General features: G+C 47.3%; 4 protein-coding genes across 5 annotated transcripts; 1 reads left to right on the forward strand and 3 right to left on the reverse strand.

Annotated features, from left to right (window-relative positions):
• Positions 1-946: 946 nt before the first annotated feature.
• Positions 947-20,753, reverse strand: LOC126534188 (protein FAM98A-like). The gene is made up of 10 exons (XM_050181445.3): positions 20,607-20,753; positions 18,139-18,284; positions 17,314-17,370; positions 17,044-17,121; positions 16,383-16,462; positions 12,497-12,607; positions 11,736-11,933; positions 11,086-11,185; positions 6,930-7,103; positions 947-1,906 (listed from the first exon to the last, which is right to left on the reverse strand). Exons 1-10 carry the CDS (start codon positions 20,642-20,644, stop codon positions 1,551-1,553), a joined length of 1,338 nt encoding a protein of 445 aa, XP_050037402.2. The 5' UTR covers positions 20,645-20,753; the 3' UTR covers positions 947-1,550.
• Positions 20,754-20,927: 174 nt separating this feature from the next.
• Rpn12 (regulatory particle non-ATPase 12) lies at positions 20,928-31,760 on the forward strand. Its single transcript, XM_050181444.3, has 7 exons — positions 20,928-21,065; positions 21,407-21,479; positions 21,916-22,018; positions 22,313-22,406; positions 24,532-24,630; positions 26,607-26,792; positions 31,549-31,760. The coding sequence occupies exons 1-7, from the start codon at positions 20,958-20,960 to the stop codon at positions 31,678-31,680; spliced, it is 795 nt and encodes a 264-aa protein (XP_050037401.1). The 5' UTR covers positions 20,928-20,957; the 3' UTR covers positions 31,681-31,760.
• A 6,080-nt stretch (positions 31,761-37,840) lies between these two features.
• Rpt4 (Regulatory particle triple-A ATPase 4) lies at positions 37,841-58,870 on the reverse strand. 2 transcript variants are annotated; one of them, XM_050181441.3, is made up of 12 exons: positions 58,699-58,870; positions 54,081-54,160; positions 52,375-52,414; positions 52,114-52,234; positions 51,353-51,467; positions 50,672-50,821; positions 49,615-49,738; positions 47,611-47,672; positions 46,072-46,192; positions 42,899-42,979; positions 40,389-40,460; positions 37,841-38,040 (listed from the first exon to the last, which is right to left on the reverse strand). In XM_050181441.3, exons 1-12 carry the CDS (start codon positions 58,808-58,810, stop codon positions 37,922-37,924), a joined length of 1,197 nt encoding a protein of 398 aa, XP_050037398.1. In that variant the 5' UTR covers positions 58,811-58,870; the 3' UTR covers positions 37,841-37,921. The 2 variants fall into 2 exon arrangements, with proteins under 2 accessions (XP_050037398.1, XP_050037397.1); XM_050181440.3 differs by lacking the exon at positions 58,699-58,870 and adding an exon at positions 54,992-55,332.
• A 1,905-nt stretch (positions 58,871-60,775) lies between these two features.
• On the reverse strand, positions 60,776-66,635 carry LOC126534178 (uncharacterized). Its single transcript, XM_050181426.3, has 2 exons — positions 62,459-66,635; positions 60,776-61,801 (listed from the first exon to the last, which is right to left on the reverse strand). The coding sequence occupies exons 1-2, from the start codon at positions 66,465-66,467 to the stop codon at positions 61,461-61,463; spliced, it is 4,350 nt and encodes a 1,449-aa protein (XP_050037383.1). The 5' UTR covers positions 66,468-66,635; the 3' UTR covers positions 60,776-61,460.
• Positions 66,636-70,499: the final 3,864 nt, after the last annotated feature.

Consider the following 70,499-nt stretch of genomic DNA (forward strand, 5'->3'; position numbering starts at 1 on the left):
TACGAGCCTTTGTATTTGCCCGGTACTGGAGTATGGCATGTATGTATGGAACCCACACAAAAAATCTGATATCGACAAAATTGAATCTGTCCAAAGGAAAGTCGTACACTTCATTTATGTCCTAGCCGGCATGTTTTATGAAAAAGTGTGATTACAACCACCGCAAAACGGCATCTCAAGTCACGCTGTCTGCAGCGATTGTTCCGTCTTCTTTTTATATCTAACCAGGTAGAAGGAGTTCATGCCGGCCATGTCCGTGCATGCACGACAGAGTTTTTGCAAATTGTCAATTGATGCAACTTAATCAGATGGAACAGCAGATGCCCTCTTACGCTAAGGCAACTGCATGCTAATGTCACCATGGTGGTGGTGATCGCAGGACATCTGTAGCACCTGTATAGCCTTTGCCGAAAGTTGCGAAGCCACTCTGCGCATGACTGGAGCTGTCATTTAGCCAAGTCATGGGGTCCCTGTGAAAGTTCCTGCTGTTTAAAAGCTCGGATAGATTATAGCAGTAGTTATTGTTACACCGCTGAGGTTGGAGCAGGGCCTTGCCACAGAGCTCAGCAACAGCTCATCAAGATGTGTGCAGTGGATTTGGAATTTTTTACAAAAGCTGTGCATTATGGTAGCCCGGTGGCTACAGCGTTGTACTGCTCAGCTCGAGGGTTCGGTGCCAGCCACGGCAGCCACCTTTCGACGGGGGTGGAATGCAAAAACGATTGTGTATACTTGGATTCAGATGCACACCAAAGAACCCCAGCTGGTCAAAATGAATCCCTTAATCCTCCACTATGGCGTGCCTCAATCATATTGTGGCTTTGGCGTGCAGAAACCCCAGAAGTTAAATTAAATTTAATTGTCCGTTATTGTGCTGAATAGTACGTATACACGCGAGGCAGTTAGGTAACCCACGACGTTGCGACTCTGATACAACACACAACAGTTTTGTAATGCAAAGTTCCACTGGTCACTTTAATTCACTCGCACACTTCACACAAATAGCTTTGGCTGCACACCAGGAACATACAACAAAAAACATGCGCGCTATTCAATAATTTACGAGTGGCAGGCACATTCTTAAATGGCCTCCCTCTATTTCATTTTCTGCTAGCCGACTGATACATTCACCATGCTCAATTCGTTTCTGCTAGCAACCCCCCCACCCCCATCTCTACACAGACATTCATTCATTTTTTGTCATAAAGGCCTGACTATGCTCAGTTTCACGACCTATTGCAACACGTGCTAGCAGACCTGCGTGCGCAATTTCAGCTCCAAGTATCCAACATCGCTGGAGGTCTCTAAATGCATACACATCTACAATTTTACACCTCCTCAGTAGACAATTCACGGGATTGTCTACTGCGGATGTGTTTTACAGCGAAGGCTATTACAGCGAAATATTTTTATAATCTTGCATCCGTGCCCCCACGAAAAAAGGGCTCTCACATTCCAAAAACTATGCCCATAATGTATCGGTTAGACCCCAACTCCCCAGCCATGCTCCCCACAACATGTTGTTCATGTTAACCCGAAGTGTCGCATGATCATCTGTCGTACTGTCTTCCTCCTCCCCGGCCTCCCCTTCCCCCTCTGTAGCCTCCTCTCCCTCCCCCGCCACTGTGTCCATCTCTCTGGCCATAGTTATCCTGCTTGTAGCCGCCGCCTCCGTAGCCTCCTTGCTGGCCGCCTCCATAGCTGTCTTGCTGCCTGTAGCCACCGCCACCACCGCCACGGTAGCCTCCGTCCCGACCGTGTCCTCCCCTGGAATCTCTCTCGTCCCTCTGGCCATAGCCACCGCCGCCGTAGCCCCCGTCGCCTCGTCCGTCTCCGCCTCTCCTCTGGTCGTCCCAGCCGGCACCTTGGACGCGGCCGGTTGAGTAGCTTGTCCCACCTCCGCGGCCTGCAGGAATTTGGTACATACAGCCATGAGTACATTGAGAGGGAATACCAAAATTGTTTTTAAGCATTGATTATTCATCATCTGTGGATTCGAATCTGACATGCAAATGAGCATCGTTGAACAGTCGCACTGAGCGCTTTCTTGCAGGGCATGCATGTGTTTAGCCTCTACAGTCTTGTCAAAGCATTAGGGCTGTTCTTTATCATATTGCTCGAGCAGATACGCTTCAATGCACTGAAAAGTCGGGCAAAAAGGCATTGCTGGAAGTTGCTTCGTTTTTTTCAAGTTGATTCAGGCGTGCTTCCAACTACATAGTATTACTGCTGTAACACTTGGATCTCTAGTCTCATTGGCACTGATACTTGATACAGTTATGTCAACGGGAGGATATTGGTGTTCTCTAGAAGGCCACAGTGAAATGTGAATATAGAACACCAGTAGACTTCAGCAGCTTCGCAGAATCACAACACAATACACAGTGAAGCAGTTAGTGCTTGTTCACACTTGAATGTCTACTGTTTACACATACTATTTTGTTTATGTGTCTCGTTTATGTTTTCAAGTGCTTCTAGTCGCGACAGGTTCACTGCAATATATTTGTCGCTTCTTATGGACTGCAGTAAAACATTGTATCAGGCCAGCTTGTGCATGTCAGCTTTAGATCTGCGCTCGTGCCTGCTTTTTCTGTGCCTATCTTCTGTCCATTTTTATTGTGTAGTTTTTACTTAAGTTGTTATAGACGTTTACTTTAAATCATTTATGAGTATATGACCAATTGCTGAACATCTGTATTACCTGTCGCATCTAAACACAAAATGGGGCAGTTGCTTCCGTGGGGGAACATCAGCACACAAAGAAAGCTGTTTGTGGTTCAAGCAAACCCTTACATTTCTTGCTGGTTCAATAGTGTGTTTGTAAATCAGTACAAACTTACACCTTGGCTTTTCCCGTTCGCTGGACCTTACCAGTTGCAGAACTAGGACAATTGTTTTAACCACTTTTGACTGAACCTGTGGGTGGCATTTCTGCTTCAACCAAATCTCAATGGCATTGGCTCATGCAAGCTGTTCAGTCAGTTGGCACCAACTTAAGTTTAAGCATTGACCACAAAATGGGGCCTTATTTTTTTCCCAATTGATATGCTTTTTGAGAGACCGGAGAAATAAAGCATTGTTCAGGACCATCAATGTCTATTGAGTAGTAAATCTGAGGAAAGCTTTCAGCCAGCCATGTCACAATTCTAATGCTTGACTTCCAGGAAACCAGAACTGAAACCACTCGCTAGAAGAAAGCTTGCCAAAAGAACAATTAGGAATGTGTTGGGAAACTTACATTATGCAAGGTTTCTGAATGGCCAATCTGCTATTAACATCACATGTGCTCCAAATAGCATCTGTCGCCTATATAGAGTAAAACATTGTTAATATGTAGTTAGTGGGGAACGCGGATCAGGGACACACTAAGCGACACACTAATTAACTGACTGGCAGTTGGGCGGCCAGAAAATAACTACGTTTTAATCCTCACTCAAACACACGTGCAGACAAGTTTTATTTGCGAGCAGGCAGCAAAAAATCTGATTTTCACTTGCCACTGTGGCGGCCTGCCAGCCACGACAGCGTCCTCAAACTATGCGACACCACGGGCCAGTTTCTCCGTCAGGCCCCACTTCTCTGCGGACGCCCTCATGACGGCCATCATCCATTTCCATATCGTCCATGATGACGACGTGGAAGCGCCAAAAGCTACGGGAGCAGGAAACATGCCATGGCCACCATCTATGGTTTGCGTGCACAACATTTCACCAATGCCATGCTTGCAGGCACCGAAAAATTAAGTAGATACTGCGCACCAACCATTCGGCATGCGGTAGACGACTACGAAAGCGGTCAGCCAATATATTAGGTTCAATGGCGACAGGGTGGGGAATTCATCACGGCTATATTTAGACCGGAATTGCTTATTAAGCGGGTATATATTAACGAAGTTTTACTCTACAAACTATTAGCTACTGATGGCGTTCACTGCCATTATCGCAGCAGAACAAGAACTAATTCAAGGTCAAAGCAAAGGAAGGCATGAATGCAAGGCCATTCCAAGGTTGCCTTTATTAGGCAGCAAGTACAATATTTTTAAATTTTGTATTTAATTATGTGTTTTCTTCTTTTTTGCAAGAGTTTGTGTGTAGTGCATGTGTCTAAGAGTGCTCTGCAAGGCATCTATGTCCTTTTGCTTTTGATGTGACCTCAGGTAGTCAGGCTTCAGAAAAGCGGCCACGCTTGACTTCACCAGTGGAGTTTGGTCCCTTGCTTTCATCTCCATTGTCAGCCATGTGGACAGTTGCCAGTGGCCTCTTTTTGTGTGCTGTATTATGCAGGTGAGAGAAAAAGCCAACGGAGCAGCAGGAGTTTTACGGTGCTGTATCAGACACTTTATCACAGCATGTGACTACATTCAAACTCGTGTTTCCATTCGAAGATGCTGCCCTGCTACATGCAGAGGCTGACAATCTGAGGGCCGTAGATAGCGTGTCTTTCAGAAATTTGCTTTTCTTTGTGGAGCTGTTTCCACCCACGCTGCTGCAATGGATGAAAGAGACTCACACCAAAGCTCTTGATGCTTTATAAATAGAGTTTGTAAAGCTACAGGTTTACAGCATTTCTGCAGACATACCAAACAAAGAATGAGCAGACACTCAGTGGACAGCTGTCTTGCAGCGGAGAGGTCCAGATGGGCTGCTAAAGTTCTGCCGCATTTATGAAGTGATACTGGGTATTTCGTAGATACAGTAAAACCTTGTTAAACCGTACCTGCTTAAACAGTGGTTTCGTTTTAAAAGTAGTAAAGTCAAATCCCCGACTCAGCGGCTATTGAACATACAGTAGAATCTCGGTGATACGAACCCGGCTGATACAAATTTCGGTGTGATACGAATTCGTAAAATTCCCCCGCCAAAATGCATTGTGTACAATGGGCCAAAATTCGGATGTTCCAAACACTTTTCTGCGTCGCGCCGGTTGATGCGAACTTCGGTACTGCGACCGTCGAGCTGCCGCCGGCGCAGCGTGCGCCAGTGCCGGTTTGGGATTCTGCGGCAGCAGGCTGACGAGGCAAGCGAAGCTTTCTCTCTCTCTAGTTTTCTGGGGCGGCCTCTTTGCCTTTTTCTTTTTACTTTGTTGTTGCCCGAGGTTAGCGCTGCTGCTTATTGGTCCGTTTGCCCTGCGAAACAGCCAATCCAATCGGTTGGTCGCGATTTGTCCTCTCCACATTTCTCATGGCCCTGCGCGCCCGTTCCGCCGGTCTTTCCGCTACAGCCAGCAAGCAGATCATCACACCAGCACCAGCTCCCGCTTCTTTGTTCCCTTGTGCGTGACGACTACAGAAGTGCAGTGTGTTGTTTGTGTGTGTCGTTTTACGAGCATCGATTGCGTCAGCCCGAAAGGTACTGCAATCAGTACAATGTCGCGAAAGCGGAAGGCGCTGTCCTTGAAGGACAAACTGGATATTTTAAGGAAGGTGGACGAAGAGCCCAAAAAAAAGGCGCATTGACATTGCCAAGGAATTAGGCCTGCCAATTTCTATGCTGTCTACGATCGTTGGTCAGCGTGACCAAATTATGCAAAATGTGCAGCACTTTGGCTTAAACTTTGGAGGTTCTCCTAACATGATTTAAAGAGGTCACCGCAGCCGGCGTCAACGTTGACGGAAAAGTTCTGCGTGAGAAGGCTGCGGACATCGCACTCACACTTGGAATTGAAAATTTTCAGGCCTCTGGTGGATGGATTCACCGATTTAAGGCACGGCATGACCTCTCCTACAAAACCGTTTGCGTCGAAGGGAAACAAGGTTGACGCCTCCGTCGTTGAAGATTGGATGGCAATCGTGGCGATCGTGGTTCCGGGACGGATTTCGCTCGTTTTTTGGTGATACGAAATTTCGGGTGATACGAATATTTTCGCCTCCCCTCGAGATTCCTATCACCGAGATTCTACTGTATTGTGTTTTGTATCCACATAAACCGTACCAGCTTATTGCGTATCGGTTAATACATAGCATTCCCACTTTTCGTTGCACAATCACGGCGGTGTGTCGTATGCATCGGGCAGCCCGGCAGAACAACAAGCCTCAGAGATCAGAAAAACGGCCTCCAAGCACCCTGTACGTTTGCGCATGAAGCTACATCAACATCATTTCATCGTCGGGCAAGCTAAGACTCGCGTCATGCCGAAGCTCGGTTAAAAAACACCAGATGCTCAGCATAGAAGAAAAACTGGACATTGTTCGTGCTATCGAACATGGCACGAAGAAGTCTGCGCTGGCACGCAACAGGAATCTACCGTTGACTACGGTGTGTGGCATTGGGAATGCGAAGTTGCTTGGCAGCGCTGCTGCGACTGCAAAATGTTGGCTACGAGGTTCGACTTTTCACCATCATTGCCTCTGTTGTTGCCAGCGTCACCTAACGACAGTGATGAGGACGACCCGGAAAGCGACAGCGCGAGCAATTCAGGCCCGACAGTGGCAGAAGCTGCATGTTACGTCAGGCTCGTGAACGCAATCGTCACAACGAGAACAGCACCCCGAAATGAAAAAGGCGCCCTGCGACTTCTGCAGAGCTACCACGCGCGAGCGTGAAGTGAATAAATACTGCATATTTTATTCCCCTTTCATCGCACTCTCTCTGAGTTCCGTTTTCGACAGGTAAGTGGGCGAGCTCATGCTATTTCAGTTAAACATTACTACTGTTTAGTACGTACTTTTTCTGAGCTCCGGCTAACTACGGTTTAATGAGGTTTCACTGTATAATCAAGTTGTCTTTGTGGAGATGTACCGTTAGTACATGAAGAAATAACTGTCATCAGTGGGGGGAAGGTATCTTCCAGGTTTGGTTTCTCTGAACTTGGCAGGTATGCATTCTTGCAAGCACCGCAATGCTCTCAATTGGCATCGTCTGTTTCGAAGAACGCGTCTGCCCTGCCAGTGCCAGCCCTTGTCACAGTTGTAAAGAAATAGAACAACTTACCGCCCTGCGGTGCGTCGGAGCGCTTCTGCCAGCTGGGCATCTCGGGAGGCGGTGGCTGCTGCTCCTCGGGACGACCGCCCCGGTCGGGCACCATGCCGATCAGCACCCGGTTCACGGCGCTCTTGGTGTTCTTGCGCACGCCTACACCGCTTGTCTTCTCCAGCATCGTCAGGTCTGTGGAAGAAAAAATTACAGTGACAACAAGTTTGCCGAAAGAACAAAGAGAATGATGCTGAGAGCCACAGGCAGACGCCCTGGCCCTGCAAATGCATGCCAGCAATAACCTCAGTAACAGCTTTCATACTGAAAAACAAAAGGTTGTGGGACTGTATGTGCCAGACCTATGATCTGATTATGAGGCAAGTCGTAGAGAGGAACTCTAGATTAACTCGGATCGCCGGGAGGGGGTGTACTTAACTTTAACTTGTACTTAGAATTCAGTACACGTGTTCTGACACTTCACCCCCACTGAAATGTAGCCACCATGACAAGGATTGAACCTGCAACCCTGAGGTTAACGGTGCAGTGCCATAGCTGTTGGACTACCATGGCCGGTTATACTGAAAAACTGAGGAGCACTAAGAGAACAAGGACAGATGCATAGTGCAACAACACATGATGCTTATTTTATTTCAAGGAACACACACTTTTCTTGCACATGATCCACTGTACATAGCAAAAAGAAAGAAAGACGTGGCATCCATAGATTTTCCTAAAAAAATTATTAGAGGGAACTTTGGTGTTGCAACTGTTCAGCAACTGTGAGAATGGCAGGTGGACTTGCCTAAATTTCTGCCGCATGCAAACAGCAAAAACATAGCCCTTCAAGATCCACATCTGTTATCCAGAGGGTGCCACTACTGGGACACCACCTATCATTTTCTCGAAGATGATCAAAACTCACAAGGCCAGTTGAAGCCACAAGGATGAAGTTTAGGGAAATCCATGTAATACACCCGTTATTCCCATGCTGGCTGAACGACCATGCTTGCAACTCCCATAGGCACTAGTGCCACTATATATTTTTTTTTATTTATTAGTATACCCTCAAGACCTAGAGGGCGTTACAGAGGGGGTGGGTACAATGCAAATACAAAACAAAACAATAAAAGGAATTTACAGGAAAAAACAACAGTTTGCAGCTACACCAGTAAGTGTTGAGTAACTGCAGACTTGAACAACGCTTCGTCCTCAGTGGCAGCGATGGAGGGGGGAAGGTGATTTCCACTCTTTACTTGTCTTGGGAAGAAAAGAATGTAAAGAGAGATTAGTGCGGCACAAAGGGACGGCTACTTTATTTGGGTGGTCAACACGTGATGAAAAGTAAGGAGGTTCTGAGATGAGGTCCTGTCGAAGTACTTGATTATGAAAGAAAATTTTATGAAAAAGCAAGAGGCGTGAAATCGTTCTTCTCATCACCAGGTCTGGAAGGTTAAGAGTGGATTTCATCAAGGTGACACTGGCAGTACGAGCAAAATTATTGAGTATAAATCGAGCTGAACGGCTCTGGACTGATTCTAAGGTGTCAATTAGCATTGATTGAGCTGGATCCCAGATGGCTGAAGCGTACTCGAGCTTTGGACGGATTAATGTTTGATATAGCTGTAGTTTAAGGTGTGCTGGCGCTTGGCGAAAGTTTCGGCGAAGCTAACCAAGCGTACGACAAGCATTGTTAGTAATGTAGTTAATGTGAGAGTGCCATGATAAATCGATCGATATGTAAACACCAAGATATTTGTAAGTACTAACCTGCTCTAATTTAGCTCCGTTCAAGGTGTACGTAAAAGGTTCAGAAGTGTTAGAATGCGAGATTGCCATACTTTTACATTTATTTACGTTAAGGGTCATTAGCCAAGTATTACACCAGTCAGAGACGCGATTAAGATCAGCTTGAAGAAGGTAGTTGTCGTTTTCGTTAGTTATTCTACGGTACATGACACAGTCGTCTGCAAAGAGTTTTATGGATGATGTGATGTTACGCGGAAGGTCATTGATGTATATTAAAAAGAGCAAAGGACCTAAAACTGAGCCTTGCGGAACGCCAGATTTAACTGCACAGGAATGTGAGGAACAATCATTAGCGGTTACGTACTGCGTGCGGTTAGTCAGAAAGCATTCTATCCATATGAGAATATTGGGGTCGATGTTCAGCGTGCTGAGCTTCAGTAGTAATAATTGATGCGAAACTTTATCAAAAGCTTTTGCGAAGTCTAGAAACATACAATCAACCGGAATTCTATTATCTAGTGCTAAGATGACACCATGTGTAAAAGACAGAAGCTGAGTTTCGCACGAGTGGTGCTTACGAAAGCCGTGTTGGAACCTGCTGAAGAATGAGTTGGTTTCAAGAAATGTTATAAGGTTAGAATAGATTACATGCTCAAGCATTTTACAGGGGATACTTGTTAAAGAAATTGGTCGGTAGTTTAAGGCAGAGTGTTGGTTACCGGATTTAAAGACGGGAATCACCTTCCCCACCTTCCAATCAGTCGGCAAAGTAGAGCACTGGAGAGACTGCATGAAAATGTGTGACAATATTATGGAAGAGTACACTTCAGTGTTTTTCAGAAATTTCGCGTTTCATCAGTTCCGCAGGCAGACGACAGCCTAAGTTTCCGGATTAAGTTAATGACTCCTTCAAATTCAATCACGAGAAAATCCATTAGAAGAAACCTGCTGCCGCATAGCTGCGGCACTGAGATTGCTCGTTTTCTATAGTACTATATAGTTTTCTATAGAGGTTTCTATAGAAAACTATATGATGACATCATGCCTAAGATGACGCTCTTTCAAGAAAGCCAATTTCTTAACATATAGTGATGTCGCAGCAGTGCTCGCACGTCTCTTTGCCAAAATCTGCGCCATCTGCCTCTTGAATTATCGCCTGCCTTCTTCACATCACGTCTGACTGGGTACATGCCCTAGCTTGATCAGTTCCTGTTATCCCCAACGACAGTTTGCATTACCTACAGAGTGGCCAGATATGCGAACATTATTCTTCGTTCCATTCTACAGTTTTGACTGCCTACAATGCCACGCTGTATATTTCCTGTCTGCGACTGTAGAGATGCCATAATAGTTTGGTACTGCCACGCATGCCTTGACCCTTCAAGTGCTGTGGATGAGTATATAGTCGTCTGGCTACCAATGCACACTTCTGGCCGCGCCCAATTTAATTCGTAGACGCGAGACACCAGTAAACTGGTTGCACCATCTACTAAGAAGTTGTCTAAACTAAAATTTTAAGGCAGGTTTTGCTTTTACACGACAGTGCCGCTTGCGTCTTGTGTTTTTCTCTACATGTTGAACTGGTGCAAAGAAAGCCTTCATGTTTACTGAATGATGCATACATTCAAAAACTTATGAACTCTGACTCACAGGACTTCATCAACGTTAATTACGCGGTGCCCTGAAGAGGCAATGGTAGCGACAAAGAGGTCATGTTGCCAGAGCAACATAAATTATTCTTGCTAAAATAATTACTTAGCAAAGTTATCTATTTTCGTTTAATTTGAGATTAAAGGCTTGTAAAAGGTTCAGCAATATAGCGCCATTAAATAACATTTAAATTCAAAGCCTGCTTATGTGTTATACTTAGAAAGAAATTGAATTTGTTGCGCTTTGGAAAAAAAAAAAAAACTAGGCCAGAACTTAGCACTGCTAACTCTCTAAGTATGCAACGATTGTAACATCTCCATAGCTGCCATGCGCACGTCACGGGCGACCTTGTACACTTTCATTTACCAAAGTGACGTTTGTACACCTCGTCTCTCTTTTGTGATTTTGTGCACACTGTGATGCGATCACATATGCTCAACAAACCAAGTTTGCTGTTAGACTCTAGTGATAATACTATAAAGAAATGCATGATTGCTGGTGGGATTGAAGGTATGTCTTCCAGTACAGCACCCCAATGCTCCAACCATTAGGCCACAACTGCATGCATGCTTCCCTCGCGCTAGTTTCTCACATTATTCCCTCGTGACAGCTAGCTTGACACACAGTGTTAGAATGCACTACCTTAGGGATTGGCCCACATTTTTCGTCAGATGGATGCATACAAGGTGCGTGATGTCTGTGTACAATGCTATCGCATTAAATAAACCAGACACTGGGAAGGTTAAACCATCACTGATCCTGGCTGGAGGGGTCTCACCTTCTCTGGCAGCGAGGACGTGACCCACGCTCACATTGGGCTCAGTCTCCATGACTTTTCGCCTTGGCTGGTATGCCTTCATGATCTTGTCTTCCATGCCCTGCACGATCATTTAATAGCGCTGTGGCCAGTGGTCCTGGCAAAATGTTTAGGGTGCCGATATGCTACAGGCTTGCCAGTTTGGCCCCTGTTAAATGGGAGAATTGGATTATCATGCCCGTACTTTAATTTTGTGCCCTCTATCATAACGTGCTGCAGACTTTCACGGCCAGAAATGAAAATCTTAATGCCCTTAAAGGACACTAAAAGAAAATATTAAGCCGAGTTGGATCTATAGCTTGTCTCTCCAGAAGCCTATCACTATTTTTGGGGCGCCAATATATAAATCTTTTGTGCAGAAAATTGCTGCCGCAAGTCTGGCTGCCGCTCCTCAATTTGCATCGCCCGCACCATAACTAAGCACATGATGTAATCTTCACAGCACCTCCCTTGCCGCTATAGGTGAATCAGCCATTCCTCTCTCAACAATGACATTTACTGTGTGCTGGTACCAGGATTGGCTCACCAAGTCACCACCGTGACTATGCTGTCTCTGAGATTGGCCCAGTTTGCTCGGCCAGACTTTGCTTCATACGGCAAACTGCCCATACCTTGAGGCGCTCAGCCCAGAGGAAGGACTGGATGGTGACGTCGAGACGCTTGATGAGTGTCTCACGTCGCACGCGGTACTCGTCCTGCATCTGCTCCTGCAACTTGGCCAGCGCAAACCACTGCTTCTCCGTGAGGCCGCCAGCGAATAGCGGCTTGCTCATCACTGCGGGGCCTGCCTTCGGGACCAACTCGCGCACCTGCATGCACGTGATCAAAGCAGATATGTGGGGTCGATTAACTTTCAGAAACAAAGGAGAGAGCACGCAATAGTGCAAACATGCAAGAAGGGCATTTACTGCTTCTGGATTTAACAACTGTGCCGGTTAGCTGAAATGCAAGGAATAGTTTCTCAGTGAGACACACTGAGGACTCAAGATGTACAACTTCATTCTTTTTCTTTTTCGTGAAGCTTGCTTTGTGCCATACTAAATGCTTATGTAGACAAAAGCATGAAGGCTCTCCTTATGCAGAAATCGCAGTAGTGGCTTCACAAACTTGTCACGCATAAGCAGATCCCTAAACGGTCTGTCTGAGACGTTCGTAACTTGGCATTTCTTTGCATCCTCTCAAGCAGCCCTCGTTAAAGGCCAGAACCACAAGAGGTGGTGAATGTTCACTGTAGAAGCAGGAACAGAACACTTCGAGCAGTTCACTGGGTTCACCGAGTGCAAGTTAGGCGCATCCTCAATTTCATTTCACAGCAAATGGAGAACTTTCAACTTGTTAAACCATCGCACTAAGCTGATGCTTCATTGCTTACCTTGGACTCTGACTTGGAGAAGAGCTGTGCAGGTGTGATGTTTGGTGGTGGCTTGCCAAAGCCGAGCGTAATCAGCATGCCCTTCATGGCTTTGGCCACAGGTGACTCATCCTGCAGGAAATGAACAAGATATAGTGGCCAAGTACACATTATTACTCGAAACCCTTGGGCACTGTTTCACAAATTGCTTAAATACTGTAGTACAAATGAAAGCACGTCCTCTGCTGATCACGACTGTGGTATTTTGAAGCGATAAAATTATGTGCAAGAATGACTAGAGTGAATTGGAACACTAACAATGGATTCCTAACGTGGCCCTTCCCAGAGTTGTCAAACTGCACAAACTGCACATGCCCAGAGTTGCAAACTGCCACAGCACGGGGTGCTGACATCTTTCATTTGAGTGTTTGTGACGTGCTTGTGAAATAAATTTGATGAATTACAGCTTGTTTACAGTCGCAGCTTAGTGCAGATACATGGAAAAGATCAACGATTCGGAGGTTACGGGGCAGCCTTTTCTTTCAACCACTGATTTGGTGACATAATGCTAGGTTCGGGACAACCACGGAAATCTCCATAGGCAGTGATTGGGGATGTTACCCACCAGTGCCAATAGCCTAGCCTGCATACTGGAATGTCACCTTGAAGCAGTAATACTGTCACGTGCAGTTAACCCCTCAACTGCCATGACTAAGTTCAAGAAATGTGTGAGAAATGTGGACTTTCCTTTCTAAACTTGCATTTATGTGGCCTTTTCCTTTTTTCTAAAAGATATGCTACCAGTAATGTCTATAGAGCACTTTTAAGGTTACTGTAAAAAAAAGAAGAGAATAGCAAAAGATACTGTGTATTACTTATGTGTCAAAATAACCAGGTAGTGTAACCTTTGTCATGACGAGTTAACTCGGCATCGGCAGTTAAGGCATTAAACCCCAATTAAACGGAGTAGTTCATGCTCCCCAGTATATACTACTCACAGAACATGATGCCATGAGAACCTTGACAGAACTGTATTCCGTTTCATACTTGGCAGGCAAAGGTGCAGAAATACACAAGTAGTATTGTTGCAGAAGTCTCACTCCGTGCATCATGCCGCACAGTTGTTTCTGATTTGTGATGCTTTCTAGGGAATAACTAAATCATGGAGTATTAAAACTACAATTGGCGCACGTAAGTTTAAGTCAAATGAGATATTATTTGCGTATGTTTGTGCTTCCAGTAGGCAACATGCTTTGGTTGCAAGTGCAAACGATGCATTTGCAAGTAAGGAGGACACGTCACTGGAAATAGTGTTCAGAATGCCTAAAATGCAATGTGTCAACCCAGTGCAATGAGAAGTTCTTACCTTTAAAAAGAAGGCAAAAATCATCAATGAGCAAGAAATCTGACACAGTCACAGAGCGTGACATTGCAGTGCTGCACGACATTTCAATGTCATACAGTTTGCACAGTTTGGTTTGAAGCGATGGGAAACACCACCACTGACAAAGCCCCACTCCCCTCAAGTAGGCATATACTACATGCTTTTTCACTGTTGAAGAAGATGTTACGCTATTAGCGTGAGTACTTTACGGGAGCATTGACCCGACAATATTGTGTCTTGCTTTTTCTTAGGTAGCTGTCGACTCCATGATTACAGTATAAAAGTTCAATTCCTCGAGGGCACCACAAATAATTACAGCCTGCTTTATGCGAACTGTCCAAAGTGCATACTAAGGGCGTGATCAGAGATTGTTATTCGGTGCGTTAATTCGGTTACCAGCACATGCGGCCATGTTTTGGGCAATGTCAAAATGACGACGCACTCCTGTCAATCATTTTTCGACCAAGCAAGTCATCTGCTAGAAGCAGAACGTGAAGAGAGGTGTGAAGTTCGAGCAGTCATGCACTTGCAGCGAGACCAGCTTCACATGGTGGCCTGTCTGGTGGATTGGATTAAAACGGCGGCTCCGTCTATAGAATGGCACATTCAGATCCAATCCAAAGCATAATTAGAGAAAACGGCGCTTGCAATGGGAGCTGCGGTTGCTGCATTGGCGTTGCTCAAGGAGGTGTGAAATGCGTTCCAAGAGATGGCAGAAAGTGAATTCCAGCGTTGCTTGTGTTTCTCGATGGTTCGGCCTCAGAGGGTACGACAGCGTCACGAGAGAGGGGTGCTCCTCCATAAAAGACAGGAGAGGCTCCCTCTGACGCGCCGAGACCCGGGGGCCAAGCGGCATGTTTCGATGCAACGTCTTTAAGCTTGAAAAGCGCGTCTAGTGGGCCACTCTTCTAACGACCTTGCAGAGAAACTAATACTAATAAATTGTAGTAGTCATATGCATTAGTATTTGAGAACGTGTTTAAGTTTGAGAATAAAAAATAATTGTTTTTTGTCATATAAACACATAATTTATTAGAAGACGAGAAACATTTGATTCTGTAGTATATGGTCCCCAAGCAGATGACAAACGCCAACTTCCAGGGAGTTCACCACTTGCCAATTGGCTGCTCTCTCCCTCCCGTTCTCACAAATTTTTTTGCACCGCCTACTTTGTGACGTTGCAGTGACCTAACAGAATGCGTATCGAACAAAGATCTCCAATCGTGCCCCAAGTACACTGTGGCTTCAGACATAAAAAAAGGACACTAATCACGTCACTGAATACAGAGCTGACGGTCATGTGGTATCACAAAACACTCAACAGTGCACCAGTCAGTCCATTGCAATGGATATAAGGCTAAATTTGAAGGGCCAAACTGGCCCTTCAAATTGTGCACTTCTCTTGAAACCACAGGTGAACCCCCCCTCCTGTCCCGTTGAGCACTGAATAGACTCAGCTTTCAGCAGCACAGTCATAGTGTGTGTGCGTTTACCCACGTGTCTGCGATGAGGCCGGCACATCAGGTTTCGGTGGCGTGAATTGAGGTAGTGAATTGTAGTGAATTGAGGTAGTGAAGGTAGTGAATTGAGGTAGTCTCCTTTTTTTCACATTCTTAGCCACTCACCACTTGGTGTGTGTTTTGAACTGGTCACATTAAAAGGCCAACATAACGAATTACTATTGTTTTCTCTCTTGAAGAATCGACGCACTATAGCATACTTACTGGGTCGACAGCCGTCCAATAAAAACCATATAAAAATTTTCTGTCGTTACTCTGCTACCTTAAATGCGTCTCCAATTTAACAGTGTTCCAAATTCAACTAAACAGTCCTTGATTCTCATCGACTTAGTTTAACCTACGTTCAACTCTAGCTGCTGGCATGGTGGCATCCTGCTGCTGCCCACAGAGGCGAGAGTTCTATTCCCAGCCGTGGTAGCTGCATTTCAATGGAGGCAAAATGCAAAAGTACACATGTACGATCACAAGGAAAACTCCACCTGTCAAGGTTAGCCTGAAGCCCTCCAGTAAAGTGTCTCTCGTAGCTTATGTGTTGCTTTGGGACATTAAAACCTAATCAATCAATTGAACTCAATACGAAACACCACCTCCGTTCTTTCTGTTGCTTGTCACAGAGTCTGTATATTGAAGCCACATAGGTAATGCAACAGTCATATGCAGTAGCCGTGCTACCCGACGGTAACATGGTTACTGTGTCATGTGGCTTCAATGCAGGCGCAGTGACAAGCCCTGCATTCTGAATGTACCGTCATCCTTGAGACCGTGACAAGCTTATGTAATTGGCCCTACCTTGAGTAGTGGCACATTCCAACCACTTTCAAGACAATGATTTGACCAGTGGAAGGGTTGTCATGTACACACCTACACGGTCTTTGTAAGGTAAAAAAAAAAAAAAATAGCTGCTGCAGCTTCTCAAAGGCACCCTTGATGAAGAAGTTGGAAGGACTGCACGACATTTGGTTGTCACGTGCATGTAAAAAGGCATTCTGATGCAAAAACTTACCATCTGCACCTGAAGGGCACTGCTGTTTGGCTTCATCACTTTGATCATGCGTGCTGCCTGCAGCTCATCGCACAGAAAGCCTGGAAGGAAATCGCAGCGTTGTTTGACTGAGTCCGCATAGGCTGCCAGAATTTGCAGACATGAAAATGCACCACTAGCTGCACCACAGGACAACGTTCCTAACCAATCCTTGGCAATGCTTCCACATGACTCACTTTATTTTCTAGTACTATAAACAACATCTTTGTTTTCTTTTTTGCAGAGTCAATATTTGGAATGTTTTGGCAGGATTTGTGGTAGCTAAGCTACACGAAATGGAACATGTCAAGGTGATCTGCAACTCTCATTAACTGCTTACGGGATCAATTACCACCTTTGCCCTCTCTATACTTTTGCTAATTGTAGGCCCTACTGTAAATAATGATAACTACGTATTCACAAGAACGAATATGGTTACAGTATCATCATTTACAGGTGGTGCGGTATTCAAATCACAAGATGCTTAATCTAGTATGTACTATGACTTCTAAGCTTGCTACTTCTGCATTGGTGGATTTTATACATGCTCGATATCAACCTGGCAAAGAAAGTATAGTATTGTAAACATTTGGTACGATAGGTGAACTGGACTAGATCACATTGTGGAAGGTGATAAACTCACCAAGGAGCAGCAGCCTGTTTTCTTTTGACACTATCCTCTGGCTCACAGGCCCATCTGTCAATACACTTATTGGACATTCTGCAAGGAAAAGGGATAAGACAAAAAAAAAAAAATGGGGGGATGACATATGCTGCTTTTACAAAAACACAAAACACACTTACAAAATGACAAATAAGAAATAAACGTAAAACAATAAAAAATATTAATGCAACAAGAACAAGGAAATGCAACAAGAATAAGTACTGAAAAAGGGCCAACTTCAATACTTACGCAGCTCCTTCAGGAAAGCGCTAAGCTCAAGCAAGAATGTGTTCCAGTCGTCAACATCTGTAATGAGAGCACCAAAAGTTGTGGTTCTTGCATTTCAAGGTATTGACTAATTACGAGAATTACAAGCTCATTACAACAAAGTTGCATCTAACAAAAAATACCTTAGTCACTTCTGACAGTCGTTATAAGCACATATATCTTATAGACGCTAACATCAGTGACAAACAGTTTAAATGAACTTTATTATATCCAATAATTTGCTATACCTGTGTTCAACTGTATGCTTCAATCGTCGCAGTAAGACCAATCCTAACTGCACTTAACAATTTATAGGATCATTCACTCTACAGGATAACACCGTGCTTGCCAACCTGTGAACATTAAAATTTGTTAGAATCCTGCAGACATGACAACGAAGGGAAGAAGGGAGGGGGGGGGGGGCAGCTTTTTTTTTTTTTTTTGTGGGATAAATACAGAGATTATTTATTAACAGTGCTTTATGTGTAAACGCAGCCCACAAGAAGCAGCAGCAGAGTGACTTTTTCAACGACTCCACTGTTGCCGATTTCGCCTTCAGGAACTGGTGTGAATGAACTTGCTCAAAGCAGGTACCCCTCTAATATCCGTTCACTGACACACAAGGGTATGGTAGCGCGAAAGAGACACAATCACATGGGAGGGTACAAACAACAAACGCTAAACTCACATTGTTTATAAACTGGCACGGGTCACAGAGCACATGCGCGAAAACAGGGCTATCAGTGGTGTCTGCACGTGCGCGTCTAACTAGTGTTACACATGCGAGCGCTAGCTCTAAAGGCACACCTGTGATGGCATTGACGTGGTCCTCCAGGTTGCAGAGGGATTTGATCTCGGTCGATAGCCAGGCCACGAGCCCCGTGAACTTGACCGACTTGGCATCTTCAATCTCCTTCGCAAACAGCTCATCGTTGACCAAGGGACCATCATACCTGAATCACAAACACCCAAAGGCAAGAAAGAGAGAGACAGAAAAAAAAGATTTGAAGACTTGCACTTCTCAGAAAGAAATAGCCCCAACCTAATGAAAGCTACAAGTACTATAAACAAAAAACAAATCGTAAGCAATAATCTCCCAGTGTTGGCTAACCATAGTGCCACGCCTCAATGAGTTAAATGGCTTTTGCAAAGGTCTTAACCATGTAAGAGCAGTAATAGTAAGTGAACTTGAATGTGAGAAGGAACTGCCACGCAAGTATTTCTTAAAGGGACACTAAAGGGAAACAATAAATCAGTTTAGATTAATGAAGCATTGTTTCAGAACTCTGCAGGCAGTCATTTCAAAAAGATAATTTGTATATTAGATGAGAAAATGAAGGTCCAAGCATCAGTATTTGAATTTCGCGCCGAAACCCCAGCGCCGGTACGTCAGCGTGACGTCACGGATTCCAAAGTATGTTTTCGCATTTCGGCCGCGTTGACGGAGTAAAGGTTCCGGAAACTTGCCATGTTTAGTATCTGGTTCCTTTGGAACACAATGTAGTCAATCTGTACCGCTATATATAATTAGTAGGCCCTAGAAGATGCCACCAAAATCCAAGACGTCACAGCCCACAGGTGCGGGAACTTAAGTAGGCGTCGCCACCCGTATTTCGTTCTTGCGCTTTTTCTGGCTTACCAAACGTCTTATCGTTGTAAGAGTGGTGTTTTTGGTGCTGTAGAAAGGTAATTTACTGATGCAGAAGAAATCGTTTTTCACTTTAGTGTCCCTTTAAGAAAGGGTGCCTTTCCAGTGTGGTGCCTACAATCACCAGAAGGACTGTCAAGAAATCTTCCTACTTCCACACATTGTTTCACAGCTTTTTTTTTTTTTAGAACATATATATTGCGATGTAGTGATTAAAGCGATCTTGACTATATTTGCCATAATGACATGTTTGTTGACTATAGCAATATGTGATTATAGTTCTATCTGGTTACTTTAATGATAGAATCTCTAACTGTGTCTTTGTGCTGCTGTGAACACTTGTAACACTTGTTTGCGCATCAAGCTGCCGAATGGCAGCTTTTATCCATTGCTTTTCTGCCTGCTTGCTAAAACAGACACAATAAAATTATTGATTGATTGATTGATTTGTGCATGGTCTGCATGACATCTTTCTTACACAGACTCAAAGGCTACCTTTCTGTTTTAAGAGGTGCATAATGACAGGAAGGGGGGTCTGTTTGTGGGCTCTGCGAAAATTCCAGAGGACGAAACAACGGTTCTAGGTTGTCTTAGTACTCATTTTGTTGTCTTAGTACTCATTTTGCCTAACTACAAGAGTCACACAGGTGATATTGTTGTTGTCCTGAATGTGCGTCACTTACAGGTAAACAATTCTAGGACGCAGAAAATAGAAACAAAATCATCTCAGAACGCTGAATAAATAAAATAAATATTGGCGTTTTACGTGCCAAAACCAAACGCTGAAAAAGAAGACGCAAGAAGAATCAATCCAGCAGAGTAATCGGTTAGCTTTAGTAAGATAATTAGTTAACATGCGCTGGGCTACATCGCGCTCTCTGCCTTGAGCACTTCAGGTTTATATCTGGCGACGATACGAACGAAGCTGGTGGCGCATCGGGCTCAACTGCTGCAGAAACTAATCTAATCGAAACCGTGGCGCACGCCATTGCCGCAGCGCGTGTCAGTGGTGCGATTGCGGGTAGCACGCTTTTTCTAACAAAGAAAAGCTTTCACCACAGACTGACTTTCAGTTTAAAAGCAGCTGCTACTGTATAGGTTCCATTTTCTTTCCTTTAAGGGAGCCAATCGGTGACTCTGGCAGCAACGACCAAAGAGGGACACTGCATGCGGTTGGACGCCGGATCAATGGCGTTTTGTGATCAATATTTTCTTTTGATACAAGCACAACTTCGACGTCTAACAGGATACTGCGACGCACATCGTGTTAACCAACGTTTATAACCAGGCGCAACAGAAACGCGACAAAGACAATGCTCGCGTAAGCACATCGGGCCGTGCGAGGGTCTCTGTTATTTTCTTTATTTTTTTAGTCGGCGCACGATCGAAAGGGCGTGAAACGCACACGCACGTATACATCACAACACAGTCGTTGTTATCCTTAACAACCGAGAGGGAAGTGGAAATTACGAGAGAGAAGAGAGGCGACAGACGGGTGGCGTCAGATGCACGATAGATGTCGGCGTGGATTTGTGCCGGCCCGGCATCGGCAACAGAGCTGGCGTCTCAGCAGCGACGTGCAAGAAATTGGTGCCGGCAGAGTATCGTACGAGTAAATGAGACTTGCCTGAGATCCTCCAGCGCCGTCAGAACATGGTCATCCATATCACACGTGGAGAAATCCTCCGAAAGTGAAATCGGATCGTAAAACCCACGCTCGCGTTGTGTCGCGTTGACAAGCTCCGGCGTGCTCGGGTTGGATTAGAGTGGCTGGAGCTGGTTCAACCTGTTCAATCATGAATCTTCTTTCACTCTATCTTAAGCTACCAAAATATGTATACAATAAGATGTAGTCAAAATTTTTGCGTTTCTTATGCTTAACCTGCAGAAACAATGTATCTTGTAAATTGACTGTCGGTACGAAACAGCTACGTCTGCGGCGATGAGCGCGTAGGCCGAATTTGTTATAGCGGCAGACATGGCGCTGTTAGACGAATTGGTCGCAAATTACCAGCTCCTCACGCAGGAATGGAGCAAGAAATCCCCCGACCTCCGGAGATGCGGCGCCTTGTTAGCCATGCTAAAGGTAAGCGTCTTTAGCGTCGTTGTCGCTCGTCACCCGCTATTGTAGGAGGCCTTTCGTGCCGGTAACACTGGCAATTAAGCCTAGGCGCTCACAAGCCGGGAAAATGCAATGTCATGACCGCGGTGAAGGCACCGTGCTTGTTCTCTCGTAGTACATATATAAAAAACAAAAGTAGCGACCACGAAGCGTCCGTGTAAGCGCACGGTTCTGCGTGGTCGGGAATGTCTCCATTCGCTACCCGACGCTCCCGTCGTCTGCGCGTCGTGGTCTGCAGCTTGAGCGTCGGCTGCTGTGCTGAGCGCCTGTACACAACGTGCGTTTCTTCTGTCATTTCGCTGCAGGTTACGTTGACGCAGCTGCCGTTCTTGCCCACTTCAAACACCGCCGTCACAAAGAAGGAGCTCCTTTTAGCACGTAAGTGTTGCTCTGTCTCATTTTGGTTTCATTTAACTGTTTCCTCGTGATGTCAGCTGGCTTCCGTTGTATGTAGCACTTTCGTGAGACGCCGCGGTTTTGTAAAACTATATTTCTGCCTGAACTGCCGTACTCGTCTCGCGGCCGCTGTTCGTTAACGTGGCGTGCACGTTTTCGTCAGTTGCTGGCGCGGAGATGTGACCACGCGTAGTGCAAGTCATCGCACTCTCGTCTTGTAACGAACGGGATGACTGCGGTCTCACCGCGGTTTTCACGCGGTGGTCTGACCTCTTAGCGGTTTTGCACGAAGCCGTGTCGTGTCCTTTGCGGCGTGCTCACGTCGCAGCTGGCACCAGAGAAATGCTTGCTTCGTCGCTTTGGTTGTGCGTGCGGAGCCGCCCTGACGCCGGTCTTTTGTCGCCTTCTCGTTTTGCAGGAGACATACTCGAAATTGGCGCGCAGTGGAGCGTCATGACGCGGGACATCCCCTCCTTTGAGCGCTACATGGCCCAGTTAAAATGCTACTACCTCGACTACCAGTAAGTTCTCTTGGCATTGGGGTACAGTGGCTGTAAACGGCATTCGCCATCGCGATGACCAAGGTTTCGCCAATAAGAAGAAAAAAAAAATGGGAGAAATAAGAATAGCAGGATCGCTTAATACCAAAGAAACACCCGTATAGACAAAGCTCTGTGTTCATTTGTGCGTAGTTGCTGTAACTGCACGGATATCGGTTATTTGGTTGTCAGGGATTCAGTTACCGGTAGTGGGCTCAGCATCCGTGAAACACCGTTTCTTGGTCTAAGAGTTTTGTTCTGATGTTGCGCTTGCAGGAACGACTTGCCCGAGTCTACGTACAAGTACCAGTTGCTCGGCCTCAACCTCCTCTGCCTACTGTCTCAGAACAGGGTGGCCGAATTCCACACGGTGAGTACATTGTCTCCCGCGCGTGTGAAACCAGTATGGCCCTTGTGAGCCTAGCCTCATGTGCAGCAAGCAATGCTTATCTTGTCATAAAGAGTTGCTGTCGGCAAGCATTAATCTAGATTGTTGAATTACTCTTATAGTAACCTCAAAATGCTTGTTTACAAACGTGTCATGCACAACACAATTGTCGAAACTACATTCTCATGCATGTTGTAATGCATTGTAGCCAGTTTCTCCTTTTTCATTACATGGTTGACTACAATTTTGAACTGTAGCGCATAAAGACAGAGCATGAGAGAATGAGACACACATGATTCTACTCTCTCCATCCTTCTCTTGCACTCCCTCTTCTTACACTGCACTTCAAAATGGTCTATCTGTACCAGCTCTGAGTTTTCAGTTTTCCTAGGCTTCGATTTACCACTTTTTAACTACGATGTGTTACAATGTACTTTAGCTTGGACTTATTTGCTTTTAGCATGCCTGTAAAGTTGTTTCCACACAATGGACAAGATCGCAGACAAATTGCTCTCATGACATGTGACATACATTGGATCACTTTGCTTCTAGCGTTCACATGATAGCGGAAGAAAGCAGCTGACAGTGTGTACGACCTATGCCTGCTGTCTCTTTATTGCATGGGTGGCAGTGCAAGCACGTGAGCGGTCAGAACACTGTGTTCGTTTGTGGCCACAGACCTAACAGTGTAAGCTACGCTTTTGTTGCACTTGTTCCATTTCAACAGGCAACTTGGAGTGTGTTGAAGACAGTTGATGCCAGGTGTTACGCACATTTGCTTACTTATGTAGATTTCCTAGCTGTTCACGTAGATTAATTACATTTCTCCATCATAGTTGTGCCCTTGTCGTGGTTGCTTTTGCTGCTGAGCTACCGTGACACATGTACTCAGCCTGATATAATAGCGTTACGCACGCTGCTACCTATGCTCCCATCGCTTAGTCAGTCGAAACTTTGTTTTGGAACCACGAGATGCGACGGGTTGATGACGGCTGAGCACACTGCAGTGTTTTACTTTAACAGCAGATCGCCTGGGTACCCATCACGACTTCAAAGCATGGACTCAATGCTTCGAAACAGTGCATATCGCACCTGTCTAGGTAGGTGACGAAGCGTGCACAGTGTTGTGGATACAAGACAGTTGCTTCTCTGAGTGTTTCTGTTGAAAGGTCCCGTGTTTTCGGAAACTTGAGTGAACAGTATTTTCTGAAGTCATGGTTTTAGTATCCACTTTTGACATGTATTGGGAACAGACACATTGCTTGCTGTGTTGATAATCTTGGCTCTTGCTGATGAAGCTGTATGTGCTCAGTAGACAACAAGGCAGTCTTGATAGTGAATGAGGTTTACTATCTGGTTCACAAATCTTGCAAATGTGCCATGATGTGCACATGCTGCGTTGCAAAGGAAAGACGGTGACGACGAAGGCACGAGTATGATCGTGCAGTGGCACCGGAAAAAATCAAAGAAGAGAACAATCGTCGAAGAGTCTTGTGGCGGGAGCAAGGAATGTGAGAGTGACATCATTGTGAGAGAGGAAGCTGATAGAAGGCAGCGGCGGCTGAAGCAGCACCCTGTTGGACGATGGGTCCAGGCTCCTGCCTATGCCTGGTGCGCCTGAGCCTAAGGCTCAACGTCTGAAGCTAGTGTACGTTTGCGGGGCACCAGCGGAGCACAGACCACATCCTCTATGATCCTGCCCTACGTTCGTGCCTCGTCTTGCTACGTCGTCTTGCCGCCCGGCTCCAGCTAGGGTAGCAGCCCACACGACACCTGCACCATTCCACCCATGACCTCCTCCGACATTCCAGACCGAAACACATGGTGATTAATTTCGTAGCTTGAAGACTAATTTGTGACTCTATATACTTAGAGATGTTCCCAATTTATATTTGGTTCAAGTTATGTCTCTGAAGTCTTACAAAGCGTGTTTGCATGCATGTAACGGAGAGCGTTTGCTTTGCATTTTATTTTCTCAATCTGTTTGTATTGAACAACTTCAAGAACCCACTACGGTGCAAATATCTACACTGTGACAAAATGAGTCTGCATTGTGTCATGACTGTGGCTTGCCGGAATTCACCTTGCCGTTGGCCATTGCACCCAGGAGCTGGAGCTTCTGCCAGCCAAGGAGATTCAGAGCAACGTGTACATCACCCACCCGGTCTCCCTTGAGCAGTTCCTCATGGAGGGCAGCTACAACAAGGTGCGGTATCGCCAGATGCTGTGCTGCTTTTGGCTTGCTTGCTGCTTACAGTGTCACCTCATTTATTAGGTACCCGCCATGGTTGCTTAGTGGCTATGGTGTTGGGCTGCTAAGGACGAGCTCGCGGGATCGAATCCCGGCCACAGCGGCCGCATTTCAATGGGGGCAAAAGGCGAAAACACCAGTGGGCTTAGATTTACCCGTGCGTTAAAAGAACTCTTGGTGGTCCAAATTTCCGGAGTCTCCCACTCCAGCATGCCTCATAATCTGATCATAGTTTTGGCACGTAAAATCTCGTACTTCAATTTTTTTTTAGTTATTAGGTGTCTGTACCTCCTACCCTTTTTTTTGTGTGTGTGTGCTCTACTGTATAGTACATGTGACCAACTTTTTTTAAGGTTTACAAATTTAAGCTCGTTTTACAATTTCGTAAATGTTGTGTCAGTAATAAAAAAATTATATTCTCGAAAAAGGATTACTTGTCAGTCCCCGGACCTTCTGTTGGGAGGTTTCACCATTAAAAATACTTCTTTTGGAAGTATGATGGTGCGTGGGCAATAGAGGTGTGCCTGCTCTGCACAACTTTGTGTGGACAAGCTCCTGAAGCAGGTAAAATTGGCGTCAGCAAAGTTGCTGAGTAAGTCAATGTGATCCAAGAACAAGGTGTTGCTCGTCAGCCTTAGACGTTTTCTGTTCCTTGTTTGCTGCATCTAAAGTTAACAGTATCGTTAACATCGTTAATAAGGTCCAAATGTATCCATCAAAAGGCAACTGCTGTGGTCAAGATTTCAAGAACGTCTGTGCTACTCGTTCATTCCCCCACCACAGCAGTTTTTGGTGTCGTGTCCGTAAGATTTTTATCAGTTTTGAAATTTCATAGGTTGGCAGGTATGTGTCTATCTGTTTCAGATTTGAATGTTTAGAAAGCACGCCTTTCTGTCTCCATTGCGAGATCCACGTTTTGGGTCTCAGTGAATTTTGCTGCAACGCTTGTATTGTCATGTAACCTTTGGCGGCTTATCTTGTCCCCGAACGATAATCACCTACATTATTTGCCTGCACACTCTTTAATGCTGTTCTTCCAGTACTTTCAGGTCACAAACAGCACGCATGTATCAGCGTGAGAGCGTTTCTGGCAGGAGAGTAGTGAGTGCAGATTGCTAAATAAAGAGCGTCAATGCAAGATTGACGACAATTATTGTTTGGGAACAAGGTGAGCCTGAAAGAGTGTAAATGTTTTTGGTGTGTAACAGCTAGCCCCAAATTTTACCACACTGGGGCATCAGACTCATTACATCATCTGAGACCCACTGGACTGGTTTGAACCTTGTAACGATGACCATTCAAATCTTATTTTGCCTTTAACAGCTTGAGCGAAATGCCCCAACTTTGTGCTCTCTGGAATGACAAGAGACCTCTTTAATATATCGCAGTACCCTCAGCCCCACCAAGGCATAATAAAAGGGGAGGGGGTGACCACAATATGAAATTATAGGAAATGTACAGGTAGCAACGTGCATTTAAAAAACAAGTGTCAATACTGGACTCCCCGTAAAGAACTAAAAATATTGTATTCTGGATTGAAAAAGAAGTAACACTGGGGTGGCTTAGTGGCTGGGGCATTACACTCCTGAACAGGAGGTGGCAGGTACGATTCCCGGCCGGGGCTGCCGCATTTTGATGAGGGCTGAATGCTAAAATACTTGTGCACTTTCGATTTAGCTGTGCGTTAAAGAACCTCGCACGGTCGAAATTAATCCGAAGTTCCCCACTAGGCGTGCCTCATAGTTGGGACATGGTTTTGGCGCTTAAAACCCCGGAATAAGTTTTCTGATTAAAAATATCATACAAAGAAATAAGCATAGAATTCTGATTTTGCAAAGAAAGAAGAAATTAACGAAACAATTCAAGCAGGGAGAAAAGGACGATGAAGCATTTCCATTAAGGTTACCCCGGTGCCTCTGTGGCGGACGCAGGTGTTCCTGTCGAAGGGTAACGTACCAGCGGCCAGCTACAGCTTCTTCATGGACATCCTGCTGGACACGGTGCGGGACGAGATTGCGCGCTGCATCGAGAAGGCCTACGAGCGCATCTCCAGCCCCGAGGTCACCCGCATGCTCTTCCTTGACTCGCCCCAGCTGACCGACGTCTACGCCAGCAAGGTGCCTCCTCCTCACCCGCTACCACATTTTCCTTTTTCTTTTTTGCTACACCTATACTGTACATGGTTCCAGAGGGAGCGGAGTTGACCGTTTCTTTTCCATTCGCTGAACTATGTCAGTTGGTTCAAGAAGCAGCCGTGCAATGCTGGGAAGCCACTGCGGAACAAAGTTCGCCACAGATAGGTGCTTCTTTTCAAATGATAAGTGCAGAGACAACTACTTCAGAAATGTGTCCGTCTTGTTTTTTTTTTTTTTTTTTCTCATGATCATTTGCAGTTGTCAATTCACATGTTTTCCGACAGATGGCACCACTACACTGTGCATAGCCAAGGATCCAGCGTTAGCTGATGTTTCAGCTTGTGAAATGAGATATTCCTTTTGCCGAGAAGGAATCGAACAACTGCCATAGCTTATAGTGTGTTCAGTTCGTAATAAAGTGATCCTGGGGTGTCCCAGATGATGCGGGTTGTTCACGATCGCTGGTGCCTCAATGAGCTTGGTTTCTGTGAATCCAATGTGTGGCTTTCCCTGAGCCTTGGTTCATCTTTTTGCGCAAGATGGTGCACCTCCACACAATATTGCTCCATGCGGGAGTATTGCAGTAACTTCTTCAGTAACGACTACAGTGTTGCATCACTAAACTCAAAGTTATGGGTTCTGTTTTGGTCATGGCGGCCTCATTTCGATGGGGATGAAATGCAGAAATGCTCGTGTACTTAAATTTAGGTGCATGTTAAAGAATACCAGGTGGTCAAAACTAATCCGGAGTCACCCACTTTGTCTTACACTGATTCAAAAAGTGGAAGTTTCGCCTTAATTTACCTTAATAGTAATCAACCCCTCATCGCAAAATTAACACAAGTAGTATTGAAAGACTGCTTTTTGTGTAAGCTCATTTAGAGTTTGTTGTTAGTGCCCTTGTTTATTAGCTTGCTTCCATCTGGCTTCCAAACATATACGACGTCTGGATACCAACACCAAAAACGCTTTGTCTGGCACTTCTCTTGGAGAAGTGCCAGACAAAGCTTCAAAGCTTCACTCACTCAGCTCTTCTTTGTGCCCTTGCAAAAGCTTCGCCTTGACCCCGACGCTTGTGGAACGTTCCGACTTGGTCCCATGTCGATTCTCTCAGCTTCTGTATGAACTTTCTCTGCACCTGGCCTTCAATCACTTCATACTCACAGCCGGCACTAAGGCGCCGGCTGTGAGTGGTGATACAATGTACATCGAGAGTTTCAACACGCTTGTTTCCAAATCCTACCTTCATATCTTTCCTGTTCATCCACTATGATGGTTTGAACTCTACAGAAATGATTGTGACGTACTACTCAAGTTACTCACAAGCCAACCTGGCTTCCAAAAACTTAGCCGCTTATTGCACATGTAGAATTTTGAAATGCCTTCAATACAATGAACCCTCACTAAACCGTAGTTGGCTGGAGCTCGGAAAAAGTATTTACTAAACGGTAGTGCTGCTTAACCGAAATAGCGCGAGATCGCCCACCTACCTGTCAGAAAGAGAACTCTCACAGTTCGAAAGGGCAAAAAACATCCAATATGTACCGTATTTACACGATTGTAAGTCGACCCCCCCATATCGCGTGACAGAAAAAAAAAAGAGAGCATACCCGAGGGCGCATTCGATAACGAAAATTTATTAGTAGCTGACATGGTCACTGGGCTACTCATCTTCACTAGTGCTGCCATCGTCATCATTGCTACGGTCCCACAGCACGTCGTCATCCCGCGAAATTTCACATTTGGCAAGCAACCGCACCACGACATCTTGTGGAACAGCAGTCCACGCCGAATGCATCCAGCCACACGCAGCCATCAGGGAGGCTCTTTTTACAGGTCCGCTTGGTGTAATTTCGCGGTCTTCTGCCACCAGCCACTCGTTGTACTCACGGCGGAGCAGGTCCTCAAAAGGCGAAGATCCGGGCTTGTTTCATGACCATGGCACTTCACTGGCAGGGACCGATTGCGCATGTCAGCGACATACGCCGCAAGCTTAGCCTACAGCTCCGGAAAGTGTCCAGACTTCGGCACGTGGGAAATTCCTCACTTGCCGTCACAGGTGAAAATTTCACTTTGCTGCAGTCGCCACTCTCGCACCACCCATTCAGAAACATCGAACTTGCGGCCTGCTGCGCAGTGATTTGTTTCTTCGGCGTAAAGGATGGCAGCCCTCTTGAATGCTGCTGTGAATGAGGGTCGAATGATTAGAGGGCCTGGAGCACTCGTGACGACTGAGGAAGCATAGAAGAAGCACGTAGCCGGCAGTCAAGTGGATCGCATCAAACCAATGCCTTTCATCAAACTATAGAGAAAGCTAAGCGCAACAGGCAAACAGAAACCCGTGAGCGGTGTCTGCTCTTCCATGAACTACCGATGCTCCCCGCAAGCGCCAACGTTCTGAGGGTGCCGTCGCGAATGGAACAGCGGCACTTCCATCAACTATCAACACCCCCTCATGAGTGTTGTGTGCACTGTAAAACTCTCAAAAATGTTGAGAAACCCTTCCGAAAAGCGAAAAAACACGCGGGATAGCGAAAAGCTACGGGTAGGGCCATAGAGCGAACATAAAATTGTAACTACGTTGTAGGTCCCGTTGGTGTCGCGTTTTTGGCGGTGCCATGTTTTGGTTTTGACTTTAAGTCGACCCCCCACTTCTGATTTTCAAATGAAAAAAAAAGTGGTCAACTTACAATCGTGTGAATATGGTATTCATTTTGCTTGACAAAAGTCTGTTATTTTCGTTTGATGCCGTGGCGGCCTAGGAGCGAAGGCATGGGCCTCAAACTTTCTTAAGCTGTGAGCCAGCTTTTCCGCCAGCCCCTTATTCTGGGCAAACACTCGCATGAGGCTGACGTAACGCGCAGCTTCTGCCACTGTCGTGTCTGAATAGCCCATGTTGTCCTCACAACTGTCGTTAGGCGACACTTCGGCAATAACAGAGGCAACGATGGCGAAACGTCGAACTGTCGAACCTCGTAGCCAACATCTTTTTGCGGTTGCCTGCCAAGCAACTTCTCCTTTGCATTCCAAATGCCACACACTGTAGTCAGTGGTAGATCCCTCTTGTGTGCCAGCGCCGACTTCTTCGCGTCACGTTCGATAGCACAAATGATGTCCTATTTTTTTCTTCTATACTCGGCACCCGTTTTTCTTTTTTTTTCCAAGCTTCGGCAAGACGCGAGTCCTAGCTTGCACGACGCGACAACATAGGCCATAGCACTCTCTGGCATGGCGCCAAAATGATGTGGCATTACCCTTCATAGTGCCTCTGCGTTTGCACTTGGAGGCCGTTTCGATCTCTGAGGCTCATTGTTCTGCTGGGCTGACCATGATTGCCATGATTGCACGACGAGAAGTGAAAACACTACGTGTTAACCAATACATATGCAATAAGCTGGTACGGTTTATGCAGATACAAAATGCATTATGTTCAATGGCTGCCGACTTGGGGATTTGACTTTACTACTTTTTAAACGAAACTACTGTTTAAGCGGGTACGGTTTAACGAGGTTTCACTGCATAGTAAATTACGACAATGAGCAAACTGAAGAGGCTGCAAGCATGCTTGCTCTAGTTGGTGTCATTGTTTTTAGTGTTTGCTTCCATAAGTTACCTTTCAATAGGTTAAACAGTTTCTGCTGGTAAAGATTGCTTTCTATAGTTGAACAAATAGATTACTACTATATTCGTAACTGAATATATCCTAAATCAGCACAAGGCCAACTGCAATGAAAAAAAACTTTCCTCATATGTAAACATGTCCTTGTGTGAAATTATGTGTTGCGCCGAAAATATCGGAGGCCATGCAAGTTGTCACATCTGGTAACCACCAGGTGCATGCATCATCAGCTTAGGTACAATTTAAAAGGCTGTTAATAAGAAAAATAAACCATTACCAGCCCTGCAACTTTGCCAGGATTGCTTCACTAGTATATACAGTAGAACCTGACTGATACATTTTTCAAGAAACAGCGGGGAAAGAACATAACAGCTGGGAAAATGTAACGATGAGAAAGGCTGCAAATCGCCACAATATCAGCAACAGCTCTGAATAGCTGCCAGTACGCTTACTAGACGCCTCGACACTCATATTGTGATGGGACGGCATGTGTGTGTGTGCGTATGATGTTCTGTGGCAGTGGCCCCTTTCCACTCTTGATGTGCTTTCACCACATAACACAACTCTATTGTGGCTAAGCTGACTAAACAGAACCGGCGATTATGCGACACATGCAAGACCTTGCCGGTCCCAAAATAAATGTAGCCCTGAGCTTGGTAGATTTGGCTCATTGTGCACGGTTTCTGGTAGGTTTTAAACCGACGCACACTTTTTGGAGGCGTTTGCCAGCTGCCCTGTGCACGTTTTCTCCCGATATGCTTGTGCAGTGCTTGGCTTGTGCAGTTTCGGTTGCTTGTTGCAATTTATACACTTCTCCCATAAACGCAACAAAAGATCTGGGAAATTTCTGGAATGGCGGCATATCGAACAGGAACATATGTGGAAGTCAATGGGATTTAGGTCAGGATTACGGAAACGTGACATAGCAGCCAGGAAAATGCAACAGCGAGGAACGTATAAATTGGGTTCCACTGTATTACCATCTATCACCCATTTAGCCAAGAAAAGCTTCGTTGCAGTTGGTCTTTAGGGCTGTTAAATTTGCATGCTTGACTCGGGTATGACAGGAAATGCTGCACGTAACCTAACATCTTGTTTTTCTTTTTTTCCTTCCATCAGCGAGGGTGGACGGCAACAAACAATGTGTACCAGTTCGGCACGGAAGTGAAGCACACAGAAGACGTCATCTCCACAGAAGACCTGGCGATCCAGGCCATAGGCTACGCCCGTGAACTTGAGATGATTGTCTAGCGGCCGCCACAATTCATATTGCAGTGCTTGTCTGTCGCTCTTTTTTTTTTTTTTAAGTGTATAAAAATGCAAATCTCTCACTTGGTCTTGTGCGTCTTCGTTTGGGCACTGGTGGCTCAACACCTGGTGCCTTGGAGCGGCTGCAAATCTTTAGTTTTCAGGGCATCCAGGCTTTACTTGATTCAGTTTAAAATTAAATCTAGAGGCCTGGATTTTCTAGGCTATGAGCTGACCTGCGGCAGTACTTTAGTGCCTTTAGTACTTTAGTGGCAGCTCAAGGTTGCAGATTCGATCCTGGCCCTGGTAGCTGCATTTCAGTGGCGTCGAAATGCAAAAATGCTTGCATACTTGGGTGCCTGTTCCACACAACAGTGTGCCTTATTGGACCATGGTTTTGGCAAGTAGAACCACAGAATTAAACTGAGCTGGCCTGCTTGTTCTGTGCTTTACCTTTCCCTCTGTTGTCATTGTCACCCATGTAGTAGGTGGTTGTCAAAACCTGACACCTACGACATGTTTCTGGCTCGTCCAATTGCTTCCACAGCGTGCAGCCAGCAAAGGCCGTGGCCATCGAGATCTGCATTTGTTACCCAGAGAGGGCTCTTGGGGTGTGTACTTGGACACCATTGGCTATTGTTCCCTCCTGTCCCCTTGCCCCAGCACAGAGTAGCCATGTAGCTTCCTACAAAAATTACTGGAAAGAATTCTGACGTTGGGATTGTTCAGATACCACGAGTGCAATAGGTAGTAAGTGCTACATAGGCTTGTCTTGTCTTTATGCTTGTGCTTCCAGACATTCTTAGGGCGTTATTACGCTTTATCATTGTGAAGTTTTAAAGCATTTATATTCTAAATGCATGAAGGCATAAGATTCTGTGCACATGCCTAATCATATTTATAACGCAGTATTTTGTTGCATATGATTAACTCACAAAGTCGAGGCCTGAGCAATGAATTTTATGCAAATCCATGTACTGCCTATTAGGGGTGTGCGAATATTTGAACGAATCGAATGATGCCCATTTGATTCAGTCTTCGAATATAATAATCACCATTTGTAAATGTAGTTGCCTTGCGTCAATTCGGCCCTGTCGAGACCGACGAATTTAATCGAATTATCCGGCTGGTCGAATGTCCACACACAGCAGATTCATTTGGCAGTGTTTGCCCGATTCTCATGCCCCCGAATGAAACGCACGCCCACTTTCTATGTGTCTAAAGCAAAAATCTAAAGCGCACCCGATATTTTAGCAATTGGGAAAATGCTAATATGTGTTGCACAATGGCGGCCGAGTTCCTAAAGACAGCTTTGCCGCACGGTTTCTAAAGTCAGTTTAGCCGCAGTACAACCGTGTTACGCGGTAAAACATACAAACGGCCGCGAGCGCGGTTGTTTTCGGATCCGATTGCACCGCGGGCAGGCAAGTTTCGGCCCAATTTTCTTGAAAGAGAAAATGAAGGCGCACGTTAGAATCTGTTAGATACGGTAATCGGGCTTTTCGAGCTACCACTGCATGAAAAATGTTTCTAGGGCAGGCCGGAAACAGACGTTTTCGACTGGAGATGATGTGCGTTCCCTGCAAGCTCTGCCGAGACGTGCAGCTACAATGGGGCCGCTATTCGGGTCACGAAAGATCGGGCATGCGCATGCTGACTATAATTCGTATTATCGGCGAATTCCCATTTTAGGATAACCGAGGTATGGGCCCGCAGAAATGCATGGGAGCCGGCCGGGATCGAATTAACCGGAGTACGAGTATTAGAATATTTCAAAGCGTTAACCGTGCGCAGTCAAACGTAAGATTGGAGCAAAAGTATGATCAACTTCATTCCTGTGGGCATCGTACAGACATAAAACATAGCTTGCATACTGGAGCAGGCTACGTCGCCCAGGGCGACAGACTTACTTTGCCGGCTCTAATGTGGAAACAATCGCACTTCGCGAAGAGTCCTGTGCACGCGAACAAACTGCTTAGTTGTTGCTAATGCTAGATTTGTGCTTTTAATAGACTACGATCCATAACGGGCATTGTAACGACAGAAATTCGCTAACGTTAAGGATACTGCTAGCATGTGAAAATCGTTTTATATATAAATTATAAAAATGGCTGCTGATTACTTCAAAAGTGCAATTCAATTAGCTTTGCTTCTGGTGCTGTCCGGTTCATATCTGATTCAGTCTCAACCACGGGTCTCAACAATAACTACTCGCCATGTGAACCACCGTATTTAGCTCCTGTAAACAAACTAGTGCCCGAATTCCCTCCAGTAACTTTTGCAAGAAGCCGCTGCATTAGGAGTACTGACGCGATATACTCGGCTGTTCATTTTATTTTATTTAAATGAAGGCCTGTGGCCTCTAACCTCAGAAAAAAATAGTACTGGCATGCCTAACAGCGCACTAAATAATTTGATACAGTCGAACCTCATCATAACGAAGTAGATAGATAGATTATGGGGTTTTACGTGCCAAAACCACTTTCTGATTATGAGGCACGCCGTAGTGGAGGACTCCGGAAATTTTGACCACCTGGGGTTCTTTAACGTGCACCTAAATCTAAGTACACGGGTGTTTTCGCATTCAGCCTCCATCGAAATGCGGCCGCCGTGGCCGGGACTCGATCCCGCGACCTCGTGCTCAGCAGCCCAACACCATAACCACTGAGCAACCACGGCGGGTCACGTCGGCCACTAAAGTGCCTTCGTTATAACCGATATTCCTTACAAGCATACACACACAGGCACTGCCGAAAAAAAAAAAAAATGCCGCGGTCAGGTCTACGCGAAAGAAACGCAACCGGGGAGCCCGCAGGGGTTCCCCTGAATAGTTTGTTGGCCTGTGTAGGAATCTTGCCACGACACGGGAACAGCTATAAATTGGGTAAACGCGCTCTGCCCGGCCGTGAAGGCGCAACCCTGAGCTTGGTGTCATCGGACGGGTCCGACCAAGCCGTCACTGCCGTCAGACTATTCGTACACCGAGGGGACCACACGTGGATACGTACTAGGCAGTATATCCCGAGCGCCAGGTCATCGATGAGGTCAACAAGTGCGAACATGTTTATTTTTATTTATTTTATTAATACTGTAAGCCTTTACAGGCTCTTACAGGAGTGGGAACAACAAAGAAAAACAACAACGAAAAGTACAGATTGCCAGCAAAAAAAAAGATCCGAAAATGAAAGAAACGAAAGTCCTAAAACAGTACAGACTGTTCCTGTACTAAACAGTACAGGAAAGGGTGCGCGTTATACAATGATTTTGGAATAACTGCAAGCGGCATACACAGTAAAAGCATACACTACAAGAACTGCGGTCAGCATCCACATGAAACATACACTCCGTGCGCAGCCCCCCCCCCCCCCCTTTTTTTTTCCCTTTCTACAACGGCGCAACCTGCTGATCAAAAAAATTTTCAATCTTGACAGAAAATGTGATAACAGATTCCGAGGATACAATGTCTTGTGGCAGTTTATTCCATAATTCTATGACTGACGGAAAGAAGGAATACTTGAATGTATTACAGCGGGAGGTATATGGCCTGATACTCTGACGGAGAGCTTAGCGCAGCAATCGCTTGTCACCAAACGCTCCGGCGGTCGCACTGCTAGGCCTAACCAGCGCCGCTTCGTCGGCAGTCGGCAACCAAAGTTGCGCTTTTGTGTCTAGCGGCCGAAATTTTGTGCGCAGCGTCCGAAATTTCGGTTATTGCCTTTACACCGTGGTGCTAGGGGTAAGGTTTCGCTGCCGCACAGACATCCAAGTAATCGCGCAGGTCCAAAAAGTGACGCGTCTGCAGAAAGTCACTCGGCAACTGTCTGACATTTTTGCTACCAAAACAATTTTGAGGCATGTGCAAGCAAATAAACGACCCACGTCAACGCATGCGGTGCACTACATTTAATCTGCTAATAGGTCTTTTCAAGTGAAGCTTTCTTTACATAGCCCACCACAAGTTTGCATCGGTTGGTCGGTGTCTCGCGCGATGGCAGGACACTGCAAACAGGCTTATTATATAGCTTAGAGTTTACCCACCCTTCCCTCCTCCGAAAATGGGGGTAAACGAAGCTTGTCCTGCGTGCACCTTCACCTTCGTCACCGTTAGGCAACCCACAGGTAACGGTGCCGGATTGCTTGGGCTTCCCGCTCCCTCCGCTGCGGATCTTCTCGTTGCTGTCGGATTGCCTAGGCTCGGGTGGCTATATAAAGGCTTGATCGGCGCGCCGACGTCGAGCCCTTTCACGGGCGAGTTCTCGCCGCCACTCGTCGAATGCTGCCCGTTCCTCGGGGGAACGCACACGTGGCCGGCCCATCCGTTTTCCGCGACTGAACCGAAAGGAAACGAAGCCGGCGCACCACGCTCGATACCCTTTCCTTATCCGGCTGAAGCGAAACGGCTCTGATTGGTTGCGCGCGTGGCATGAGCGCGCGCCTATGCAGCTGGAATTCTTGCTAATGACGCCTGCTGCGGCGCAGGCGCAGCTGTCAACTCATCAAACCGCCCTTTCCCGCAGCTGCTCTACTTTGGGAGTAACTGGACTTTTTTTGCGTGACCACAACGCCACCGAAACTTGAGCCAATACAAGCTTTGCTTGAAAATTTTTCTATAACCGATACCGTGTCGGATCCCGCATTTCCGATACTGTTATAGCAGCCGAGTGCACCATTGAATTAAAGCATGACCAACAAAATTTAATTTCTGTTCACTTCTCTGCACCCGTGTTCATTATATTGAAGTTTGACAGTATACAGTCGAAACCTGCAACAAAATGTTTTAGTATCCCCAATGAACACCCATAGGATTTCATGCATTTCGTGCCCCTTGACAACAAGATGTCGCTGTACTACAATCATGCATCAATAAAATTTGCCAGAAATTAACCCCACTAGTTACCTACTCGCACAAGTCCAGCAGGCTTCCAAAATGTGATCAAACACGATTGCTTTGCACTAAAATTGCATAAAATACCAAATTACACTTGTGTGCATGCTGCCATTTTCGTTTAAAACAAACACCGGTAGCAATCACCTGCGCTGGACACACATCATGACTGCCATCTTGTTTTTTGATTGCCCGTTTGAAGCAGCACGCATGTTGCTACTGACATGCGACAATGATTTTTGCATACCTAGTGCAGTGCGTAATGTGCGCCTCGATGAGAAAAATGCAGCACAAACAAGGAAATCCACGTCCCACTGACGTGTAATTGTTTATGCCGCTTGAATTGGTCGCCGTAGCATGGAGTGCCCTGCATCGGGCCGTAATTGAGTGATCGCCCAGGAACACGCATCCCTTACCTTAAAGAACACTGGTTTTTGTGCCACGTGACAGGCATCGCGTAAAGGTTCGGCGTTGGACATAGATTTGCGCGAAGGGGCCGTAATCTTGCTCGATCGCCTTCAGGTGCACGAGGTACGATCACTTTCGTGCTTGGCACCGGATGCGTGGGCCCCTACGTACGACAGCGTGCGTTGGAGGAATGCTGATGTATGTGTGGAGTGCTGTCACTCTGCGTCTGGTGCAGAGTTGTGCACAAAATCTCGCAAAAGTGATCGTATCTCCAAAAGCAATTGACCGAAAATACTGTCCCGCGGCATCGCTGCCACTGCTGGTTAACGCATCCGGTGCACTACATTTAATCTGCTAATAGGTCTTTTCAAGTGAAGCTTTCTTTACGTAGCCCACCACAAGTTTGCATCGGTTGGTCGGTGTCTCGCACGATGGCAGGATGCTGCAAACAGGCTTATATAGCTTAGAGTTTACCCACAGACATAGTGCCAGTGATCTCACCTTTGTTCATAGTAGTAAAGCTTTTAATCAACAAATATAAGCTATACATAAATGTTAGCTCATGCTACTCTCTAAAGCACATGGAAGAGTGCATTGTATTCAGTGGCTTCTTCTTGAATTTTACATTTTTGGTTTAAATTCTTGGGCAGGTGGTTATGTGCCAGTCTATGCTCCCAATTGTATAGCAATAAATGTTCGCCCAAGCCCATCTTTCTTGTTTAATGTATTTTCTGGCTTTTAATCCTTCATGGTAAGACCAGCACTTCTGGCATTCCACAAGTGTAATTTAGCATTCCAGCTTAACATTCCATGGAAATTAGCATTCATTAAGCCAACCTGATACCTATGACAAAAACAAAGCAGAAAGGCTTTGAGATTAAAAAAAAAATGTTTTAATTAGAACACCAAACACTCGTCTTAGTGTACAGCGAGTCAGGCAAAGGTCGGTGTCTACACAGGCTTGTAGTCCAGCTTGGATTCTAGCTTCTTGTTGTCGGCCACCTTACGCACTGCCTTCATGAAGTCTTCCTCAATGACGAACTCCCGGTCGGCACGAATGGCAAACATACCTGGGCAGAGAAGAAAGCTTTAGAAACTCCAGGAGCAACAGTAAGGGGTATCAAAGCACAGAAAATGCGAATTCTCTAAAATCACTTCCACGTTTGTGTACAATTAAGTCCACCCATCGCAGTGACTCAGTTGCTACGGCACAAGGTTGTGGATTTGGTTCCCAGCCTTGGCAGCTGCATACAGATTGGGGTGCTATGCAAAAAGCGCTTATGTACATGGATCTAGATGCACATTAAGGAACCCTAGGTTGTCAAAAACTGTCGGAGGCCTCCACTACGGAGTCACTTATAACCCACTTTGTGGCTTTAGGATGTTAAACTCCACAATTTTTTCATAAATAAGCTGAAGCAACGTTTGGGTACGGGCTAGTTGGTATTCCATTGTTTCAAACATCACTTACAGCACATTTAAGGACAAGAGACCAAAATAATGACGAAGACAAGCGCTGACTTCCAACTAATTTTTATTTTAAGTAACATGCATACGTATATACTGAGACACCAAGACAAAAGCGCTCCCCACAAAGCATCAAACCGATATGAGTAAGCATTCAAAATTCAAAGGGACTATGACCACCGCCTAAGATGAACGAGAGTGCATGTGCAACATCAGAAAAACCAGTTCTTTATCTGTTAATGCAATTGACGGCTCACTGAGTCACCTTCGGCATTAAAATTAACTGAGCAGTAGCACTTGCCTCCTGAAATCATGGGTGTGCGGCACTGAAATATTTCTATCTTGGCTATTAATGGACCATGAAATCGACGGTTCGACGATAATTCGTCTGGTTGGGAGGAGGAACTTCAAGACGTTTCGGCTTCCGTATGGAAGCCTTGTTCACAAAAAGTGGCTCGACAAAGTGAGCTTATGTCCGTTTTAGTATGTGACCGAGACACCTAGCGTACGCAATACGATTCCAGATACTGACAGGAACACCAGTTTCTTTCTTTTGCGATTATGCTTGTCTTGTCCCAGTCAACCTCATGATTATAAGTTACGTGTTCTGCAAGTGCGTTGGAGACAACATTCTTCTTTCTGACGTCATTTATATGGTCTTTTAGCAGTCATTCAACATTTCCAATCTTGCCGATATAAACAGTCTGCGCAGGGAATTTTATAAATAACGCCTGGAAACTTTTTTTTTTGAGCTGGTCTTTCACGTGCACCAGCTCATGCTTTAGCTTACGGGCGGGAACATCTTGAAGTTTCTTAAACCTTTTCATTTTTGGTCGGCGTTTCTCTGTTTTAACTTTTCATTAATGAACCAATGTGAAAAATTCTTGCGGCGGAACGCTCCCTAGAGGGCACGTAACAACTTCCAGCATATAACCAAAATTTGCTATGTGACCTGGTGAAGGGCCCCTTAAAGGGAACACTAAAAGAAGTTTGCCAGCATTGATTACAGCTCGGTTCTTATGCACAAAGTCCCGGAAAATTTTATCATTAAGATATCTCTTAACCCTTTGACGGTTTTTGCCGTACATGTACGGCGGCGGTTTTCTGTCCCGCAAGGTCTTTGCCGTACGGGTACGGTTTCGACCCTCCGTTTGAAATTTCGCGCCATAATGACGATGCACGCTTACTGGGAGGTGCTGCCACCTCTTAGGTCTTACAAGAAGCGTTTGAAATTTGTGCTACCTTCTTGGGGAGATAAACAGAACTGACTTCAAGCTTCAGCGCGTCGCGCAGACTGCGGCCACACCCCTTTCGCGGTTTCGGTTTCGCCGCGTGATCGCAACGGAGGCGCGCGAAACGTAATTTTTCTCTTTGTCGGCACTCTCTTGCAAATGCTGTGGAAGTTGATTTCTATCTTGATTGGCGCTGCTCTTAGCTTGTTTATAACCGCCGCTCGCGAGGTATTCTCGCTCTCAGCGGCAACGCGCTTTCGCGGTTTCGGTTCCGCCGCAACGGAGGCGCGCGAAACGTGATTTTTATCTTTGTCGGCAGGCTATCGCGGGGGCGGCGGAAGTTGATTTCTATCTTGATTGGCACGGCTCTTAGCTCGTTTATCACCGCCGCTCATGAGGTATTCTCGCTCTCTGCGGCTGCGCGGAGACTCGTGTTTCAAGGAGTACCACACTCTAAAATACTATTGAACATATTGCAGTTCTGAGTGATGCCGACACCAAAATACTGTTCCCTAATTTTTTTTACTATTTATTCCCGACTTTATACATCTTGTACATTCAATATCCGCAATAAAATAATTTGACCACCCGGGAAAGTTTTCTTCAAAATAATTCGACCCTCAAAGGGTTAAACAGAATAAAGTGCTAACAGACCACCTTGTCCGCTTATTTACCAGCAAGTTTATAGTGAGCGCAGTGTAAAAGCCAATGCTACTTACCAGCTTCAGTGCACACGTTGCGCAGATCTGCACCGTTGAAGCCATCCGAAAGCTTCACCACGGCCTCCCAGTCTGCAAAAAGACAAGAGGAGCCAGCCAATAAGAACAAGTTGGAAAATTAACAGACGGCTGCAGATGCAACCAGGTTTGGCCACCTTGCCTTACTTGTCAGATAACAATAAGATGCAGATATTGTGGCTGTGTATGTTGCAGTTGCATACAATTAACTGCGAATGGTCCTCAACTTGCCACCCAACTACACTGGCATGGTCGCCAAGCTGCGAGCTCAGACATTTGTAACAGAGAGAGAGAGTAAAGAAAAAAGAAAGGACACCAAAACATGGCAGCAGATGACGGGGGGTGGAGGTGGTGAACGGTGGATAGCAGACATTTGTTTAAATCTTGCTCCGAGTCTGAGCGCATGACTTTTATGGGATGGATAACGTGCAACAAGTCGGGCGTCAGCAAAAGCAGCAGGTGCATAAACCATAGGCTCAGGTAGCACGATTTATCCCTGTATAACTAGTAGATTTGGTAGATCACTGCTGCAGCTGTGGTTGCAGACTGGCGTTCATGCACACCCGCATTTTGTCAAGAGACAGACACCATATTAACATTGAAATCATGGAGGCATTCCACATTACATACACTAGAAATGCTAGTGTCACTCGGCTGTCTATTTTGCTAACAGAAAAAGAGTAGGCGTATCTGTGTAGTATGTGTCACAGGATTGACTGACGGGAAAGGTGAGCCAGTGTAGGTTCGCATAGTTGAGATAGTTGATTGTTTGTTGTGATGCTGTATTCACTACCAAGTGGTGCGTGTAAGAGTTGCTTTGTTGTACAAGTTAACATCTTTTCAATAAGAACACCAGTTGAGAGCTTGTGCTCGCATTGTCCGTGCCTTTCCATCCGTCCACATGTTTTCTGAACGCGTGAATCAGTCAGAACTTGCCCAGCTTTCAGTTCTTCCAATAGATGCACACATCATTAATGATGAATTTCATTGGGGACACTGAATATGGAAAAATAGCTACGCAGAAGCCTGCATGGTGGGAAAGGTTCGTGAAAGGGAAGATTGCCATCCACTTGACAAGTACCACAAATCTACAAATGAAATCAACACGAGAAACTCCTACATGTTCCCTCTGCAACTTCAAGCTCCTGTTGGGCAGCTGACAATTTTCCCATTTTATGAACAGTCTTCCAGCTATCGAGCTTCCGGAGAACTTATCTGCGACAAAACAGAGCTGCTTTTCCGTCAGTTATGACATTGTTAAGACGAAGTTCGACTGTATAGGTTACAGCAAGCATTCGCGGCAGAGCACGAACTCCTTTTGTTTCCTTCTTCCTGTCCGGTGCCCTATGTCTCACACCCAGCCCCGTTTAAACTTTCATCTTGCTGCTGGCCTAGGACTGTACCAGGCACTGTGGCATGCATTACGACCACTGGCTTGTGAACGCTGTACACTTTGTTGATATGCTCGTGGCACAAATGGCTGGAGTGCCGCTTTGTCAGAGGCAAGGTTCCGGGTTTGAAGCTGTACAAGCTGCCTCCCCCCTTTTTCTTTTGGTTAGAGGGGCCCCTAAACACTTTTTTGAACACAGCAAGAAAACATCGCCGATCTGCTGTAGCGGCTGCTGTGAATACGCAGGTCAAATTATTACTGCAGTGCATACACAGCCGCCGATAGAATTTTCGGAATCCAAGAATTTGAACTAGATGGATGTTACGGACTACATAAATGCACCGTGAGGGTTCCTATAGAGCTAATGCATTTTCGTGACTGAATTCAGGCCCCAAAGTTTGATTTTCTGAACCAAATCGCTCGTTCCGAGCCACGCTACCCTATCTTGGAGACCGCCAAGTTGGATTTTCCAGTGGCTCGGCCAGGCTTGGCTTCCAGTGGCCCACTCTACAGCCTCTAAGAATTTGGGTGTGCATGCTATCGATAGGGAGCGTGTGCCATACTTTCGTCTCAAAGGCCATGCCCACTCTTCCCTGGCTGGCAAAATGCAGCAGAGAATGCCACATTCTTTTTGGGGGGAGGGGGGGGGGCTAGCATTGTCGTCATAATCACTTGATGCGGGATCTGAGATAGCAGCAGCGTGCTGCGTAGAGTAGTCCACTGCGGCCACTGCAACACTCAACTTTTTGGTAGGGCTCCGCCCTCTTGGCTTCTCCGCTGTATAGTGCGTTAGCAGAGATGAAAAGAGAGAGAAACCCGGGTACTGGTGCGATAACTCCTTATAGTCGAAGGATTCCAAATATGTTTTGCGGCACGAGATTGACAAGACAACATCCTTTAATGTTTTATTTGCAATGACGACCATTACAGCCATGCAACAACGGCATACTGCAGCAACCTATGTAATAGCAACCGCAGCTAGTAACCAATTCTATTGCAGCAAAAGGGTGACTTGCTTGCAGGAATATTGCATGCATTGTGTACGTTGCGGAGAATGTTGCGAGCCGTCTTATACAAAAGACAAGAACAATTGGTCCCTTACCAACTTCGCCGTGCTTTGTGATGGGTGTGGCATGGATCTTGACAATGTCGAGCCGGGCTTGTTCGTTTGGCAGCGGGATCTCTGAAAAGTTGAATGAAAGGTCGCATGAAAAACTATGTCGCTGCTACAACCGCGTACCAATGGCTCCCCGGGTGCTGCATTCAGCCTTAATATTCGTGCCATGTGGGCATTTCGAAAGCCTTCAAAGTGACGAGTCTGTTTACATAATGGTTAGGTGGGCATGGCTAATACCGGTGTCACACGGGGCACTTTCGATTATGATTGAGCCTGATTGGGATCAAGTTTCTTGATCACCATTGGCTTTCTTCCACAGCTAGCACAAATGAGCCAATCGCTGTTGAGGAATTCAATGCTGACGAGGTTTGACCGCGATCGAAGGTGCCCTTGTGACACTGGCATAAAGCAAGCTGCTTCAACGGTCATTGAGCGAATTTTCTATTGTGTTGATAGAGTTGTGTAGAACTGCACCGTAACTTCAAAGGCTTGTGGCCAGCAGGCACAGGTACCCTTGTCAACATCGTGTTTACATTAGAGTGCTATAAGCACTATGTTCCAACAAGATTAGCTAGCGACTACTGACCTTGTAAAAAAATTATTTTCTTGCAGTGCCAACGGACACCAGTCCCATGCCATGAAGAAAAAAAAAAAAGTACACTGCAGCCAGCAACACCAACGTTGCCAGATCGATCAAAGAAGTCTGGCAACATTCCGTATGAAATGTGCGAGTGAAGCCATACCTCAACTAAAGGTAATACAATGCTTGGCATGACATTTAAAGGCCTCACAGCAATAACAATGTGCTTTTTAAATGGGAAGAATTTCCAGGGATAAATGCTTTGAGGGATGCAGAGTTCTTCGCGACGGTGGCGCCAGAAGTGCCAGGTGACAAACTGCTGAAGCACCACATTACTACAAACACCACATTAACACACTTTTCAGATTGATGAACTTTTCAGACCCCCCCCCCCCCCCCCCCCCCCCCCCCCACTGACTGCTTGTAGCTTCAATGTAGAAATATTTCAGTACTATGAACTTCAGAATACCAAACATTTCAGGATAACGATTGTCATTCAGTTTGTGTCATGCTAACAATGCCTCAGTGCTACGGATTAATAGTATTCAGAAATCTGGGGATTCTTAGATTTCCATATATATCCTTCACTGCATTCAGAACAGTAGGCTAGCAGATGACAAGGTGCAGAAAGCGGCGCTGTGGCGCATGGGTTTGTAAAATCAGAGACGGTGCGGGAGGAGAAAATGCGGGAGGGGACTTCTTTGTTTTTTCTCTATTGCGGAAGCAACGACGCATCAGGCTTTGCAAGCGCATCCTCCACCCAGACAAGCGTCACCTAGCAACGGAGACGTGTCCCTTCCTTCTTTCACCCTACTTTCTGCACACGCCTCTTTCTGCAGCTGTACTTGCTACGCACGTGGAGAAAGGTAACCTCCGTGCTTTTGAGGGTGCCAAACGATCGCACTTTCCAGACGGCGTTGTTTATGTGTGCTTGCGCTTTGGAAAAGTTCAACAGCGAACTTCCTCTTTGCTAGTGGTTTTCTCAGCGTCACCTTCTCCTTCGTGCGCACCACTCTTCTGATAAGGTGCCTCGGTGGTGTGCAGTGGCGGAATCTATGGAATTCACATGGCAACAACGCGGGCCGACAGCCAACAGCGACATTTCGATGGATAGCTCACACGGTGACAACTGATGGGTTGAAGGGGGGAATCGTCAATTTTGGGGCTTTAACTGTAACAACATTTAAGAATAACGAAAAATTTGCAGTGATCCCCTGAAGTTCGTTATATCAAGATATCATTGTAAACAGCTGTTGAGTTTGCCTTATAGCAGCAATACAACTTTTTCGGATTCATAAAGTTTGAGAATTCTAAGGCTATAAAGCCAAAAGCCGTGCCCATGCAACATGGGTCAAAGAACCCTAATATAATCGTTGGCCGATAAATTGGACACCGATAATACGGACATGCTTGGTTATTCAGACAGTTTCGCGGCACCGCCAATAGCCCCATAGACTTAATGAGTAAAGACGATCTATATTTCAGACAGCTACCAGCTCTACATTCGGTTATCTGGACTCCGTCCGTGGCTGTAGTGAACGCCAATTCTGCTGCCATTATCTTCTCTGGCAACTTCGACGAGACATCAAGCATGGCCTCCGAGATTACTCGTTAAATGGTAATCTCTGAGGCCTCGCCTTGGTCACCGCTCTACACCATTCAGATTTAACTGCAAATGCCAATCTTGCAGGCTTTGCCTGAAGTGTGGGGGCGTATCAACATCTCGATCATCACATCCTTTTCTGGAACCCCGCACATGGACTGCTATCTGTCTGTTGAGTTTGCATTACAAGCAATGCTCTGCTGGCCCCAAGAAGCCTTTCTCATGAAGTTATAGATAGGCGGTGTCAAATGGCAACAACGGTGCCCTTGCAGTCCGAACGAGTCCGACTTTGCAACTGAAGAGGCTGAACTGCCGTCTACCACAACAAGCTAAAATGCGGACATCACTGATGGCCTGCTAGGCTGTGGTGAGCAGATTCCTGCCTCCGTTCCATTTGAAGACGTTGCAGACATCGACAGGGCGATTTCATGGTGTTCTGAACTGAACGATGACGAAATAATTGAGCAAGTTCTCCCAACGTCAAACAGCGACTCTGACTCAGGATGATGATGTGCCGTGTCCTACAGAGCCTTCCACATGCATATCTGACTCAAGCCTTTGCAGTCCTTGCATCGGCGTACAGTGAAACTGAAAACTGGCAGAAATACAGGTGGACTTGGTTGCACGTAAGTGGAAGTGCATGCAGCAACACATTGACCACTTGTTCCTTGCACAGGGGCCTTAAAACGTAAATGAAATGATCTTTTTTGGATGCATTCGTTTTTCCGACATTCGATAGTTTGGCTTATTTATGCTCCTCGTGGAGTCCCAATTATCGGTTGTCAACTGTAAGTTTCTTTTGTAGCATAAAGCTGAAGTGCTTTACAATTCAATGCTTTTCAATCTACGTGGGCGATATTTCTGTTTTAAATTTGGCTCTTGGGAACACACAGTGGCTTTTGACCACAGGAGATTGGAGAAAAAAAGGGGGAAAAATCAAAGAGAACAAAAGATCAGTCTTAAAAAGTGACTTGCCAATTTTGCGGTCAAGGCGACCAGGACGCAGGAGTGCAGGGTCAAGGGTGTCGGGCCTGTTTGTAGCCATGATGATCTTGACCTGTCCCAGGGAGTCGAAGCCGTCCATCTGGTTCAAAAGCTACATGCAGAAGAGACAACACGAAAAGGGTGAAACGCCCTTTGTTGAAACTGAGGTGACCAACATGTGCAAATATCAACGGAAACGGCTAATTTGCGCACAAGCAACAACTGCTGCAGCAGCCTGACTTCAGACTTTGCCTCCTTATACCTGCTAAGTAGCTCTCCTCTTGAAGCACCCACATCCCACGCACTAACTACTTTCTTACTTTCAGCATTAAATTCATTGTCACGGATACGCATCAGGTGTTACCCCTTCATATTGGTCCTGACTGTACGTGTATGAAAGGCTCTCCCACTCGCACCACGGCAAGCACTGATTGATTCACGGGGCTTAACGCATCAAATCAACCCTTGGGTTACGAGAGTTGCCGTAGTGGAGGGCCCAGGACTAATTTTGACCACCTGGGGATCCATAACATGAACCCAAACACACGCTACATAAACACTTTTTCATTTCGCCTTCTTCGAAACGTGGCTGCAGTGGCGGGGCTCGAACCCACGACCTTGTGTTCAGCAGCAGAGCACCATAGCCACTGAGGTACCGGGGTACATGGAGGCAGTGCAAAGCACCAGCTATGCTGTTGAGTGGAGAAGAAGCAGGCAAACCGAGGGGCAACACTCCCAGGCTTAAGTTCAATACACATGCACAAACAACCAAGAAAGTGAACAAGCCACCAGCCGCTGTAGCTGAAGTGGTAGAGCATCGCCTGCATCATGCAGAGGTCGTGGTTTTCGGCTCTCACTAGCGGCAAGTTGTCCTTTCTTCTACTTTCATTTCCTTCTTCATTATTGGTTTACATATTTCAATTAGGAAAAAATTATGTTGCTAATTTCCCCCTATGCTTTCCATGACTTCACTGTCTACTTGCTTCATGCAGCAAAGCTGTGCTGCTGTTTGTTTTGCTAAATTGTGACTTTCTAGTCTATTTCTTTCTTTTCTCTTTGCTGACGCACTTGCAGGTATGCTTGGCTCTCCCAAAATGGGAAAGCAGTCAATTCTGGCCTTTGTATACCACAAATTAACAGCCATTCTGGAGCATGTAGAGAGAGTTAAGTTTTTGTCACTCAGAATCCTAACACTGGAGCTGCTACAGTGCCGGGCATCGCCTTCAAGGAATCCCAAGGCGCCCAGACAGGTCAACTAATAGATTTCTTTGCCAATATAGAGGTGCTAAATTTGTAGTATGCCTAAGAGAAGACACGCTTACTCAGCGGCTGGTAACTATTGCGCATAAGTGACGTCCTCCACATGTTTGTTCAGGAACTGGATCGTCTGCGCAAGAACCGCGGTTCTCCTGCACCAGAATCGTTCAGACAAATCTCCATTTACATCAGTCTTTCTCGTTGCAGATTACAAGAACTGCTGGGGGCCAGCCAGAAAAATAACTGTAGGTTAGGGAGAGGGAAAGGCTTTACCTCCATGAGGGTCCTCTGGATTTCTCGGTCGGCGGATGTTCCTTCAGAGAACCTACGGCCACCTGGAGATGGAAAACAAGAGAGAAGCAATGCCTCCCTGAATGACAAATTGGGACTCTCCTTAAAATATATTAGCAGATCAAGTGTGCAGAATGAGTACGCAACTTGCCACACAGTACTTTGGAAGTTACCTTGTCCTTCACTCAGTCAAATAGTTAACTTTCTAAATACACAGGCGCAAAAGCAGTTTGTGATAGCCTTGTGATAGCAATGGCGTCGCACAGGGTGATAGTACAAGGTATCAGAACGAAATGTTTTTTATTCTCGTTTTAGCTTCGCTCCACTAAAAAAATGTTACATTCCGGTTCTGCTCCGGAACGACAAATAATTAAATAAATAATAATAATAATAGAAAAGAAGGGTTCATAAGGGTTTTGTTTTGCATGAAACAATTTTCGAAGCAAAGTAACGATCAAAACATAATATTGTTTCTCTCAATAAATCAATCATGAATTTTGAGGTCATGCTCGGTGCCTTGAACCAAGGCGCCGAGCATGATCTGAGAAGCAACACGTCATAAAGTGTACTCACCGTAATGTGTGACTGCTGTTCTAATAAAATAAACTTAAATGAACATAAACGAACGATTAAACTTTGGTGACAAAGTGTTTTACAAGTAGAAAACGAAACCTTAAGCTCTTCAGCGCGCAAGTCCTACGTTATGCTACGATGCCGATCTGCCAATGCGCTGAGTGGCAGGCTTAGATTAGTGAAGCACTTGACTGGCTGCCGCTCATTCTATCCCTGCCTTAGATAGGCGCATATTCGGACCTGATTTTGACGTTGCCTGACGTCGGCTGTTTCGAACCGCCTATTTTCCCCTTGAACCGAAAACCGATCAAAAATATTTCGGTTTCACTCCAAAACAAAATAGTAAATAATCTTTTGGTTATGTTTTTGTTCCAGTCAAAAATATCTTTCTCCTTTGTTTTCATTCCATTCTGACACACTGGCCATATACATAACAGCAGCAATTTTCCTTTATAATGAGGAACTCTATTTCTCCTGTGCTCTCTGTTCTACAAATAAAATAAAAGAAAAAGAGAGAAGATGTCAAAATTTCTCCTTTTGACATCAAAAGGCAACAAACCTAAAAAAAAAAATATTTTAAATAGTTCGTTGTCTGTCTGTCTTGCAGAGTCTTGGCGTTTTCTCAAGTAGCATAAGGCTATATGTCTTCGGTCCAACAGTGAATGATAGGCAGCAGGCGTCATTTGTTAAGTTAAAGAAGGAACAGAAGACAAGGATGAAGAAGTTCGCTATGTGATTCAGATTTTTCTGAAAGCACAATCAGAGTAGAAAGTCCAACAGAAAAATCCCCGCTTCAGTGGTATCACACGAGCAATGCCGAGGAAGTAAATGCAATGTGCACTTCTGCTTCACATTTGTTGAGAACTGTCTACACAAGTTCCACACGAAGCCACAGGCAGTTTGTGGTGAAGCTCGCTTTCGGTGTGCTGCCTGGTGTTCGTGTGTTGGGCAACAAACCTACTTCTGAAAATGTTTGTGTAAAATATTGCATTACTTTTCATTCAATATCCTTATTCTTGGTGCACTTAGCACATCTGAATGAAAAAGAAACATTTTCTCCAGATATTTTTGTCTCACTCTCGAAGGGTTAATCAAGCAGGTCTGAAAAATTGCTCAGCCACTGTAGGTGATCAAGGACAGGTGTTCTGACCTGATCTGTGTTTTGCATTTGGTGCGTTAAGAAGCATGGATGAAGTAGCTGCAACATGTCTCTTCAGTGCAGTTCTGTGTAATGCATTTGGAGCGAGTGGTGCAGCTCTGCAGTAATGCACTTTGTTGAAAATGGTGTGTATCCAGAACCAAACCCCGAGTTGAATTTTGGTTTTTTTACCTCCAGCTTGTGGCCAACACTGGCTATACATCAGTATGCAGTACATAATCTCGAGCCGTGTAAAGGCCATAGAAATTCCTCACCAATGGCATCGATCTCGTCCATGAAGATGACGCACGGTTGATGGTCGCGAGCATAGTTGAACATCTCGCGGATGAGTCTGGCACTCTCCCCAATGTACTTGTCGACGATGGCACTTGAAACCACCTGGAGGCAAGAATGCGGGCTCAAACGTGAGACGGCTGCGCAACATCACAGAAGCTTATCATGTGGAGGCGACTGTGGATGCAAAACGAATGGCTAGGCCACTGTGAAGACAAGACACACAAGGCTATGCATAAAGGGACTTGGTTCTTTAATCCTGCTTGGTTCTCTACAATTTTCACAATGAAATGCTTTAAAAAATAAAGGGTTTGTCCTATAGGCTAGATCCTTTAGCTAAAAGGCATGTCATAGGCTAAGCAGACATGTAGGCAATCAACAAGAATCTGATATGTTTTATGAGTGAGGGCATGCCAAAATGAGACTGACAAGGAAGATAAGTGGCTAGGAACATTTAAAATTATGCTTCAGAAATTTTTTCTTCGTGATTTTTACTTTCAAAACAGACTTCAGGGAGCCTATCGTAAACAGACAACTACCGAATTGAGGGTGCACATGCAGGCAACTGTTTAATGTGTGTGCAAGTAAATAAATAAATAAAATAAATAAAAAAATCCCAGGATACCTACGCACTTCTTATGAGTTGTGATTGCAATAGCATTAATGTTCAATTGAATGCCACTGAGCGGTCCTTCGCGCTATGGACTGCTCGTGGGCAACTCAGCGCATTGGGACCCTTGGTTTGTTTTGATTTGGCCTAACTGAGGCACAATTAGAATGCAGGGTAGAGTTTGTGCAGGCAAGGAATGCTCAGTTAACACAGGCTTCTGAGAGCAAGAGCGAGGGTGATTTGGTGTCGCGGCCAATGGAAACTCGGTCCAGGTGCGCTCGTGAGGTGGCGTCACAACCAATGGGAATTTACCTGCAGTTTCGCTGCTACAGATGACCGACGCCGGCCTTCTTGCTCAACGAGCCATTTGACACTTTCGCATCAACAAATAAATAAGCTTTGTGTAGAAAAAGAACAGGAAAATGTACCTTGAGGAAATTGGCTTCGATCTGGCTCGCGACAGCACGGGCGAGAAGTGTTTTCCCAGTGCCCGGGGGCCCGTACAGCAGGCAGCCTTTAGGAGGGGTGATGCCCACACGCTGGAACAGCTCGGGGTTCAGCAGGGGCAGCTCAATCACCTGATGGGAGGATGTTTGCAGGTGATTGCAAGCAGTTTCGTGAGCAACAGCTTTCAGATATTGCGTCAACATGCATCCACATACACAAAGATGAACACTCGGTGCCGGTGTGTGTCTGTATAACAATAAAACATTAAGCTGGTTTGCACTTAAACAATGCCAGAAAGTATGTTGCTAAAAATTATGTTTTTCGCGTATTAGATTGCTCCTTAGCATACGTTTCCATTAACACAAAATAGCCAGAGGCATCAGTGAGCGCCAGTTATGGGTTGCAGCCTAGAGATGGCAGATGCTGGTGGCGTGGTTTCCGTGCTGAACAAGGGTGGTGCTAGGTATGAACGGTACAGCAGATGGCAGCAGTGGCAAATGCTACTTCACGAGAGCAGCAGGTGAATAAAGTGTGCTTCTATCGGCAGCAGGTACAAAGCCATTAATCTTAACAACAGAAAAGAAAGACCAAGTGTAGTTTTTTAGGTCCCAACAGTTGCCCTATGGATATTTTGTTCAAGCAGAAATTTGACAAGTGCTCACCTCTCGCAGCTCACGGATCTGCTCAGCAAGGCCTCCAATCATGGAGTAAGAGATGTTGCCGGGGTCTTCGTGCGACATGTTATACACCAATGGGTCCACCTCCCGAGGAAGGTACCTGGAACCACCAGAATGGGAAAATTACGAACTAAGACAGCAGGCGTGCAACAAACAGGATCCACAGCGGCTCCAAAGGGTTGAAATATGGTAAATCCCCTAACTGCTGCTGGACGGACAGCTTTCTGATGCAGACACCACAACTGTCTCACACCAAGGCACTAGTCATCAACACTCGACGTGGCTATCAACAGCTAGTACGAATCAACAATTTTACAGCGAAGCTGTGAGGGAGAGTTCCACAGCCATTTTCATGCGGTGGCGCGATTAGTACGAAATGTTAATCAGAGAATAACTATAGTTGCAAATTTTTGTTCTGAAATGTACTTATCAATGATTATAAAATAAATGTTGCCTTACGCGTATCTCATTCAAATAAACAACAACAAGCACATCTTTTTTAACCAGGAATCAATCATTTTTCTTTCTTACATCACATTATACAGATTCCAGATAGGAGGTCAGCTAGGAGTCTGTACGAATGCAGCAGCACTGCTGCTGCATTCAAGCGTGGCCACAAACCAGCAAACAGAGCCTCAGTACTTTAAAAGAGTGCGAGGAGACATTTACGCGGCTTCGCCGTCTCTGATGTATCAATTGTCAGATTGGCATGCATTTGTGAAGGATGTTTTCTTTTGGATGCCCACCTCATGATTGTTAGTGTGGTCATATCCAGAGCCACACGTGTCCCTGGCTTGAGCTTGGCTTTGTCCAACTGTCGTCGGCATCCGACCACATAGCGTGGCCCGTTGGTTGCCTTTACAATAACTGCGAGACGGCATAAAAGAGCACGCTCGGGCTTAATGCAAGAGGATAGACGCCGAGAAACTGCAAAACCACATTGCACAAAAGAGAGAGAGAGAGAAAGAGCAACAAAACCACACACATGAGAAAGAAAAGGCACTCACATTTTTCTTCTGTAAGTTGCTTCAGTACTTCACCAACAATCTAGAATTGAAATAATGTGCATATCAGATGACATGCTTTGTATGTTGTACAGGTTCGAGAAAAACCCAGAGGTCAATCTGGAGCACTTTAGATTCTTTTTTTTTTGTTTCCTGCACCAGAGAAAGTCATGGCAGCTTTTCATTTCCTTGGTCAACTTAGGTTAACTTAACCGCGATGGGCTATTTAGGTGAACCACAGAGGCCAGACTCAGCGAGAAGCTCAAAGAAGTGCTGCAATATGTTAAGTGCATTGAAAAAGTGACCTTGTCCTGCCTTACTGCTTCACGTACAGTTGGCCACAATAGGTTACAAGACACAGGTTTTGCGAAAAAAGCTGGATTCGTGTGCAGCCGGGTCGCATAGCCTGGAATTCAAAGTTACAACCTGCAGTAATTTATGTGACACCTACACAGTGACATGCTTTAAAAGAGCAGAAGTGCACATTTCTCCGGAAACCTGTGTCCACTTCCGAAGCCGACTGTATGCAATAGACTGCAACTGCACGCTTCTTCAAATGACAGCAGCCCTTCCACAACTGAGGGGTCCCCTTTTAGCAATGAGAGTAATTTTGGCAGTAGCTCCAGTAATACCCCAGTCAGTCGAGCAAATTTAGTGACACTTTGGGTGAGTGCACTTAGTCATTAGTGTCACTTGCAGGCTGTGAGATGGAAACGTTAAGTAACATTTGCTGTGGAGTGCACTTGCCAGTAGGTGTGTTCGACAATCTCACTCCACTGTATTAAGTGTGTAGCCTAGATAGCAGTGCTTGCAGAATAAATGCTTACAGCAGAGTTGGCACTAATTCTAAGACCACCTTTTCTTGGTTTCAAATGTTATGAGAGTCTTTGTGACACCAGTGAAGCCAAAACAAGTTTCAAACATTCATTTTCGGCAGATTCCAACATTTTGACCTTGCAGATTTTTGATATGTTCCTCGCTTGTATTGGCTCAAAACAAATAGATGTGTTATTGGGATTACAGCATCTCTATTCTTGATTGCAAAGGTTCTTGTAAATAAGAATCTTTTTTGTAGCAAAACGGTAAACGTTTATAGAACTCGGAATGCCGAGAATCGTATCAACCTCTACGGGTTCATAGACTGCCACTGTCATCGACCTTGAATGACACTTCATTTTGCTGCCTAGCACCAGACTGACAAAGTGACATTCAGCTAGGCAATGTACACTCACTCGAAGTGTTACAAAATTTGCTCGTCTGACTAGGGTACATTAGTCATGTGATAGCGAGTGCAACGGTCCGTGACACTTTTGTAAAACAAGAAATGCAGATTCGACAGAGCTTAGGCATTGCTTCCTTAAACAGCGGTAAGCAGCAACTTTCACATTTACACAGCTCAAAGCATTCTGTTTTCAAGTGCGAGACTTGTACAAGAAATCAGCCTGTGGAGTCTACTATGGACTATGCAGCCACAATGTACAGAAAGTGGCCTTGCTAGGAATTGACATTATTGAAAAAAAATTGTCTGGTGCAATTCAAGAAGTTCGCGTCAGCAATTTTACAATTTGTACTACAATGCAGGCATGCGAGAAAAATCAAACACTGCTAGGTTTTTGTGCACAGAGTCACAGTCTGCCTGCCATTAATTTAAGCAAAGATTTTACTCCGAAACGCAAAAGCACTGAAGCAAGCAGGTGCCCCTTGTTTACCTGGCCAACACTTTGAAGAGCCTTCAGGTCATTCTCAGACTTTTCATACTGTTTGTTCAGTTCCTTCAGCTGCTCACGCACTGCAATGAAATGAACGATAATGATGTTATAACAATATTACATGGATAACCTTCCGAGATAACATCGCTGATATGCTGTTTAGATAACGTTTAGATGCTTCGACTGTTTTTTTTTTTTAAGGCTATATCGGGGCCGCAATAAATTCACCGTACGTCTTAAGCATACCTCCTGAACGCGTTGCTTTAGACGGTACACTATACGTGTATTGCTAAGCGTCGTACAGGTAAATTTTCCACGCATAGGCGAGGTAGGTTGCAAAGCAAACCAACTCCGACATGTCCGTAATTTAGTTTGTTTCTCTGTAGTTTTGGGGGGTCGGACAAGCTGTTATATATAGTCCAAGCGCTCGCTCATTCTATCACAACGTGCGCGACATAACAAGCTCGTTTTATTCAGAGATCTTGATGAAAAGGAAACAGTGCTTCGCGAAGTTCGGCCAAACAGACAAACCAAACAAACAAGGTTTGCTTAAAGACGTGTTATGCCACAGTGTAAGAAGGTTAGGCACGAGGAAGGCGATAAAACGACCCATTCATTTCCAAGGAAGCACAATAACCCAACTCGTCAAAGGAACTGCTTGCAACGTAGGCTGCCAGACGACGTTATCAGTGGGGCACGGACTTTTGAAAGCCCAAATTACGACACACAACACTACACACGCACCGAAAGCAACGTACACACAGCAACCTGTAATGCGCTGGACACGAAACACAAGCGATTTCTACAGACGTGAATCAGCGTTATTGCAAACTGAAAGCCCTGCGTAAGCGGGGTCGTCTCAGCCGCTAACTCGGCGACCCCGGCACAGCGGCGGGGAGTCTTTCACTCACTTTCCTTGAGCCTGCTCTCCACCTCCTTGTGCTCCGTCAACTTCTTTCGGTAGTCTTCGCGATATTTCTCGATTTGGTCTCCCACAGGAGCCACCGGCGGAGTAGTCACTGCAGCCGCCGCCATGTTTTCTCTTTTTTTGCTCCGACTGGAAATCCGGATGTGGCTTCGTCTGGGCTTTGTCTCGTACGTTTTTTTTTTTTTCTGCCGCTTATGACAACGGTTTTGGTTGGTTGACCATGGTTGACAGACTTAGAGCGCGTTTTTAAATCGTCCAAGCTGGCTCGTTGGCGTTTTCGCCATAGAATTTGCGTATTTTCGCACTCACGCGTTACTGGGTCCCAGTTCTCATCACGTGCACTGTACCATGCCAGACATCCGCGTAGCCCGAGTCGTGTTCTGTCAAGCTAAAGAAAGAAAAAGTGCAAACAGGTAGAAACTGCCATGGTCAGACGAAGTGTCATGTGTTTCAGAACCCTTTCATACAGCACTTCCCTTATTCACTGAGCTTAATCGGCATTATATACAAGTGCGTGCAAATGATATTGAGCGAGCTACAGAGGCCAAATTAACCGTGCATAAAGATTACTTCATCTGAAGCCGCGTACATTTAGAGTTTACTTGGCATCGAATACTGCTGGTGTCCACGTGACGTAGAGCTGTAATTCGTTATTCTGACAGACAATTCGTACCAATAGAGCTAGAACTATGGGTCAGTCACCGACCACAGCGGCGCCCCAGTACATTATGATTGTGTTGAAACAGTTATGGAAACTACTATTGCTAGCCCAGTCGCGTTCCGCGCAGAGCACAGAGTTTCCTACAACTGTGGGAAACTATGAGATGATGTCCTGCTCCCACGTACTGTGCCGTGACGTCACGATAGAGCACCCTCCTGGGAAACGAAACAGATACTGGTTGTAAAAAAACGTATTATATTATTTACAGCGCTCTGAGGCTTCTCACTATTTTTTCTAGGGTTTAGAGGTTTAGGACCTTCATTTAACGCAAAACGAATGAACAGTCGAAAATATCTTGTGAGCACCCCTAAGTCCAACAAATTGCAGCTTTTACCGCTCACTCTCGGAAAGCTAAATCTTGCACTAAGATTCAGTCCGTTTTGAAGTTTTACATATTACATCAGCACGCAATATTGCACGCGCTCGTTCTGTGTAAATGACAAAAAAATATTCACTGACAATTTAGCGGTAAATGCGAGAGAAATGCGCCACAGCTCCTTGAGGTCGCGGATACATTATTTAAACCGTATTCACCACATTGCAAATTGTTCAGGAGCCTACTCGACACACGTACGTGCTGCCTTAATCGAGGAGTGAAGTGCAACTAACGGTGCGCCCGAAGTAGACCACCCTCACTACATATATAACTACATGCATACATGCTGTTTTAAGCTGTGCCATCACCTCTATACATTCATCCATGCCTCTACACCTCTACCATGTGACCGACTTAAGTTTCCGACACTGCCCACAGATACTTTCTTTTTCCCACTATGACATTCCTAATTGTAACAAAAAAAAAAGTCACCAAATGCAGCGGCCGCATATCTGATGATGTGCAGTCAGGGCGCACCTTAACTGGAGCGCACGCCAAAAGTAAGTATTGGCAGCGGGCGCTCATGCGTCGACTGCCTCCACGCATCTCTCAACAAAACGCACTTGCCAAGCAGGCAAGAGAAATGACCGCGTCGATTTGTCACTCCGGACTGCCCAGAACGCTGCGGACGCCAGCGCTCACTGCCTGAAATCCGGCAGCGTCCCGAGCAGTCCTGGAAAGTCCGGGTCGACAACTCGAAGAGCCCCAGACGGCAAGAGGATGCAAGACGCGGAGCAGCGGTATCTGCGATCCGCCATGTTCTCAAACCATATTCGACTCAAAGGTGTTCTTCCACCTCGCCGAGTTGAGCACAGCGCTACACCACTGCCCGACTGCAGAAGGCGCTGCACGTGCTTCTAACGCGTAAAGACGTGTACACAACAACAACTTCTCATGTGGAGTGTCAATGAAGCGCTATGGCCGTTTCTCTAAAGGTACGGTGTTGCCATCGGCGACGAACACGAGTATCTGTACCTGAGAGGCGTGGACAGAGAATGGAGCAACGGGTCAAGAAAGTTGGCAACCACATTCAGGGTAATTGAAACTGTAATCAGAGAACCAGGAATAATTTGAAAGAAAGTGAGAGCAGTTAACTGGATGCAAAGAACGGAAGCAAAAATGACCATGGAGATTTACAAGAATGAGAAGAATGAAATTAGAAGCCAAAATCTGCACGATAGCACAACGGGCAGTGCTTTCGCTATTTGAGGCTCGATCGAGCCCGTTGCCTAAGGACAAAAACATACCGGAGCAAATATTGGGAACTAGATGAGGCAGGTGTATGTGGCAGCGAAAATCCGGAGACCATTCAGTACATCCTCATGGAATGCCAAGGAATTCACCCAGTAGAACCGCGGGCAACGTGCACCTTGCAGAAGCGCTTGTGTTTAATGTGGACGGAAGCGTTAGCCGGTCAGCAGTCGAGATAAGCAAGAGACGTTTAGAGTACTGGTGAAAAAAAAAAAAAAAAAAAGCAGGGGACAGGTCCCGTATTCACAAAAAGTTCTTAGGCTAAGTGCGTTTATGCCAGCTGATATGAGCATGACAGTAATGTAGGACGTATTATTAGCGAAGGCGATCAGCCAATGAAAAACATCACTTACGAAAGAAAAGCTTTGTGAATTCGGCCTACAGTCATAGCTAGCGGTACAATGTAGGTTTTGAAGGAAAAAAAAAAAAAGATTAAAGAGATGTATACAAAAATGGTAGATAAAGAACACGTATAGCGTACCTGATTAAATCAAGCAGACTAGGCGACTATTTGTCACCGCGCCGTTTGGGATGCCATTAAACTATCATCAACCATCATAAACGCGTCCCGCCACTGTCTTCGACCACGGCCTGCAGTTATAGTGCCTAGAACATACTATTCTAGGCACTATACTGCAGTGGTCGCTTGCGTGAAACCACGTCGCTAGGTAGGGGCGGTATTCTCGGGCGATCGCTATCGAATGTACTTTCAGTTTCGAGAGATTTCACGTGACAAGCGCCAGACACTTTCGGCGTCTACTGAAAGACAGCGTCGCTGACACGTGTACTTGCAAACTGTGCCATGGCAGCGTGCTGTCGCTTGTAGATAGACGCCGACGCGACGGGCGTTATGGTCACGTGAAATCTCCCGAAGCAAAGCATAGAAGCAAAGTATCTCCGAAAGCGATCACCCCGAGAATACCGCCACAGAGCGCGATCACTCAAACGCAAACGTCACGAACCACGGCTCTTCGGCATCTGTGCCGCCGTGGCCCGGCCCCGCAGTCGATACGGAGACGCTAAGCATCTATGTAGTGACGTGGCCCTTTTGCGTTACATTACACCTTTCGGTGCAGTTGCAGGGGTAGAAAACGAGCGCTCGAAAAACCGAACGGCCAATTAAAAGCGAAAATAAGCGGTGGGAGGATTTGCAGGCAGGTACGCGCAGCGACCACACAACTGGCTGAACTATTTAGAACACCTATACTTCGGAGGTGACAGCGCTTTTTCGGTTCTGTATACCGAACGAACTGCAAGGGGAAATTATATCGCTCCCAAAAGACTCGTTCGCGTTCATCATGTGTCCGCGATATCACGGTGAGTGGGCGAGGGTACGACTCACTTTCCTTGAGCCTGCTCTCGACCTCCTTGCACTCGGTCAGCTTCTTGCGGTAATCTTCGCGAAGCTTCTGCGCCTGTGGAGCCGCCGAAGGAGGCGGCGAAGCAGACGGCATGCTGTGAGGGCTCGGCTGCACTCTTGTTGCTGCGACTGCAATGTAGAACGCGGCTCTTCGCTCTTGTTGTTCGTTCGGTTTGCGATCTCCGCTAGAGGGCTCGTCGCGTTGTTTGCATTGCAGGGGGCAGCACGCTGCCTGGCGCGAGGCGCCATTGATGTCTCCTTGCAAACTACAGCGCGAACGTACATAACGCGAGGGAAAAACAGAGAGAAAGGAATGTTTAATCCGTGCTACACCCAAAATAAATGTAAAAGCAAAATAAATTACAAAACCCGGAATCGATGACAGCGATGAAATGACGACGATGGAATGCCAACGACGGCATGATGACGTTGGAACGACCGCGACGGCGTGAAGATAACGGTATATGACGACGACGCAGTGGCGACAACCGGATGACGATTCACTAATGTTGGTCGCCACACAATGACCACGACGGCGTCACTGTATGAGGACGATGCATGGAACGACGACACTGGGATGATTACCAGGAAACGACCATGCACGGCGTGACAGCGAATGTGTGACGACGACGCAATGACGACTACGGCACAGCGACAATGGTGCGACGATTCGTGAATAATGACGATGACGGCATCACGACAACGGTACGTATGACCACGAATGCACGACGACGGCGCGACGGCCATGTCGTGTCGATGACGCAGTGACGACGACATGCAGAGTTAAGACCGTGGCTTGACAACGAACGAACGATCACAACGCAGTGAAGCCGTAATATGTATATATTTTGAATGTAGCAAGAAATTTGACGTGGCACAACAACTTGGTTGACGAGGAATGACAAAAAAAAAGCGCACAGGAACACACATGAGAATCACCGTCACGCAAATATTCATACAAAATTATAGTATCCAAAACTGACAGTCGCCTTAGCATACGCCAAAGACGGTGAAGACGAAAGCCTGCGCGCTCAAGAGATAATAATTGTATTGATTGACATTCTCATTCGAACGCGCTGGTATTTATTACTTCTCCCACCAAAGGTCGCGGGTTCGAGTGCCTTAACTGACGATACTTCAATTAACTGCGCCCTAATGAACACCAAAGGTCGTGAGTTCGACTCCCACCAAAGGTCGAGGGTGCGACTCCCACCCAAGGTTGTGGGTTCGAGTGCCTTATTTAACCACCATTCCACTTCCAGGTGAAGTGGACAAGTCCTACTTATTTCTTTCTTTGTCGCGCTTGACATGCGACCTGGGAGCCAGCCATTTTTCTCGCTTTCTCCTCGCGACTCCCAGGCCATGTAGTCTCACTTTTTGCTTGTTCATCGCTCTCCTTCGGGGCGAGAATTTTTTTTTTGCTTGTTAAGTGTTCATATTCGCATGCTTAACAAACAGGCTCATAGTGCCTTTTTTTGGCACGATGACCGGCATGGCAGTCAGCAGTGAACCGATGACCGACGACAGTCAACAGTGAAGAAGACGACGACGACGAACGCGCGAGGCGAGGTCACATGACTTTCTGTACCGCACGCCACGTTTTCCACACCATCGGGGGTATGAGCCGCTTTCGCCTTAATAATTTCCACTTGCAATATCCTCTCCCACGTCTCATTTTCTTTTAATCGCTCTATGATCTACCGCCTCGCATCTTGGGAGAATCCCGCGTCTCTCAACCACTCCACCAACACTTTTCAGTCACTAAACACTTCTGTCACTTCTCTCGCCAGGAATAGAGTACGATGTAAAGTTGTACCGACGGTCAGCTGAGCGGCGCCAGTCATATTTAAGATACAGCAGTCAATTTAATTTTGACACGGCCCATATTATTTATATAAAGATTCCAAATCTCCCATTATGTGAACTTGTACCGATAACCGTACAAGGCGACGACGACAGCCTTGTCGACTAGTGCCAAGTTCAGCTTGTGCGTCTACTGCTGTACTGTTGTTTTAGAAGAGCAAGCCGCTCCACATCGCAAACGTCGAGCAATCGACCGTGCTTTTCGTGAACTTTTATTGTACCAAAAAAGACTTACATGGCACAAGAGGTTCACATTCTTTTCACAACACTGGGGACGCAGCTCATCAGAGCTTAACAAGAGAGTTCAACAGAAACAAAGAATAGGTGCTTTCTAACAGCGAAACGAGCACCTATAGCAAAAAAAAAGTTCCTTCTCACTGTCAACAGGAAAAGTTCGCGATGCCGTTCGCTGCTCCCAGCGTTTTCACTGCCAACAACCCAGCCATCATAAGCTTCTGCGTGAACCTTCAATTTGAAGACTTGAGAAGCAACGAAAAAAATGCTCGTCCCGAAGGATAGCGATTAACAAGCAAAAAGTGAGACTACATGGCCTGGGAATCGCGAGGAAAAAACGGGGAGAATGACAGGCTCCCAGGTCACATGTCAAGCGCGACGCAGACAGAAAAAAAGTAGGACTGTCCACTTCACCTGTGAGTAGAAAAAACAAGGGAACAAAGTGGCTACCTCACAGGAAAATGTCCAGAAAGAAAGGAAGAAAAAAAAAAAGAAAGACGAGCGAGCAATGAAAAAAAAAATATAGAACTGCTCATCGTCAAGTGTCCCTCCAGGGGAGGTTGGGAAACCTGGCGAAGATGTTTGCCCGTGGCCACGATGCTGGACTCCGGGACAGTGTAGCACGAGTCTGAGGACAGCAGAGCCAATCACTTGTGCTTCCAGAAGAAGTCGCGGAAGCGCGTGCGGATCTTGCCCATGGGCTTGGCGCTGGCCTCGGCGATCTTCTTGTCTCCGCAGAGGCCGGAGTCTTCGGGCGGGGTGGCAGGCCGCGGTCCGGTGTCCAGCAGGACGGCCTCGCCCTTAGCACCGTCCCCACCTTCGGCCATGGAGTGCGCGGGCACGACGACGGTACACACGGCCGGCCCGCTCTTGCTCACCGGCGCGTACAGCTCCAGCTCGCAGTACTGGGCGTCAGGACTCTGGGCGCTGCCGCCGCCGGACGTTTTACCGTCAATTGCATCCGCGGGCGGAGGAGGCATGGGCTCACCTGCGGCGATGAAGGTCGGCAAAGGGGTGAAGACACGGAACACCTGGCACCTAAGCAAGCTTCGAGGTAATGGACGTTAACAGACAAGGACGTCGCTCAGAAGACTACCAACGTCCTTGTCCGCTTTTAATCCCGTGTCATCATCATCATCATGATCATCATCATCATCATAATTATTCTTATTAACTATTATTTATCAGGCGGAGCTCGCTCGCTGACATGAACTTACAAAACAAGGACGTCACTGATTGGTCTCTCGTTTCGGTGTCTAGCTCAGCCGTCGCCTCAGTTATGAACAAAGCTCGTATGAATACCATTCTGAACGTTAATTCGCTACAGAAGCGCGGAAGCCGTGAGCCTGATGAACGACCTTTCTATTCGAACGTGCTGACCTAAAGAGAATCGCGATCGTACTGCTTCTACGATTACGAGGCTCTGTATAGGCTGTGACAAGCACTAAGGCTTCTTGAGATTTTCAACCTGGATCGAGTGAAACGTGGTAGGCTTGCTGCCCTCCTTTTTGCGGCGTATGCTTCAAATGCGAGTCTTATCGTTTGGCGGTACTTTAGTCGGGATTTGCGATCTGTTCCGATAGCTTGAATTGGCACAGAAAACACCGCAATGTCCCTCTTCATTCATTCACTCGTGACAGCTTACCCTCGGCCAGCCGTCGCTCTGTGCCGCCGCCCGTCGAAGACGTCGAGGAGACGTCGAGCCTGTTGGACCCGACGAGTGTCTCCATGCTGAGCGAGTGCTGCTGGGGTGGCAGCGCCTCGTGCTGATCGTTCAGCGGGAACTCGTAGAAGGACAGCGAGTCCCTGTCGCCACCCGTGGCGCGCTGCTGCTGGCTGGCTGGTCCCACGGCAGCGCCCAGCTCGGCGGACGCCGGCCAGCGCTGCTTGAGCGCCGGTTTGCGTGGCTGCCCTTCCATGTAGAGCGTGGTGAAGTCCGCGTCCGAGCGGGCCAAGCGGCAAGAGACTTCATCGGTGGTCTCGTGGTCTCCAGACGACATCACGACTTCGCGTTTGGGTCCCACGATAGCCTGGGCGGTCGCCAGGAAAGGCCCCCAAGGGTTGTTGCTCGAAGCGGCGGCCGCTGCTGCCGCCGGCACCTCCCCGACAGCACCCGGACCGTTGGCGGTGGCGCCGTGGATTCCGGTCTCTGCCGCGGCCGCGGCAGCCCTGAGGGTGGTTGACCATGGATGAAGCGTGGCGGCCGCGTTGGAGGCAATCTCCGCGACGGCGGCGGCTACGGAGGTGTTGGCGGAGACCTGGTCGCAGCTGCCAAGGGCCGTGCTGATGCTGTCGCCCTTGGTGGCGCCGTCGTGCTCGCCCTGATCATACGTCCACCAGGGACAGTCGTAGATAAGCGCGCGCGAGGCTCCGCCTGTAGTCGGCTCGCTGCCGCACCTCTCGGTGCCGGAGATGACCGAAGCCTCGGACGCGTCCTTGATCTTGTTCCAGCTCGTGCTGTTCTCGGGGTAGCGCTGAGAGGCGGCCGCTGAGCGGTCGTCGCTGCCGGAGCCCGATCTCTCGTGGTGGCTTGCCTGCCGACCGAGAAGGTTGCGACCGGTCAGCGAGCGGCGCCGCACAACCTGCTCGTACTCCTCGTCCTCGCTCTCGAGCAGGTACTCGACATTCTCTTCGACGAAGCAGGACACGATCTCCGGGTCCCTGTACTCTTCCTTGAGGGCTTCCTCAATCTCGACCGGGATCAGTGGCCTGCTGCCCTTGGCCCGGGCGCCGTGCCGAGTCTTGCAGGAGCACACGCGCGGAAAGTTCTCGCTGTTAATGGACCCGCAGTAGACGGCGCCGCAGCTGTCGCAAGAGGCCAGGGATCGGGGGCGTCCAATTTCGATGGTCCCAGTAGCGGGAGACTTGCGCGTGATCTTGAATGACGAGTCACCCCTCTCGGACAAGGCTTCCCCGACGCGGTCCTTCTGGGTATGCCGCGGTCCTTTGGCCACCGACGAGCTTCTGAAGTCTCCACCGGCTGTGCGAGCCTCTTCTGATGCCATGTTGAGCAGCTCTCGCGGCGACACATCAGAAGGAAGGAGCACTGGGGCACTTGAGCGAGTCGGGGAGGATCCCGGGTGCTTCTCGAGGACGTTGTTGGCGCCGTTGCTGCTGGCGCTTCGCGGGCGGCATCCCTCGCCGTCTGGAGAGAACGCGATGCCAGTACCACTAACAGTATCAGACTCTTGCTTGGCCTTGTAGTCTGCCACCAGTCCGTCCAGGTGTTCCTTGAGCGTTGTCGTATCCTCGGCGAAGTTAATAAGGATCACATCGCTCGCGAGCGACGCGTTGTCCGGTACTTGCAAGTCCTTGGCCAACGGCGACCGTGGTTCCGAAATATCTGAGAAACCTTCGCCTTTGGATAAAGACGAAGGTGAAGACGAAGTCTCTCGACCCGCTGACTCTGGGCAGGAGTTCCTCGAGGCTCCCTCCGACAAAGGCGTCGAGGATCCGCAGCTCCTACGAACCGGTTGTTCTTCGGCGGGCTGCTGTGCCCCCTTGATGGGGCTACAATCTTTGAGGAAGTCGTCCAGCTCATTGAGGAGAGCCACCGCGCCTTCGGGGTTCAAAGTCTTGTCGCAGTCTGGTTTGCGAAACGCGTCCTCGCTTGGCGAAGGCGTAGATGTGCCGTTAGATACCAGGCTGTCTAGGTATATCTCCGAGCTGCTTGTGTGGGGTTCATCCACGTATGATGCCGGTGAAGTGATTTCGCCTTCAGAGAGAAGCTCCCGCATATTGTCTTCACGCTTGGCTTCCTTTTGGGCTTCGATGTCTTTACTCTTCATCTTTTCGACCAGCTCTTGCTGATCAGTTTCCAGAATTTCATTTCCGTGCTTGTTCTCGTGCTTTTCTTTTGGCTCGCAGGTGCTGGCTTCCATTTCATCCGTCTGGACGGGTATGCTTCTCAATTTGCCGCACCACTCTACCCCCGACGGCGACTTCCGATGAGTCAACGATGCAGCGCTCTCTTGTTTGACACACCGAGGACCCGGAGAAAGAAAACGGTCGAACTGTTCATTGATGTCAAAAGTGGTTAGCTGAGTAAAGGCGTCAGTGGTTGCTGAAGATCGTTCCGCATCGGCCACGCTGGTTCCATGTAGCAAAGCGGCGTGCAGAATTCGGCTTTGGAAGGCTGACTCCTCACGGTCCTTCCAGCCGGTTGGTTCGGCCTTGGTTGTGTCAGTGGAGCCATTCGGAGCCGATGGTCCTTGTTCCACTTTTTTAACTCCGGTGCCGCCAGATGTCTGCGGGAGTGTCGCCTTCTGATCTGTGGCCACCGCGGCCGCAGGACCCATGTCAGACTTCTTCTCTGGACTCGGTTCTTCCCGAGTTACGATGATGTTGGTGCCGACTATTTCGGCCTTGTAGCGCACGCGGCGGTCCTGCCGCGCAGTACGCTGTTCCTTCGGGGTAGACTCCCTAGGTACCGAGAGAATAGGCCTGCCATCACTCGCCGCCCCGCGAGCGCTGTCCTGCTTGCTGGTGGCGCTGAACTCCTTGAGAACCGTTGAGCTGTACACCCGGGGGCTGTTCCTGAATGGCGGCGCTCGGGCGAACGCCTTGCTGTTGCCGCTGTTGAATGGCACATTTCCTCCTGATCGGTCGGACGGAGACTTTGTGAATGTCATGTTGTTCATGCGTGGGGGCTTTTTGGGCTTAGCCCCCAGCACGTCAGACTCCGGAACAGCGACGTCTTGAGACCGGCGCACGGTCATGTTTCCACCACCTGGCATCCTGGGCTTGCCGCCGCCGCCGGAAGCTTGGTTCGTCCCAGACAGCATGCCGGGTGTCTCATTTCTCTTCGACATGGCTGGCGATGCGCAGCAGTCGTCAGCGCCGAAGGCCGCCCTGAGTGAAAACGGCAGTGGGGCGGCTGCCGCGGAGTCCTTGTTTCTAAACGCAGCGGCCCTGGGTGGACCTTGCACGTGAGTGGCCGTGGTCGGCGACGGTGACTTGGCCGCCGCCTTGCTCGAAGTTGTTGCCAGGAAAGGTGGCAAGTGTACGTGGCTCGCAGGAGTCTTGTTCTCCTTGCGAGGAATCCTCGGATTCGGCTCCCTCGGCCGGTACGGTCCTGCGCAGCCTCCGGTGGCGCTCATGGCGGCTGCTGCCGCGGCGGCCGAGGCGACAGAGAACTGCTTGCTGCTTCCGGGCCTGTCTTGCGGAAGTGGGCCCGGCGTCCACGGTGGTGCGGGGGCCCTCGGGGGGAAAACTTGCTGTTGCTTCCTTCGGCGACTCTGGGAGCGGGAGGAGCGCTGGTGCCACTCGAACGACCTGGGCCGAACGAACGGTGGTGGTGGGATGGGCGGCTCGCCGGGAGTGCCCATGTGTCGGCCGGCGGCTGCCGCAGCGGCAGCGGCAGCCGCGGCTCCTTTGGTGCCGTCGGGGATGTACCGGTAGAAGGTACACCCGTTCCACTCAAACTGGACGATCTTCGCTTTGTCTTTCTTGGCTGCCTGCGCGCTGGGCCCAACGCACGCTCCCTGCACCTCGGGCGGTCCTCCTCCCAGGAAAGGCACGAAGTAAGGCGAGCCCAACGGGGGGTAACGCGGAGGCCATAGCGGGCCCCCGGGCGTGGGCCGCGTGGCCCACAGCGGCGGGATGCGTCCCGGGGCCGCCTCCCGGCGTCGTTTGGCAGGCCCGCTGTACCTCATTGGGACTCCGGGGCAGGGGCGGAGGGGCGGTCAGCGCGAGGGGCTGGGTTGTGTCGGCGGGGGCGCAGCAACGTCTCTTCCTCCGGGTCAGTCGGCGTCCGAGATGGAACTGAGCCTCCTGGCGCCCGGCGTCAGCCACCCCTTTTCGAACGGCTGCACGAGTGCGCGGGCCCACGCGTCTCGCTCGCTGACCTCAGCGGCTCGGCCGCGTCCCATTGGCTGCCGTTCTCGGGCTGGCTTTCGAAAACGACGACGCCGAAGAGGAGCGCGAGCGCGGACGCCGAAAGTTGCCGGCGCGCGGGTTGCACTTCGGGCCGGTGGCGCGAGTCGACCGGCTGGAAACTTCTTTCTTCGGCTTCGAGTTGTCGGCCACGAACAAAGTTTGCCACAACATCGAGGGCAAACAAGGCGCCCCGGTCGTTGGCTCGATATGCTGCGCGGGTCGGCAGTGTATATTACACACATACGGCTGGCTCTCTCTTTAGTTGAAAGAAATTTTTCGCTCGAAGAGCGAAGCAGCGACTGCGGCACCAAGGTGTCGCGCTGCGCTTATGCTGATGCGACATACGCGGACGCGCCAAAATTTTTGGCACCCTTATAAGCTTTAACACGCCATATAGGGCCTGTCATGAACAGCAGGTTGCCATAATCCCTCAAGAGAGAAGTGTATAACAGCTGTGTCTTACCAGTACTCACGTACGGGGCAGAAACAAGGAGGCTTACGAAAAGGGTTCTACTTAAATTGAGGACGACGCAACGAGCTATGCAAAGAAGAATGATGGGTGTAACGCTAAGGGATAAGAAAAGATCAGATTGGGTGAGGGAACAAACACGAGTTAATGACATCTTAGTTGAAATCAAGAAAAAGAAATGGGCATGGGCAGGACATGTAATGAGGAGGGAAGATAACCGATGGTCATTAAGCGTTACGGACTGGATTCCAAGCAAAGGGAAGCGTCGCAGGGGGCGGCAGAAAGTTAGGTGGCTGGATGAGGTTAAGAAGTTTGCAGGGACAACATGGCCACAATTAGTACATGACCGGGGTAATTGGAGAAGTATGGGAGAGGCCTTTGCCCTGCAGTAGGCGTAACCAGGATGATGATGATGATGATGATGATGATGATAGGGCCTGTAATGATATCGCACAGGCGCGCTACCACTATGCTGCCCGTAAAGAGTCGCCCGAGTAAAATGAGCTCACTTTCAGGTTTAAGCACTGACACTGTTCCGCACTTTTAGCATTTAATTGTCTGAGAAGATTTAAGACAAAAGGCAGGCGCTGTGAACGTTACGTTTCGTGAGTTTGTTTGTGGGCTGCCATTTTCAAGGTGATGAGGAATCATTTAGTCGAGAACGTAAGACCTGCTTTGCGTAATTTTAGAGACGGGATAGCGCAGCAACATAACTGAGTGAAACACGTTGCTGGGCTACTTGGTGCACGCTTAATTACCAGAATTGTGGCACAGCAATAGACGAGGTACGACAGAAGCGATTTTTCGTACATTGTATATGTTATCGTCCTGGTGGAATTCTGCCGTCATTGTGACTCAGTGTTCGCATCGTCTTTTGTTCAAATATAAACTTTTTCTAAAATGACATAGGCAACATAGACAGGTGCACTATAACCCGTACATACGGCAGGGATAAGCATATGGGCATACATATACCCAAATATATGCGGAGCCCCACGGCGCCGACTGTGACGACGGCGGCGACAATTCGCTCGGAGGTTGCATGCAATTGCCATTTCAATAAAACGTTCACTGTGCTGACGTCGGCTGTCAGGTCTTTCGTTCAACAGCTCTCAAATCTAGGTACAGGCAGCCAATTTACATGAACAGACTGCAATGTTGTTGCTTTTGTTGCCCCAGTGGCATGCAGAACCAAGTGTGAACGATCGGCAATATATCGGGTTGTGTAACCGTGTAAGCGTACAAGAGACAATACTAATTTTGAGGAGTATAACTTCAGCCAGAACGTAAGGGTAACTTGTGACAATTAAAATTCACCTGATATAGATGTGCAATCTATTGTAGCTACGTAATATAGACTATAAAAGTGTAAATTACAAATGAACAACGAAACGGAAAATTTTAGCACTGAATTCTTTTTTGCGGCCTCGCACAGAAAATTGTGCAGAAGACCGCGCGCACAGATAGCGCTTTACTTTTTAACTTCCTCATTCATGAGAAGTAAAAGAAGAAAAAAAAAACAAGAGAGAAAAAAAACCGGAAGAAGAAACAAACAAGAACAATTTAATGGTTGACTTCAAAAAGATACTATAGGGATAACTGACATAGTTTAAATATACGCATTCAACATTCATCGACGCTCCAATAATTATTCACTGCTTCTATAACATGTGCGGCCTCGCGGAGCCGTTGGACGTGCTATTCGACTTGGTAAATAAATAATCCTCAAATAACTGAACAAGGACAGTTTCGCCCGAAGCAGTGTAAGCGATAGCAATTGAAGTTTAGCTTCGTGCTTGAACTTCTCGAACGGCGTTCCAACTATAAACGCGCGTGCGACATGTGGGCGAGCCGCAGAACGCAAAGCAGCTGCCGCTGGGCTGGAGAAACAGCGCCCCGGTATCTTACCAGGCGTCTCACAACACAGGCCTGACGAGGAGCATCGCCAGTGGCGTTGCAGGCGTCGCAGCTGGATAGTGCGCGAGATGAGACCGACGACAAGCCGTCGGCGTTAGGGACGCCTAGCGAGCTTAATATACAGCGTTCGCTTTTACTGTCCGTTCTTCTCAGACCAGTACAGGAGCTCACCACCCACTATCGCCTGAGCAGGAAGCTATAGCCTGCAGGCGACAAATCGTTAAGTAAGGGACATGAAGTCACGTGGCGGATATTGCAAACGGGCACCTTCGCGAACTTAAAGCTATAATCCAGAATTTATCCTGGGGAATACTCTCAAGTCTGTCCCTGGTGCCACGACATACCAGCGGACATTAATCGAATAATATGGGCCCGCCCGGCCCACCCCGCACCACGAGGGCTCGCAATTTTAAGTACCAAGGATTGGGAGGCTGCTCTGCTCAGCTCGGACCCATGACCAGCAACATCGGGTCGTCCAGCGGGCTGAGGAGGCCGCCACGGCCTTTGGGCCTCTGGCTGCTTAATGACCTTTTGATCCTTGTTTCCAACAAGGTTTTACGCACGCATATATTCGCACAGCAGTTCAACAGAAACTCTACAGCGCGCGCGCGCGTGTGTGTGTGTGTGTTAGAGAGAGAGAGAGAGAGAGAGAGAGAGAGAGAGAGAGAGAGAGAGAGAGAGAGAGAGAGAGAGAGATTGTGTAGAAGATAGTCGAGGGTCTAGGTTGGTTTTGGTCGAGGGTCCAGTTTGGTTTTAGTGGCCGTCGAGCGCTTCTCGTGCGGCTGTTGGCGGAGTGACTTTAAGCGAGCAGCTCTGACCATGGCTCTTTCGCCCGCCGTTCGCGTGGTGGTCGGCGGCCAGTGTCTCTCCGCCGATACAAAGGCGCCGATGCCAACGTCACGCGCTCACGCGCCACCGTGTTGCGTGTTGCGGTTCAGCGTTCTTCTCCGAACGCTAACTACTGCTTGTTGAAACGCGCCTGCTATCGCGCGAGAGATTTGTCGCGTTTGAAGAGTTAAATGGGGGGGGGGTCGGCGGCACCGCTGTGTTGCGCTTCTCCGTCATTTGGGCTGACCGTTGCGTGACGCGCTCATCGCTGAAGTCCGCTGCGCGACGACTCATTTGCGAGATTCGCGGCAATCGAGCCTGCCGGCCCACCACAGCTTCGCTTAGACTGACCCTCCAGAGTTCGCAATACCTGCATGATCTCGGAAGTGAACGGTTGAAGGAGCATCTGCACCTTCGTGGAGTAATCGGGTGGAGAAGAAAACGCCGTGGTCTGCAATCGTTTTCGTGCCACCGTCATCACGCTGTCGCCGTTACGTTGTCATCCCGCAGCCGTAATCGTGCCGTCGTCGTCCCACTGTCGTTATTCCGTGGTCGTCGCACCGTCGTCTTCATCACGCTGTTATGTCGCCAGCCA

This window comes from Dermacentor andersoni, chromosome 7, assembly GCF_023375885.2.
Source record: "Dermacentor andersoni chromosome 7, qqDerAnde1_hic_scaffold, whole genome shotgun sequence".
Classification (NCBI taxonomy): Eukaryota; Metazoa; Arthropoda; class Arachnida; order Ixodida; family Ixodidae; genus Dermacentor; species Dermacentor andersoni.

Bases quoted from the DNA above. Each gene is read 5' to 3' on its own strand.
- LOC126534188 (XM_050181445.3), bottom strand. From the start codon at position 20,644: ATGGATGACCATGTTCTGACGGCGCTGGAGGATCTCAG. The intron at 18,285-20,606 runs GCAAGTCTCATT...TTTGTGATTCAG, and splicing joins ACGGCGCTGGAGGATCTCAG to GTATGATGGTCCCTTGGTCA. The intron at 7,104-11,085 runs GTGAGACCCCTC...TTTCTTCCACAG, and splicing joins CGTCCTCGCTGCCAGAGAAG to ACCTGACGATGCTGGAGAAG.
- Rpn12 (XM_050181444.3), top strand. From the start codon at position 20,958: ATGGCGCTGTTAGACGAATTGGTCGCAAATTACCAGCTCCTCACGCAG. The intron at 21,066-21,406 runs GTAAGCGTCTTT...ATTTCGCTGCAG, and splicing joins CCTTGTTAGCCATGCTAAAG to GTTACGTTGACGCAGCTGCC. The intron at 21,480-21,915 runs GTAAGTGTTGCT...CTCGTTTTGCAG, and splicing joins GAAGGAGCTCCTTTTAGCAC to GAGACATACTCGAAATTGGC.
- Rpt4 (XM_050181440.3), bottom strand. From the start codon at position 55,115: ATGGCGGCGGCTGCAGTGACTACTCCGCCGGTGGCTCCTGTGGGAGAC. The intron at 51,468-52,113 runs GTGGGCATCCAA...TGGTGGTTCCAG, and splicing joins ACCACACTAACAATCATGAG to GTACCTTCCTCGGGAGGTGG. The intron at 46,193-47,610 runs GTAAAGCCTTTC...TTCTGCATGTAG, and splicing joins TCCAGAGGACCCTCATGGAG to CTTTTGAACCAGATGGACGG.
- LOC126534178 (XM_050181426.3), bottom strand. From the start codon at position 66,467: ATGAGGTACAGCGGGCCTGCCAAACGACGCCGGGAGGCGGCCCCGGGA. The intron at 61,802-62,458 runs GTAAGCTGTCAC...TCATCGCCGCAG, and splicing joins AGAGCGACGGCTGGCCGAGG to GTGAGCCCATGCCTCCTCCG.